Consider the following 72,089-nt stretch of genomic DNA (forward strand, 5'->3'; position numbering starts at 1 on the left):
TATGTTTGTGTCTTTACTACATGATCATTAGTGTTTAAGTGTCCATGTCTTAAAGCTATGAATATCCTATGAATCCATCACCTCTCTTAAATGAAAAATGTTTTAATTACAAAAGAACAAGAAGTACATGAATTTCGAATTCATCCTTGAAATTAGTTTAATTATTTTGATATGGTGACAATACTTTTTGTTTTCTAAATGAATGCTTGAACAGTGCATATGTCTTTTGATATTGTTGATTATGAATGTTAAATATGTTAGCTCTTGAAAGAATGATAAAAAGGAGAAATGTTATTGATAATCTGAAAAATCATAAAATTGATTCTTGAAGCAAGAAAAAGCAGTGAATACAAAAGCTTGCGAAAAAAAAAAAGAAAAGAAAAGAAAAGAAAAATGGCGAAAAAAAAAGGCAGAAAGAAAAAAAAAGCAAGCAGAAAAAGCCAAGAGCTCTTTAAACCAAAAGGCAAGAGCAAAAAGCCAATAGCCCTTAAAACCAAAAGGCAAGGGTAATAAAAAGGATCCAAGGCTTTGAGCATCAGTGGATAGGAGGGCCTAAAGGAATAAAAATCATGGCCTAAGCGGCTAACCAAGCTGTCCCTAACCATGTGCTTGTGGCGTGAAGGTGTCAAGTGAAAACTTGAGACTGAGCGGTTAAAGTCAAGGTCCAAAGCAAAAAAAAAAAAGAGTGTGCTTAAGAACCCTGGACACCCCTAATTGGGGACTTTAGCAAAGCTGAGTCACAATCTGAAAAGGTTCACCCAGTTATGTGTCTCTGGCATGTATGTATCCGGTGGTAATATTGGAAAACAAAGTGCTTAGGGCCACGGCCAAGACTCATAAAGTAGCTGTGTTCAAGAATCAACATACTAAACTAGGAGAATCAACAACACTATCTAAATTCTAAGTTCCTATAGATGCCAATCATTCTGAACTTCAATGGATAAAGTGAGATGCCAAAACTATTCAAGAGGCAAAAAGCTACTAGTCCCGCTCATCTGATTGGAGCTAAGTTTCATTGATATTTTGGAATTTATAGTATATTCTCTTCTTTTAATCCTATTTGATTTTCAGTTGCTTGGGAACAAGCAACAATATAAGTTTGTTGTTGTGATGAGCGGATAATTTATACGCTTTTTGGCATTGTTTTTACATAGTTTTTAGTATGATTTAGTTAGTTTTTAATATATTTTTATTAGTTTTTAAATAAAAATCACATTTATGGATTTTACTATGAGTTTGTGTGTTTTTCTGTGATTTTAGGTAATTTCTGGCTGAAATTGAGGGACTTGAGCAAAAATCAGATTCAGAGGCTAAAGAAGGACTGCAGATGCTGTTGGATTCTGACCTCCCTGCACTCAAAGTGGATTTTCTAGAGCTACAAGAGTCCAAATGGCGCTTTCTCAATTGCGTTGGAAAGTAGACATCCAGGGCTTTCTAGCAATATATAATAGTCCATACTTTGCCTGAGTTTAGACGACGCAAACTGGCGTTAAACGCCAGCTTTCTGCCCTATTCTGGCGTTAAACGCCAGAAACAAGTTGCAAAGCAGAGTTAAACGCTAGAACAAGTTACAAGCTGGCGTTCAACTCCAAGGAAAACCTCTACACGTGAAAGTTTCAATGCTCAGCCCAAGCACACACCAAGTGGGCCCGGAAGTGGATTTCTGCATCATTTACTCATTTCTATAAACCCTAGTAACTAGTTTAGTATAAATAGGACTTTTTACTATTGTATTTATATCTTTGGATCACTTTAGGATCTTTTGATCATCTTTAGATCACTTTGTACACGTTTAAGGGGGCCGGCCATTCGGCCATGCCTGGACCTTGTTCTTATGTATTTTCAACGGTTGAGTTTCTACACACCATAGATTAAGGTGTGGAGCTCTGCTGTTCCTCGTGAATTATTGTTTTTCTATTTAATTCAAGCCTATTTCTTCTCTAAGATATCCATTCGCACCCAAGAACATGATGAATGTGATGATTATGTGACGCTCATCACCATTCTCACTTATGAACGCGTGCCTGACAAACACTTCTGTTCTACATGCAAACAAGCTTGAATGCGTATCTCTTAGCCTTCTGATTCACGATCAGAGTCTTCGTGGTATAGGCTAGAATTATTGGCGGCCATTCTTGAGATCCAGAAAGCCTAAACCTTGTCTGTGGTATTCCGAGTAGGATCTGGGAAGGGATGGCTGTGACGAGCTTCAAACTCACGAGTGTTGGGTGTAGTGACAGACGCAAAAGGATTACTGAATCCTATTCAAGCAGGATCAAGAATCGACAGATGATTAGCCGTGCGGTGACAGCGCATTTTGGACCATTTTCACTGAGAGGACGGGATGTAGCCATTGACGACGGTGATGCCCAACATACAGCTTGCCATGGAAAGGAGTATGAAGGATTGGATGAAAGCAGTAGGAAAGAGGAGATTCAGAAGGAACAAAGCATCTCTATACGCTTATTTGAAATTCTCACTAATGAATTACATAAGTATCTCTATCCTATTTTATATTTTAATTATATTTTAATTATCAATTCACCATGACCATTTAAATTTGCCTGACTGAGATTTGCAAGATGACCATAGCTTGCTTCAAGCCGACAATTTCCGTGGGATCGACCCTTACTCACGTAAGGTTTATTACTTGGACGACCCAATGCACTTGCTGGTTAGTTGTGCGAAGTTGTGATAAAGAACTAAGATTATGAACGTGCGTATTAAGTTTTTAGCACCGTTACCAAGGAATGAACGATCACAATTTTGCATACCAACATCCCTGCTCCACCACCTCGTTTTATCATCTCCCAGCGCTCTCTCTCTCTCTCTGTATTCGTCGGTGTCGTCTGGTCATCGGAGGTAGGGTTGAAGATTTTTCGCCGTCACCGTTGTGGAGCTATCTCTTCTCGTTGCCATCGTCGAGTTCTCTGTTCTCCTCATTGTCACCGCCGAGCTCTCTCCTCTCCTCGCCGTCACCGCCGAGGTATCTCTTCTCCTTGCCGTCACCGCCGAGGTCTCACTTCTTCTCACCGTCGCCGTCGAGGTCTCACTTCTACTCGCCGTTGCCGTGGAGCTCTCTTTTTGTTGCCGTCAAGCCGGCTCATTGTCTCTCTGTCCTTTCCTCTGGTTAGCTTAAACACTGCTTCTTGAGTTTCATTTTTCATGTTTTGTTGATCTGTTTTAACAATTCTGAATTACTGATTGAGTTGTTGGGGTGGTTCACTGATATTGAGTTGCCAAGATTTTGTTAATGTCTGACTATTCTGAGTTGCTGAGATTGCCCTAATAATATTGTTGAGTGTTTTTGCTTATGTTTCTCTGTCCCTTCCTCTGGTCATTTAGTTGGCATTAAGCACTTTTTGTTGAATTTGATTTTGATCTCTTGCTTGTTTTGTTATGTTGATTTGTTGTTAATAATACTATTTGAGCTGCTGGGTTAAGGTACTGATTCTGAATTGTATCAGATTTTGTGAATTTGGTTAAATTTTATACGCTATTGTGAACATGTTTTTTAGTTGTATATTTTTTTTGGTTAAAAATTTAATTTTTCAAATGCCGTTTATTTTGATTTAGACTGAAATTAGAAAAAGCATAAAAAGAGGGTTCAAATAGTACATACATGAGACGCAGACAAACAATGTGACTTACCTGGTTGAATATCCATATAACTAGCTATTGGTGTGATAATTAAGGAGTTCAACAAACTGAAAAACAAAAACCGAGTTTCATTGTGAGAAATCAAAACAATTTAATGTGAAACAGTTCAAAGTAGCAAATAAAAAATATTTAGAGAGAAACCCAAAAAGAGAAGAACCAGATAGGTGAGTGGTGCTTCAGAAATAATATGTGCTGAACTTGTGTAAACTGATTGTATTGCTTATCACATAAATTTATTTAATTGAAGAAGCACGTTTATATACCTTTGAGAATCATAGATTTTTATAACTGATTATTTCAACACACAGTAGAAATTAATAACAATATTCTCTACTTTTTTGTTAACCTAACAGTTTAAGTCCATTTAAATTATGGAGGTAGTTCAGTTTAAATTTTTAAAGAAGCAGTAGTTAAATTGCTTAAGTTAATCCAGTAACTTCGTAACAGATTTAGGGAGAGAATAAAGGAACAAGGATACACTGCATAATACAAATTTAATGTGATTTGAAAATACAAAAACAAAAGATTTGAAAAGATTAACGTTAAATCCATTGGTCAAATTTTGTTATGATCTCTTCCTATTTCTAAGTATTTTCTGTTTTCTCCATACAGCCCAACATTTCTATAACTCTCAAACTCTCACATAAGCTGCACGTCATTCTCATCAGGTGAGAGACTTCTCGATCTCAAACCAATTGCGTGAAGTCAGTTCACTTTCTCTTCGAGAGCTTTTTCCGTTGCTGGTTAAATATAAGAATGTCTTTTCAAAGTTAAGGTACCTTTTTGTTCTTCTTTTGTTTACCTTATTTTAGTTTTCTTTTACATATCATTCAGCAGTAAGTACTGTATAGTATCCAAAGTACTCTAAAATAGCTCCATGAACCTCTCATGTTACATTTCTGAATTATTAAACTTTTTTTTAAGATAAAAAATTCATTTTTTTTAAATGCTTAACTTGTAATAATCTCGTTCATTGCCTTTTGGGTATATTATTACTTGTAGTATACTCATTTTTTTAATTCGTTGCGTTTCTATCTCTTCCAAGTTCCAACTTGCTTTTTCTCTTTATTTGTTTCATGTTCACACTTAATTATTACCATCATTTATTTTTTGTAATTGTTTAAAGGGAATTGTATTTGATTCTTTTAGTTTACTTGATTCTTCTCGCTCGCATAACAACTATTTTTCCATGACTGTTGTGTGTTCTATTTATCATTATCGTTGTACAATCTTTATGTTTAAACAATGCACCCCTTTTATATGAATTGGAATTGGGAAAGATCTGCACCAAATTTTTTCAAAACATAAAATTTGGGCTTCCATTTTTCTGTGTCTGATTTTTGTCTTTTTCGGTTATAAAAGTGACTTCCCCCTGTCATTTCAAGCCTATTAGCAAACAGTTTTTAATAGGACAAAAAATTAATATAAGATAAAATAACATATAAAATAGGAAAAATGACATATAAAATTCAAAAACACAAATAAGCAAAGTAAATAAACTAAAAGCAAAGTAAGTAAGTAAACAAAATATGAAGAAGACCTTGGGACTGTGTTGCATCTGCATGTTTTATAAGCAGTTAGTGAGGCAGCTAGTTCAAGGGGATGGGAATCATATATTCATAATCATCAAATAAAGCCTTTCATTAAAAACATGTGTTAAGTAGATTTCTTATGTAGTTGTCCTTCTCTTCTTTCATTATTTTAGACTAATCATTATGTTCTTATGCGTATTTTCGTTTCTCTGCTTCGAGAAGTATGATAACTGTTAAGTGTAACTCCCATTATTTTTTTATTTTGGTTCGAAAATTCTATTGAATCTCGTGCTACAACTTTAGATTAAAAAGGGAAGCATTGCAAATTTCTTGTACGTCACATGTGCTTGGGTTTATTATCTAAACAAAAGTATTTATGGATCTTCTTTATTTAAAATAAATGAAGGATCGAAACATCATTTTGGATCCCAAAAGAAAAAAAACAAGAGGCCTGGTTTGGGAACCCAACAGAGTTTCACTTATTCTCCCTCACCCACCGCTGTTCTTCCCTTTCTACTGCCGGCCATCGTGTGTTTTTCTTCCTTACGCCATCCCTTCACTGGTTTGTATTCTTCCCTTTTGTTCCCGTCTTTGTTATTTTATACTTTTCATTGTTATTTTCCCCATTTCTCTGCTTTTATTTGCTTTTGTTCCATTGCTTCTGTATTTTTTTTCTTTGGTTGCTTCTGTTAATTTTGGTCGCTTCACTGCGAACTATTGCTTCCATCGTCTGTTCCTTCTAATGCTTCAGTAAGTTCCCTTCTGTTGCTTATATAGTTCTGTTATTTCATTGGCTGTTGCTGCTGCTATGTCATGGCTTATGAGTTATGAAACACTTGATATGGTATGTTAATTCTTGTTGAAGTTATGTTATCAGCTAATTGTTTTGGTATGGTTGCTACTGATACTATCAAAAGTTATGTCCCATCCAAGTCTTTGGTAACGCTGCTGGACAACCGTCGAGTTCTGCAGAGTCCAATGCAGAGGACAAGAGGATGATTACAAAATTGACGGCTAAGCTAGAAGAAGAGCGAGCGAAGAGATAGTCAATACATAAGGTCTTGGGATATGTAGTCCTACAGCTAGGAGGCAATTTGCCAGTTGAGATTGCTGCAGAGCTGGCTTTTTTGGGCGGTACACCGGACTTGTCATACGCAGGGCCATCTTCATCTGGCAATCACGACCCGCAACAAAAATTTTGAATTTCAATTAATGGTCTTAGATACTTTTACATTTAAGTAACACTAGTGCTTTATGCTTATTTTATTCAACTTAAGCATTCTTACTTTATTTTGGATGATGTTATGACAATTTTATTATATATGTTATTTTCTCATATGTTTAATTTGGTTTGTTATGTTAATTGAGCTATTTTACTTGGTTGAAAGTTCTTTAAATTAATTGAAAAGTAAAAAAATTAAAGTTTAATAAAAGTACTTTGTCAAAATAATAGAAAATCTAAAATTTTAATGAAAAATTTGAATTTGGCGGCGGTTTTTAACCGCTGCAAAACAGTAGAATTGTCCTCCTTCCTGGCATTTAGTGGCGGTTACAAACCGCTGCAAATTGAGAACAAACATTTCTCATCAGCATACTGCGGCGGGTAATAACCGCCGCAAAACCCAAATTTTATTTTGCGGCGGTTATTCCTACGGTCGCCTAAAACCGCCGCTATCCATTTTGCCGCGCCCCATCTTCCGGTGTTTTATGAAACTGCCGCGAAATGTTTTGCAGCGTTTCAAAACCACCGCTAAACGGCTCCAGGAACCGCCGCTAAATGCCGATTTTGTTGTAATGACATGTATAAATAGTGGCTATTTATTAGTGTGCACATAATATTTTTGTTTTGAAAAAAACACTTTGGCCTCCCAAAAGATTTTCCACTGTCTTCTACCCTCCATGCAGCCTCAACTTAGATCAAGAGCCCCGTTATTAATTTTGTATAATGGTGTCAACGGATTTCTCCAAGTAGTGTATCCTGTTATATTAACTAATGGTTTCTTCACTGGAGTTTTTTCTTGTGGATATGAGCTTTAATAAGTGCCTTCTGAGACAACTTGATGATCATATATAATTCTTGTGTGAATGCTAGTCGCCAAGTTGTTCCGGCGGGGTCCTAGTTGGGGAGAATTAAGATGGATCTAAAGCTATATCTAGAAAGAAAGTATGACGATAGATTTCTAAAGCTGTTGAGTGGAAGTCTCACAGACAAACACCAATGTTAAGGAGGGGCTAACCTGGATAACTCGAGAGAAAAAGATAATAGAGTTTCAATCAGTGGTGATCTAGTGAACGAGGATTATGAGATACTTGTAAGAAACCCCAACAATCAAGTCAATATCGATTCGAGAGACATTCGATTAGAGTTAGACAATATACTTTAGGCCATGTTAAACACTTTTTTTATACTATTCATATGGGATCTTTTCGAAGTAGGGGTGTACATGGCCCGGTTCCGAACACTTTAGGGGCTAATTTAGTGTGATTTCATCGGGTTTAGGGCCGGATAAGGGTCTCAAAAATAGACCCAATCATTATTTTGGGTCGGGTCCGGGCCATAGCTCGGGTCACCCGAACTCGGTCCAATGGTCCGGTTATCATACACAATTAATATTTTGTGTTATTAGTGATGGATGATGGCTATTCTTATGTAGAATTTAAATATTGTAAATCTTAATATTTTGTGTTATTAGTCATTATAAGATTATAAGTTAATGTTTTATGTTTAAAATGCATAAGACTTTAGACTAATGCATAATATTGTGTTATTTGTATTGATTTAAATATTTGGTGTTATTAGACAATATTAGTATTGATTATAGTTATGCTTTAATTTTAGAGAATGGTTGGTTCTTGTTATATTTTTTTAAGTGAATTTTACTATGTGAATTGTGAAATAATGGTTGGAGATTAGATAATTTTTACATGCTAAAGACCCGATTTTCAACCGGTTTTCACCCGTCCCGAAAGTGCGTAGATTTTATCGGGTCTAGGATCGTGTTAGAGTCTAAAAATTAGGCCCGATCTATATTTCAAGTCGGGTCTGGGTTAAGCCAAACCCAATGTGGCCCGACCCATATACACCCCTACTTCGAAGGATTTAGATGGGATCTCTTCACATCTAATGTTGATCTTATCTAAATATGAATTAGGATATACTTTGAATGGATTGAGTACCTTCAGAAGAGATGTCCTTGGACTAACCATCATTCCAAGTCCAAGTAGAAAGCTTGACCCTCACAACATACATATTTTTTCCTTTATTTATATATTTTTTTAAATGATACTTTTTTTTTTGTAATAAAAATTTAGAGTAAACACCTACATTTTTAAATGAATTTGATATTAGAGAACTTGATTATTTTTCTAGAAATCCTCAAAAATTATTTTTGCCAGACAGACTGGTCATTCAATTTCTTTTTGTCAATTTTAATATATGTATTATACAAATAAATCTTTTAATAAATTTTATTATAAGATAATTAACTTAAAAAATATCACTGTAAAATAAACTAATTTCTTTTAAAATAATGAAAGAACTAATTTGTTTGCCAGGAATAATTCTCAAGAAATAATTTTAGAAACTAAAACTTTATTGAAAAACAAAATGTGTAATTTAAAATTTTTTAAAGCCTAATTTAAATGTTTACTTAAAAAATTTACTACGTTAAAAACATTAACAAACAGCTTTAGAGAATTTATTTCAAAATTTTCAATTTATAAGCAGGGTTCATTTCTAATACGAGAAAATATTTAGCTCTCATTTTTGGGAAATTATTTTTTTTATAATTAAAACATTCTTATATGAAATTAATTTTTCTTTGAGGAAAAAAATATTAAAATTCATTTCAAATTTATATTTATTTATTAACAAGAAACAATATATCATATTAGTTTTAAAAAAATCCATATTAAGAATTATTTTTCTTAAATTTAATTCACCCAATATACAAACCGTCTAAGAAAAATATTATCACTACAAGAAAAATGTTGAATACCGTCGGATTTAGCATCGGACATTAGCGGTAGATTTATCGGCGAATTTAATTCGTCGGGTAAAAAATTTACTGTCAAATTCAATTTTCCGACGATAAATTTGCCTATAATATCTTCAGGAAAAAAAAGAAAAATTAGTGCGATCATCGCTGTTGGATAAATTCGCTGGTAAAACTCAATCGAACGCTGAATTTTGGTCATGCGCAATTCATTATCATCGGATTTATTAGCCGGTAAATCTAACGATAAATCTACCTTAAATTGGAATAGGGCGCCCATTCCCGTCATTTTGAAAGACCCACTCTCCCTCTCTCTAAATCTCCTTTCTCTCTTCATCAGTCTCACTCTTCATAGCGCTAAAACACTCCACTCTCACTCTCCCAGCACCGAATCTTTGCTCCTTCTCTCATCCTCTCACAACGACGAAGCTCTTCCCTCTTTTCTGCTGTTGACGCCCCCACAACACCCTGACTCGCGTCCTGTGGTGGCACGACCCTTTCTTCACCCTTCATCATTTTCGAAGAACTTCTCTCTCCGCCTTCCTCCATGGTGCTATGCACCAACAGTTGTCGTCGTTCTCCATGTAACAACATCCGTCATCGTCCTCCACGCACAGCAGCAGCACACATTGGATGCTGTCATCCTCCACGCACAGCAAGACCTCCCTTCACACCATCGTCCTCTAGAATTGAGCCTCTGTGTCAGGTTGGTTCCTGATTGTTGTTGATTATTGTTCTTTTATTTTTTCACTAATGGCTTCTGCTATTTTTTTGAAATTATTAGTGATATTTTAGAGTTTTTTTAATTTTGTTTTGATAATTTTGTGTTTTAAATTTTGTTTACGATTTTTATTTTTAATTCTATTTTTATGATTATGTTCAAATTCTGTGATAATTATGGAGTTTGATATTAGTTCAAGTGAGAATATTGGCGACACAAAAGGAGCAAAGGACCTGGTGTTGCTTTTTTGAATGAATTTGCAAGTTTAAGATGCCCAACTGCATTGTTCTGATTTTTGTTCTATTGTTATTTGAGTTCATTATTTTTTTAGTTAATTAGTTGTTTGTTGTTAATTCTTTGAGGTAATCTTAACTTATTTATGTTCTAAGTTAATTATTGACTTATTATTTGTTGTTGTTAATTTTTTAAGTTTATTATTATCTGAGTTACTTATTTTTCGAGTTAATTAGTGTTGTATTTTCTGACTTATTAATTAGTAATTATTGAATTTAAATATTTAAAATTATATATTTAATCTTTAAAATTTTTTTTAAAAAATTATAAATTTAAGTTTACTGAAAAAAAAATCTGAAGGTAAAAATTATTGACGAAAATTTTTTAGCAGTAATTAGCAGTAGATGAAAAAAATCTATCGATAAATAATTACCGATAAAATTTATACCTTTAAATTTATTCTGATACTAAATCTGATGATAAACATATTACTAGTGAATTTTTATTTTTGATAAATTTATCGGTAAATTTAACAATATCTAACGAATTATTGATACAAAAGTTTTCGAATATTTGTTAGGTATAAGACTACAAATGACCTCCAATACAATAATATTCATAGGTTACTAAAAATTTAAGGTGTATAATTTATAGCCTAGAATAAAGAATATTTTTAAAATTTTTCTTGAGCCAAAATAATTTAGAAGAGGAGAGGGTAGGTATTTCTCCTAAGTCTATAAAGATTTGTTCACAAGTTTCCATAAAAAGGAAATGAAAGATTTGGAGGCCGTTAATAAAAAGTGCAGATATGGGTTTAAGATTTTTAAATTTTCTCTTGTTGTCAACGAGTTTAAAATATAAAAAGGAAAAGAAATTTAAAAGATTTATTATATATTTTTATAATTTTATCATTTATTAGAACATTATGAATAAAAAGATGAAGAATAATAAATGATAATACAATAATAATTTATTGGAGATAAAAACATTACACAAAATTCACTCATATGTCAACACTTTTTTTAGATTATATTTAAAAAAGGTACATTTTTTTTGTTATTTTTTATAATAGAATAAAAAATACAGTTATAACATGGATTTTTTATTTTAATAAATAAAATAATTATAATAATTACAATAATTATTGAAATAAATAATTTAAAAAATATTTACCGAAATAAATGCCCCTCTCTTATTTCGTTTACACTGTAAGCAAAATAATTTTGCATGTATCTCTTTTACAGTATAAATGAGATAAGACATGTAAGGCTGACACGTGTATATCTCGTTTACAGTGTAAACGAGATATAAGAGGACAAATTTTCAGCCTCTATAAAATGATGTGTAACCTTTGGCATTCGTTTTTCTCACAAAAATAACGCAACGATGGCTAGTAACAATGTATACATAGTTGTGTGTGTTTATCCCAGTTGTCGTATGAGAAATGGCGACAACGGGTGACATTTGAGTGTGAGAATCCGATACTGTTGCGCACTCAGTGTGTAAGTACGTTGTCGGAGTTGAAGAGTTTGATACTGAACAACCTCGGTGGTACAGAAGCGAGGGAGGTCGGAAGGGTGAGGTATAGGTTGCTAGCACCCATGTGTAATGGAGTTTTTCAGTTTCGACTCTTTCGACTTCTAGGGGATGAGCATGTTCAATTCATGTTCGACATCCATGGGAGGATCATGGCGGAACAGGTGATGGAGCTTTCCGCCGAGGTTGGAGATATTAGTCATGGTGGTTCTGTACAATCGACATATGTCTAGGACGACCGACCTCTTGCACCACCATGGATCCATATAGCCATTCCAATTGACGAGGCGGATGAGGGCGACGAGGAATCGGACAAAGAATACGTGGCGAATAGTGCCGACAGTGATTCTTCCGAAGGGGGCGATGAGGAGGAGTTTGTACCCGAGACGCCTGCCCCGACTGTGGCTCGCCATGTCTTGTCTCCACCTTATCCAATTTCATCGCTATCGGCAGTTCCAAGTCACTATCATAGTCTGGATCTGAATGCCATGCATGAGAGGACTCCGTTTTTTGACAAGGGATAAGAGGATTACAACCTAGACAGTGGGGTGGAGTTTCGGGTCGGCCATAGGTTCAAATGCCGAGACGCAGTGCTGCAGAATGTGAAGAATTACAGTATTCGCAGGAGTGCGGAGTATTGGGTAATCGAATCGAATTGACTAAAGTACCATGTGCAGTGCTGGCAAGCTGCGAATAGGTCTCCCTAAAGCCTCCATGTGGCCCTTCGGCAGAACCTCGAATACTGGTAAGTTCAACTTTAATTGTGCTTTTGAGTACTTCTATGCAATATATAAAGTAGGTTTCAGATATAGTTGAACTAATGCTTTTTTGTTGCGTTAGGGAGGTTCGGCGGGTTGGTGGAGCGCACAGTTGTTTAGCACCCACCATGTCGCAAGACTATCGTCAATTAGACAGTAGTCTCATCTGTAGGGTCATATTGCCGTTGATACAGTCCAACCCCTCCGTGAGCATTTTGGTGTTGCAACGTGCGATCCAGGCGAGCTATCACTTCAAACCTTCCTAGAGAAAGGTGTGCATGGCGAAGCGGAGGCACTTACACAGATCTACAAGGAACCAAGGAGGGCACAGAGCCTACATAACAGGGTCATCGTAGACTCTCCATGCAAACTGAAATACCCCGAAACAGACATAATAGTCAGCCACCCAATAAACAAGACAACATTAAAAAATAAATGAATAAGTTGTGGTGGTAAACATGGAACTAACCTCATCGAATCGTAACCGGTCAATCGAAACCCTCCAATGCAGAACCCTGGCCTCATGCTGATCCTTGCTCTGCTGCTGCAATCCAAGCAACCTGGCACCAACCAAGAGAATATAAACACTTCGTTAAGCAATAGGTCGTAAGAAGTTACCACTAAAGAAATCTCTCGTAGATCCATGACATCAACAACGGAGTACAGCTGACGGTGTTCGTGATGCCCTGCTGTGCCGCTTGACACAGTGACTGGTACGTCTAGGCCAGCACGGCCAAGCCCCAAGACAAGATCCGGCACTGTCCAAACTCCCATAGAAGAGGGAGCCAACGTAGGTGGACTAAGTTGTTCGACTTGTCCGTCATCAGATATCCTCTGATCAGTAACACAATGTAGCACCTGGCATACTGTCGGAGGGTTTTCGGGTCATCTGTAAGGGACATTTGGCAGACACGATCCCGGAGCCAAATATGCTTGATCGTGAATGACTCCTTCTCTGCGCCACCTGCTGAGGAGCCACCGGAGGCTTGGTACCAAGCAGCTGCTCCACCAAGGCCCAAGTCTCCGTGTGGTACCACCTACTAAAGTCGTAGAGGTACCCCCCAACTGAGGCCCGTGTGCGCGTAGGCCTAGGTGGTACGCCATGTCCTGCGGGGTGATAGTAACCTCACCCCACGGGAGATGAAACGTGTGCATCTCCGGACGCCATCGCTCCACGAATTTCGAAATCAGAAAATTGTCAAAAGTGAAATTCCTTAAGGGCACCGTATCGCCGAATCCAGCCTCAGCCAGATACGGGACGATGGCGTCAGGTGGAGGAAGGGTATGACTCACTCGTCGGGGCAGTAGGAGGCGAGGCCTCTGAAGAATAAAAAAATTTCAGCCTTATAAAAAAATAATTTTAAATATTTGGTTTATTGAATTCTTACACTTTTTTTAGTTTTGTAATTAGATCAATTTAATATAATATACAAAACATTAAAGTTAAATAAATATTTCTTTCTAACTTACATCTATTTCTACTTAAGAACATATTTCTATGCTTCTAACTTACACATATTTCTAAATTACATATTACATACTAAACAAAACCTAACTAAAACATTATAAATAGTAGCAATCTAGGACAAGCAAAACACAGTTCCAAACTAATAATTATGTTGTAACAACCTTCCACAAGCAAATAGAGTTCTAAATTACTACTAGAGACCTACTGCTAAACCTATAAACTATGCTCTAGTTCTTCGCCACTGTCCTAACCATGACCACATACAAAAAAAAATCCATATGAGATTGCACATAATTAAACAGAACAAAACTAACCTCAAAGTCGGCTGTCCCAGCGTAATGCGACGTCTCATTCAGCCTGTTGATGTCTGTGTCGTTTCCCGCCTGACGCGCCATCGAAGTAACAGTCGAAGATATGGTCAGAAAGGGATAATAGAGAGGAGAAAGTGGTTGACAAGGTCAAACTGGGTCTCAGAATCATGCTGTGAACGACATATATTTATAGGCATCGACAGGCCTTATCTCGTTTACAATGTAAACGGGATATATGCAAAATTATCTCGTTTACAGTGTAAACGAAATAAGAGAGGGGCATTTATTTTGATAAATATTTTTTAAATTATTTATTTCAGTAATTATTATAATTATTTTATTTATTAAAATAAAAAATTCATTATAACATCACTTGAAAATTATCTTTTTAAATAATAAAAAGTTCAATTTTTTTCCAAAGATATAAAATTTATTTCAATAGAGAGAGAAATAAGGTGCAAAAGTCATCAAGATATACCTCAATGAAGTGGGGTTTTCCAAATTAGTTCACTAACATGTGAAATAAGAAAGAGCAGCATGAGAAAGAGAAAAGTAAAGTAGCCCAAGGGTTAGGGTAGAAAACTTCATCTAATCTCACTTAATATGTGGAACGTCTTCATAGCAAAGTGGATGGCTTCCTCTGGAATCGATGTTTTTGTTCAAAAACCCATTCATTGCTAGCCTTCCATGTTTCTCAGCAAAAGCAAGTTGCCAATTGCAATATCCGGGTTGCCTCTGAAGACTGAGTGACTCTTCACAAGAAACGTTGCCACCATTGATAAAAGAGATCTGAGTTTTGGGTTGACAGGTGAATTGCCAGGGAGGTTGTTTCCCAAAATTTCTGGCCTTCCTTACATTTGAAAAGATAATGATTAATTGTTTCAGGTTCCTATTGGCACCGGGGGTAGATCGGATTCATTGCAAGAATTCTCTGGTGCAAATAATGAAGAATAGCTAAACCTTCATAGAGGGCCTTCCAAATAAAAAACTTTTATTCTCATTGGTATGCTTAGTTTCCACAACTGACTCCAGATGCTCTTCTGTTTCATTATTTTTGGACATTGTTCAGGTGGAATGTGGAAAAAAGCATAAGCCACATTGTACCCAGAAGCTACATCATACCTTTTAGAATTATTGAGAGCTCGCTATATATTCTGTCTTTTTCTTCTTCATCAATTTTAATTGATATAATTCTATTTGGAGTAATTACCCAAATTAGTTCACGAGGATTTCAGAATCGGACATTTTAATTCCTAAAAAAATTAATACACAGGTCAATTTTTAAGATTATACTTCGGCAGACAAATCAGTCCTCAGTTTATTTTTCGGTAGAGTATTTATCCAGATCAATCCCCAAAGATTTTAAAAACGGACATTTTAGTCCCAAAAAAAACTAATGTCCAAATCAATTCTCAACGTTTCTTTCTGTTAGACATAATAGTCCTTTGTCCAAAAATAAAATAATAGTTATTATTAATTGTACAATAATATTGTACTATATTTTTTGTATTTTTTGGACAAAAATAATGATAAATTTATTCATTAAATTCTTATATATATATATATATATATATATATATAATCACTCAATAATAATAATAATAATAATAATAATAATAATAATAATAATAATAAAATTATTAGAGATTATTTTACAAGAAATTCAAAGTTAAAATCACTTGATATTTTTGTATTTAATATAATTAAAAGATATCCTATGTAATATATATATATATGTTTGTATTAAAAAATATGTATTAAAAGAAAATATTTTAATTTGAATTTATATTAAATACATATTTTTTTAATACAAACATATTTTTAAAATAGTACATCTTTTGATTATATTAAATACAAAAATATCAAATGGTTTTAACTTTGAATTTCTTATAAAATAATTTTTAATAATTTTATTGATTATTATTATTATTATTATTATTATTATTATTATTATTATTATTATTATTATTAATTACATAATAATATTATACCATGATTTTTTGTATTTTTTAGATAAAAATAATAATAAATTTATTCATTAGATTCTTTTATATATATATATATATATATATATATATATATATATATATATAGATAGATATATAAAGTCACTCAATAATAATAACAATAATAATAATAATAATAATAATAATAATAATAATAATAATCAATAAAAGTATTAGAGATTATTTTACAAGAAATTCAAAGTTAAAACTATTTGATATTTTTGTATTTAATATAATTAAAAGATGTACTATTTTAAAAAATATGTTTGTATTAAAAAATATATATATTTAATATAAATCAAAATTAAAATATTTTTTTATATATATTTTTTAATACAAACATATATATTTTTTTACATAGGACCTCTTTTGATTATATTAAATACAAAAATACAAATGATTGTAATCTTGAATTTCTTGTAAAATAATCTCTAATAATTTGATTATTATTATTATTATTATTATTATTATTATTATTATTATTATTATTATTAAGTGACTATATATATATATATATATATATATATATATATATATATATATATATATTTAAGAATTTAATGAATAAATTTATCAGTACTGTTGTCCAAAAAATACAAAAAATATAGTACAATATTATTGGACAATTAATAATAATAATTTTTTTATTTTATTTTATTTTTGGACGGAGGACTATTATATCTAACAGAGAGAAACGTTGGAAATTGATTTGTACATTAGTTTTTCTTGGGGATTAAAATGTCCGTTTTTAAAATCTTTGGGGACTGATCTGGATAATTACTCTGCCGAAAAATGAACTGGGGACTGATTTGTCTACCGGAGTAAAACATTGGGGATTGATCTGTATATTAATTTTTCTTAGGGACTAAAATGTCTGATTCTAAAATCTTTGGGGACACTCTTCTATTTGTGGTTTCAAGAGTAAACAGTTATTCTATTAAGTGCATGTATGGGTGCCATTATTTTGATTAAAAAAAACCTTTTTAATGAAAAAATCTTTTTTTATTTTTTAATGTATTTGACAAATTTCTAGTAGTAAAAATAAAAGCACAAGAAAAATAAAAATAACATCTTTTTTGAGAAGCTGCAATTTACATCTTTTTTTAAAAGATCTTTCTTCTTTAAAAAAAGATGTTTTTCATGTAATAAATAAAAAAAATCACTTTTATAATGTTATACCCAAACATAATTGATAGATAAAAAGATCTTTTTGCATGAGATATCCAAACATAAAATTACTTTTACTTTTTCATAAGATCTTTTAGAAAAAGATAATTCGAAAAAAGATCTTTTCTTAGAAGCTCACCCAAACAAGCCCTAAAGTTTGGTTCAAGGTGCTGCCAACGACAATTAGATCTTTTACCCAAAGAATGTTGCTCTGTACTGGCTGAGAGGGTTGATTCCAAGTCACTCTGAATGGGTACAGTGGAAGTAGCCATGGATCAGCAGCTATCTTGGCGGACTGGCCATTTCCAATCTTTCAATTCAACCCTTTTTTCACGATGCAGCGCGCTCATCCAACAAACTCCTCCAACCCCAAAACGGGAAATTACCAGGTTCAGAACTTAAAACATCATTTAATCTATGATATTTTCCTTTTAAAATTTTGCTCAGTAAGAAATTTGGTTGTGTAGCTATCTTCCAAAATTGTTTACCCAGTAGGGTTAGGTTTTGAGCTCTTAAATCTTTGATACCAAGGCTACCCTCTTTTTTAGGTCTTGTCATTTTATCCCAACTTACCCAAACCATGCACTTTTTTTATCCTTTCTGACCCTACCAGTATTGAGTAAAGAAAATTATGAATTCCTAATAAAAGCGTATCTGGTAGTCTGAAACGGGATAAGGTATAAATTGTTATCGCTTATTCCACTGCCCTGAGAAGAACATGTTTACCTCCTTCTGAAATCATATTTTTCTGCCACCTCTGAATCTTCTGTTGAACATTCACCTTGATTTGATTGAAGGTAGTCTTCTTGGATTTATTCATGATTGAGGGTAAGACCACATATTTGTCCTGGACTCCTACTGCGCAATATTCATTAACGTTGCTAGTTGAACCCGAATAATATGAGGAGTGTTGTTGCTAAAAAAGATTGCCAATTTCTTTAGGTTCATTTTCTACCCACTGTAACTTTCATAGTCTACTAATAACATTATGATTCTTTCACAACTTTCTTAAGAAGATTTATAGAATAAATTGAGTCATCGGTAAAGAGTAGATGGTTAATAGTTAGACACCTCCTAAAAAATTGAATCCCTTGAATTACTTTGTTTTGCTCTATCTTGTGTAGTAGAAAGAAAATTTCTTTCGCGCATAAAAGAAAGAGATATGGAGATAGAGGATCTCTTTGACAGATACCTCAATTTGGTTTGAAAAAATCATAGGGTTGGCATTCCACAACAACAAAGTAAGAAACTGAAGTAACTAATTCCCGGATCCAATCTATCAACTTATACTCGAAGCCAATTTTCTCCATAATAAACCATAAAAACTACCACTCCACACAATCATATGCTTTACTCATATCCAATTTAAGGGTCATTTCATGTTGGAGACCCGTCTTCTTATTTTTCAGATAATACATACATTCATGCGTAATCAATATATTATCTGAAATAAGACAAGCCTTTAGAAAGGCACTCTAATTAGGACTAATCAACTTATTCATACAGCCCTGAAGTTTATGAACTAGAATTTTAGAAATAATTTTGTAAAAGACTGTAGATAAACTAATAGATCTCACATGAGTCATATCAGTTGCATCAGTTACTTTGGAAATGAGGCAAATGTGAGTATGATTGACGCTTTTGAGAATCCTGCCACCATTGAAAAAGCTCCTAAGAGCCCTAAAAACATCTCCACCTATGATATCTCAATAGAATTAAAAAAATTTTGTAGTCATCCCATCATCTCCTGGGGTACTCTGAGGGTGTACACTGAATATAGCGCGCTTCACTTCCTCCATTCAAACCAGTCTTTGGAGCCTACGATTCATGAGAGCTATAACCTTAGACTCAAAGTCCTCAAAAAAGGGAGAAGGATCAATGAAATTAAAGGAACTAAAAGTATCTCTGAAATAGTCTTTCCACAGCTGCAATGACTGGATTGGAAGCGGCAATTTCACCATTAGCCCCAGTTAATCTCTAAATTTTGTTCTATCGAGATCTAGTTTTAAATTTTCGATAGAAAAAATTTGTATTTTTGTCACTTTTTTTGGCTATTTAATTCTCAATATTTTCTTCCAATACATTTATTCTTTATAAAGATCACTTATAAAGTAGCTTTATCTTAATGTGAATGAAAGGAGAATTTAGTTATATATGGATTAATTATAATCGTGCTTCTACATATCTTTATAATTATTTCTCTAATTAGTTTTTATATAATTATGCAGAATAATTTTTGGGATGTTAATGAAGATTAAAATATTTATTATAATGGTTTATTGGCAAGATGGAGTGTTAGAAATTGAAAGATACTTATATAGGATACAATATTTTGATTTTTCGTAGTTTATTAGTAGTAAACTCTAAGCGGTCTCATTCATATTTTGATATGGGTATATTTATTTTAGTGTGAGATGTATGAATATTCAAAATTATGATCATCCTAATATTTCTGGTTTATTATTATAGTATATTTTGTGTAAGATCTTTTTTATTATTTAAAAAATATTGTATAGTATTATTTTGTATTTATTTTTATTTTATAATATCTGACTAATTTAATTAAAAATATAAGATTATATATATATATATATATATGTATGTATGTATGTATGTATGTATGTATGTATGTATGTATGTATGTATGTATTTTATATGAATGAGATTTTTATATGAAAATATGAAAATGTATTCATAGTTATTGAATTAATTTAAATGGTTAAGATTGAATATATTTAATAAATGAGGTGGTATCTAGGAAGAAAGGAGTTCTTATATGAGAAATGAGAGGGTTTAATTATAACCATTAGATCTAAATAAATGACTAAGATTAAACTATAAAGTTTAACGAAAAAATGTGTGTAATTAATGTATTTGAAATTAGAAAGAATGAGTCATTAATATCTTTGAAATTAGAGAGAGAATAACTAATTTTAAAATATATTTATAATTTTAGATATTTTTAATTATATTATTTAAAATATAATTTAATATATAAGTTATGAAATAAAATAATAAGAGATTTAAAATATAAAATATATATCTATAAACTACGATTTAATTAGATTAAAAATATAATTCAATATATGAGTTATTTAAAATATAAAACATATACATATAAACTATGATTTAATAAATGAGATTAAATAAATTCTATAAATTATATAATCTGAAATAATAATTTTGATTTCTTAATCCAACAATAAATTATATTAAGAAAAAGTATGAGAAAATAATAATATGTATAAACAATGTGAACAATGGTTTCAAATTGAAAAGTAAATTATAATTAAAATTTAGATTTTTTTAATTAATTATCTAATTAAGAAATTTTGAAAGTTAAAAAATTAGTATTTATAGTTAAACCCATTCCCACTACATACGGCTACTCCTAATATTATTGTTTTCTCCCGGTCTCTAGTATCCCCGTCATTATCTTCGACCAACGCCTGCCGCCGTCCCCACACACATCACCGCCACCTCAAGTTGTCCCCCTTTGTCCCTCGTCTCCCGGCAATCTTCGGTTCCCTACTTTTCGGCACATTTCCTCCAGTGCAGTTGTAACCCCCGGCAGACTGTGCATACGCCCTCTCTACAATAGCTATTGTTTCGTTCTCAAACAAATTCACTTTTTTAACTCTATTTTTGTGTAAATACTTAACAAATCTAGAAAAAGACATTTTGGAAGAGGAAACCCCTTTTCATCGGCGAAAGCTTTCCCACTTCCCAATAATGAAGGTAGCCCAACTCCCATGTTCAACAATTTAAGAAACTCCCTCCTCCCTTCATGCTTCCTTTGATCCAAGGATGCATTTACAGATTCTACCCTTGGTTCTTTATTCGCTGATGAAAGTCTTTTTCGTGCTGTCCATCCACCATCGGCCGTGTAGCCTCCCCTGCAGCCTTCTCCGTCCCAACGTCACCATCCACGACAGATCTGATCAACATACAGAGACGTTCTTCTTTTATTTCAATGGCTAGTTCAGGATGGTCATTTTAGTAGGTATGCGGATGGTTATTTCAAAGCTTATGTGGATGATTATTTTGATTGGATTGGATTTAGTTATATATAATTAAAATATATTGGATGTTCAATTCATTAGGTATGCAGATGATTAGTTTTATCCTTAAGTGGATGGTAATTTTTACTAGGAGTGAGCAACGCCAGTGGCAGCGTGTGGCAAGCCAAGTAGCGACAGTGAAGTGGGATGATTATTGATGAAGGTGGGTGGCAGCCGGTTGAAAAAAAAAAGGGTATTAGAGTGAAATTCTTTGGTAAATTAGGGTCTGGGATGGTTATTTTTTTAGAATAACTAAGTGAATTTTTTTATTTGAGGTAATGACCAAATCAGTACCCGAAAGATTCAAACGCTGACATTTTGGTACCTGACTATTGTTATTGACAAAATGGTATCTGAATGTTTTAAAAATTTGCCAAGCGTGTCTTCGTGCTTGCCGGACCATGGCTCCGACGAGTAAGATGCTTACGTGTTCACTGGTTTTTGCTGACAAGAGAAGTTTATTTTGAGTTGAAATTTGTAATTAAAAATATTATTCCAAACCCTAATCCCTCCCCCCCTCATCGTAGCCCCCGTTCCCTTTCCCTTTCCCTCTCCATCGCAGCCCCCTTCCCTTTCCCTCCCTCTCATATCATCTCATCTCATCTTATCTCATTTCTGCAATAAAAAAGAACAACAATCTAATATATCAAAATTCCATCCTTTCAAAGCAACTACAAACCAAAACTTTCGATTCTCTCTCTCAAATCAGAGAAGAACAGAACGAGAATCTGAGAAGAAGAAGAAGAAGAAGCAGGAATAGTGGATCTAGCATTAGAGGAGCTACAATTCCTGAACATCCCAGAAATCTGTTACCTTTTCTTCCTCTTCACTTTCTCTCTCCTTTCCACCGCCGCCGTCGTCTTTACCGTCGCTTCCCTCTACACCAACAAAGCTATCTCCTTTTCCTCCACCATCTCTGCAATCCCCAAAATCTTCAAGCGTTTGTTCATCACTTACCTCTGGGTCACGCTTTTGATGTTCATCTGTAACTTTGTCTTCGTGATTTCCTTGGTTTTGCTTATTATAGCAATTGATACACAGAACTCGTTTCTGTAGTTTTTCACGGTTATTGTGGGTGTGTTGGTCATTGTGAATTTGGTGGGATTGTTGGTGCAGAACGTTTTTTACTGTTTGTAAGAGTTACGATCACCAAGGGATTGATGAGAGTGCTTTACATGATCATCTTGGTAAGAAATTTGGGGGGTTTGTAGGTGGATTTTTTCTTTTTCTTCTTTTTTTAATGTAATTGATGGAATAGTGTAATACATTTGAAAAGAAACACAAATGGCATTGGTAGATTGTAATTTAAATTGTGATATTGTGTTCTATTGTGCATGCTTTTCTATCTGTGCCTTTACATGATCTGCGATGGGAGGGAGAGGGAAAGGGGCAGCGATGGAGAGGGAAAGGGAATGGGGGAGTGTGTTGGGGGGCTGCGATGGGGATGGAGGGGGAGGGGGGTTGCGTTGGGTAGGGGAGGGCTGCGATGGGGAGGGAGATGAAGGGGAACTCTGTGTTGGGGAGGGAGGGCTTAGGGTTCGGGGGGTGGTTTGCCATGTCACTAAAATACGGTGGCCATGTCAGCATTGTGTTTGCCGGAGATTTGCTCCGACGAGCACGAGGACACGCTTGGCAAATTTTTAAAACATTCAGGTACCATTTTGTCAATAACAATAGTCAGGTACCAAAATGTTAGCGTTCGAATCTTTCGGGTGTAACACCCTAACTACCAAAGCTCACGCTTCCGGCTGCGCGACTCTGATAGCTCGGACATTACGACGACACTTATACTATTTAATACTAAAATATGAGCCTGCTTAAAACTTTAAACTGTAATACCGCTCCCAAAAATACTTTCGTTCGATAACGTACATCCATAAATACCATACAACTTACAACAACTCATAAAGAATACATCCATATATATACATAAATATATATAAATAACTTTACAAGCACTAACCAATACAATTCCTATCCCTCTTACAGAATATATCAAGATAATGGCGAGGGTTCAATAAACCATAACTAAAACAAGACAGAGCATCTCAACAACAACTAAATAAACTCTTCGTGACTTCTGTGCCCATATCCTGAAAGGGAAAAAATGTAAGGGGGTGAGAACATCATCCTCGAAAGGGTTCTCAGTAGAGGGTTTTTGGGAATTACTGTAATAGGATACGTGAAGATAAACCATACCAGTGATTAATAACCGTCTTATGCCTCTTTTCAAAAACAACGGTTTTCAATAAAAGTAAAGTCGGAAATCTTTTCTGAAAGAGGAACCGTTCAATTCTCAAAAGCCTTTCAAAACGGTTTATCTATACTGAACCAAAATAGCCTTTCATATTTTAATCCGAACCAGAAACACAAAACCGAAATCAACCATCGGTTCATCTCATTCCAACCACGGCCCTAGGCCCAAACAATCCAACCATCAACCAATCACCACAGTCCAATAGAGTCCCAGTAGCAAACACAAATAGGAAGATGCAAGCACAAACAAACAGTTATTGCAAGTAGGACAATTAGCAATTAATCACATAGGCAAACCAAGTATAATATGCACACCCAAACAATGTCACATAGATGCATATGATGCATGCCTGTCCCTAGTGGCTGATGATATCATCTGTCGGTTATAGAGCCAACCCGACACGTCCTGGTAGCTAACCATGGACAGAAACACCCATCACGGAGCAAGTAGGTTTGAGCTACAACCCCATTGCTACTACCCGCTCAACCCAGAGCCAGTGGAATAACCACTACTGCGGCTACTACCCAGGCAGATGTTTAAAAGCTCAACCTGGAGCGAGTAGAATCACCACTACTACCGCTACTACCCAGGCGTCACAGTCTCTGACCTGGAGCAAGTGGGACGAACCACAACCCTTGCTACTACCCAGGTATCTCAAGCATATATTCATTCAGTCCCAGCCATGGATCAACATCCATCTCTGCTATCCGGCTTAAATTCGTAATTCATAGTCAGCCATACGGCTCATAATTCATTCGGCAATCAGCTGTAAATCAATATCATACACAGCCATTCCAGCTCACGGTTCAATCCGAAACCAGCCAATATTCATAATCGTACACAGCCATTCCGGCCCATAACAAAACAGCACTTCCACCATTCAACATCATCAAATTCATAAAACCGGCATTTAAGCCATAAATCACTTTTCTCAAGCCATTTCACTTTGAAATCAAACTTCAACTCTTTTTCAGCCTTGGCTTTAAAGATCTCATTTCTCAAATCATCTCAGGCTCATAAGCCAAATTTACTCAAAGTGTGTTTCCTTTTTAAAACAAAGCCACTCTCGGCATTCTCTTTCCAAAACTTCCAAAACCATGGCAAGTTAAGGATTTATTTCAAAGTATTCAAAACCACCCATCCAACAATGGGATTTTATAACAAAAGCTTTTCGGCAGAGTCCCAAGTCTTTAGGGAAAGTCAACCTATATCAATTCCTTAAAATTCATTGAAACTCTTAAAATCATGGATTCTCGGTTCAAGTAAATAAAATTGAATTTATTATGAAACTAACCATACAAAATCACAAGTTCCAACCCGGTCCAAAAATCAACTCATTTGAAAAGGAACCGGTTCATTTGAATCAAACCACTTTCAGGTTTCTTTTTGGAACCCATTTTTCTAACTCTTCCAAAATGCCTCAAACTTAATTACTCAATCAAAAGTCTAGATTCCTTTGAAATCACTAAATGCTCCTTTTTATATTGAAATCAATATTAGAGCATCATTCTTTCCTTCAGTGATTCAAACGGTAAAAATAGTTCATTTCTAAAAAAGTCGAACTCAAGGCATAAAGTTCACTAAATAAATTAAGCTTGAAAACATAAATATTCTCTTAATAAATCAAATAATACAACTTCTCGAATCCAACCCTCTTTGAATAACTTTTCAAACAAGACTAGGATTTTGTAGAAATTTCGGCAGCACCTCCCCTAAAACTTGGACTTTTGCCACCCAGTTCGGGTCCCAACTAAACTGTTTCTCATTCCTTTTCAACAGCTCAAAACCAGAAATCAATTCAAAAGCAAGCTAAACCCAACAGTCGCCTCAGTGGCATATCTCAAGAAAACCATTTAAAAATCAACTCAATATCAACCGGTTTAACTCATTTTCAAAGCTTTAAAGAATCGATTCAGCAACAAATCATTTATCAAAACCAAATCAATTAAAGCAAACTAGGCTGAATTTCAAAGAGTATTCTATCTTTCACATTATCAAAAGAGTCAACTTAGCTCAAATCAATTCTCTACGGCTGGACTCGATTTCAAAGCTTTAAAAGAATTAACTTCAAAAGCATTTCGTTTCACAAAGCCACACAACAGATCCATTCATCAAAACCAAGTAATAATCCGTTCAAACATATAATTACATTCATTCAGGACAATCAACATCACATAAGGCTTATACAATCACCAAATACATTATTTTACATCAGTATCCATATATAATAATTCCAATATATAAAATATAGTTTTCGGAAAGCGCCTGATAAACCCATATATCATGAGTTCTTTTGTGCTTAATTAGAGTGATTTATTCAACTCTTCACCTACTTATTCACATTAATTGTATGGTTTTACTTTCCCTTCCTTATTATGTCATATTGTGAAAAACATGTTTCCTAAGCTTTAAAAAATTAATTATTTTAATTACCTTTATTTCCATTCGATGCCGTGATTAGTGTGTTGAGTAGCTTCAGGTTTCCCTAGGCTGAATGACTTAAAGGATGAAAAAGGAAACATACAAAAATGGAAGGAGAAGGCAAAATGGAGCTTTAAGGAAACTGGTATCCACGCGATCGCATGGACAACGCGATCGTGTGCCAGAAGCAAAGAAGCAGCGACGCGGCCGCATGACTGACGCGACCGCGCGCCTTGAGTAGAACACCCACGACGCGGACGCGTGACTGACGCGACCGCGTGGAAAGGAAAAGTTCCAGATGACGCGACCGCGTGACACACGCGGACGCGTGACACACGCGGACGCGTGACAGAGGCCACGTATCAGAATTTACAGAATACGCCCCCAGCGATTTCTGAAGCCCTTTTTGGCCCAGATCCAAGTACAGAAAGCATAGATTAGAGGTTATAAAGTGGAGGAATGCATCCATTCAGAGAGAGCTCGCCAATTTCTAGTTTTCATGATTTAGAGAGAGATTCTCTCTCTCTCTTAGGATTTAGGACTTCTTCTTGTTTTGGGAGTAACTCTGGATCCAGGTTTTAATGTTCTTTTATTTCAATTTTACTTTTATTTATTTGATTCCAATATTTGAATTGATTATTATAATTTAAATTATGAATTATTCCATGTTACAGATTTCTATTTGAATTAATAATATTTAAGGTATTTTCAGTTTATGATTGTTCTCTTTGATTTAAGTTGCCATTGCTTCCCATCTAAGGACACTTTTATTATTCTAGTAATTTACTTTTTCCCCTTTTGGTCTTGGTTAAGAAATCAGTGACTCAACATTATCGAACTCAGCATAATTGATAATCGTTATCTTGCTAATTGATCTGAACTTCAATAATCCCAACTTTTTCCTAGGAAATAAATAGGATTCGAAGGTCAAACTAATTAGTCCCTTGACTTACCTTTGCTTCATAGGTTAACTAAGTGGAATTAAGATACAACTTTCATTATTGTTGAGAGGGATAACTAAGTTAGACTTCTAATTTCCCTTATCTTGCCAAAAGTTGTTTTACAGTTATTATTTATTTTTAATTGCCATTTAATTCACTCGTCATTTAAATTACTTGCTTCTCACCTTCTAAACCCCGATTACAACCTTTATAACCAATAATAAGAACATACTTCCTCGCAGTTCCTTGAGAAGACGACCCGAGGTTTGAATACTCGGTTAACAATTTTTAAGGGGTTTGTTACTTGTGACACCCAAAACGTTTGTACGAAAGGGATTTTTGTCGGTTTAGAGACTATATCTACAACGCGACTGTTTTTATGACATTCTTTACTGGCAAAAATTACGATCGTCAGTGCCCCTACCTCAAAACGCAAATCCATAACCCAAACGTCTCACAGAGTCTTTTCCGCCTCAACTCGAACTGACGGCAATTAAAACCTCAGCTCCCAGCCACGTTCACAATAACCATAGCAACACTAATCGCAACATACAATAATCAGGACCCGACCCCACGTTATCAAAACTCATATTCATTAACCGAATATAACAGAATACTAACGCGAGGTTTTCGAAATATACTTACTTACCGAAATAACACAAAGGAACAGCTGCGATTCCGAACCGACCTGACAACAGCCCTGTAGCGACAAAAAGCTCTGGTGGCTCAACAACAACCTTAGTTTCGACGCACATTTATCGGAACTCAACCCTGGGTAACCAACATCTCAGAATCACTAACGAAGTATAACAGGGCACTAACTTTAAGGGGTTTCAGAAACCAAACACTTACCAAGAAAAACGGTTTCTGGCGGCCACAATACCGATCCCGGCAGCCAAAGGCGTGGCGGCCATGACAACAACAGCAATGGAGTTTCAAAGGTGGCAGAAACCCCTCCTTCCACGGCTCCCATGGTGGCTTCCGACAGAGACTGTAGCAGATCTGAATGGCGGCGGCAGCTAGCTTCCTTTAATGGCAACAAGAACAACGGCGGCGCCCAAGAATTTCGGCGGAGGCTGCGGCGGACCAGAGCACCAGAAGCAGAGGGGATTCATCTTGCTTCCCTCTCACACATCCGTTCCACAGCAGTGGCCTCCACTGGCGACAGCGGCGGACTCCACCCAAGGCGACGGTGACTGTTCAGACAGCGGTGACAGCACACGGCGGTGCGCGACGGCAGCGGTGAGTCCCTCTCCGCTCGACACCGACTCCACGCTTCTCTCTCTCTCGGTCTCGCGTTCCCCTTTGTTCGCGATGAAGATGAACAGCAACTGACGGCGAGGCGCGGCGGTTGGACAGCAGCGCGGAGCTTCAGTGACAGCGACAACGCGACGGCGGCGGTGGAGCCCAGCACGCCGGCGCGAATCTCCTTCCTCTCCTCCTCCCTTCTCCCGCGACCCTATTTTCCCTATTTCCCCATCTTTGATTTGGCGCTGCTATGGGTTTCACTTGTGTCTGTGTTAGGTTTGCTTGTGGGTGAGTGGTGATGAGGGTAAAGGAGAGCGGCAGCAGCTGCGGCTGCATGGGTTTGGGGGGCTAGGGTTTTCTTTTTTCAAAAATTAGGGTTAGGGGTATTTTAGTAATTTTACTTAAAAATAAGGATAATATAGTAATTAGAAATAAATTCTAACCCAACAATAATAATGTATAAAAATACTATTTACTCATCAATTTTACAAATTATTTTCAATAAAATATTCAAATCAAATAATTAGAAATAATATACTTAATTTCTTCATTTTCCAAAATAGCAGTATTAATATTTAAAATATTACTTATCTAATCCAAATTATATAAAATCCTTATTATTTCATAACTATCAACTTTATAATTCAAATATAGAAAATATAATCCAATAATTATAGAATTGGATAATAATCATAACTCATCTCAAATTCAATAAATCAAAACTTGCCTTAATTATCTTTAATAAAATAATTTCTGAAATTAAGGCTATAAATAACCATATGATTTGAGACTTGATCATAATAAGACTTTTCAAAAGTTCTGGGTCTTACATTCTACCCACCTTATAAAAATTTTCGCCCTCGAAAATTGATACAAAACGAAAGAAATTTCATACACTTCACCCTTGAAAACATTTAAGGAAGAAGCATAAATATCTCAAAACATAAACATATATACAGTTTCCAAATACTTGGATTGTCGTATGCATAAGGGTACATAGGTAGGAGTATGATTGCAAAGCAACGTTGCAAGACAGGCTCAATGCAAAAGATGAGACGGTTCAAACATGTGATAGCAAGGCAAGGCATTGAAGGTTATAAAACAGGATGAGGTTACAACGACGTGCTCATCATCCGCACACTAATCTCATCTCAACCTCAAAGCTTCAACCTTCTAACCCCATCAAGCACTTTACAATTCCTATATCCGATCATAAGTCCAACGATCGCAAACCCGTCAGCAAGGAACAAAACACCACAACTCATAATGTGGTACACCTACCGCTTCCACTTCCGTATACCCGTATCATGCCTTAAAGAACTAACGCATCGCGTTACTACGTCTACAAGTTGCACGTGATATCAAAACAATTCTCGAGTCTACTCAGAAGGATACACGATCATAGAAAGGAGAGACGCATGTTAATGACAATACTCATAGATTTGAAAGAATATATCCAATTCCAGATAAACAAGGATGCTCAAGCAAAGAAGTTTGCTAGAAATAAATCAATTGACAACTTCAGAGATAACCCTTGGATCAAGGGAATTCAATAGGATCAATAAGCAGAAAATCAGCGCATATGTCTGAAATAATTTCACACTGAGTCGAAGAAGTATGAGGTTTATAGAAAAGAATATCTCAGACCCAAGACAAGGCTCATAGAACTCAAGAGCACGATTAAAAATACTCCCGGATACATTGTTCATAAAAGAATCGAAAACTTGCGGAAAAATCATTTCGTAGTCTAAAAGATAAGTTAAACAACAAGTATCCTTCAAGAGAGTAACAAAAGCATAAACGTGGCTTTGCTCTAAATCAATTTCACGTTGAAGTAGATTATGTAGAGTTTTAAAAACAAAATGCACACAAGTTTGGCTAAGAGCCAAAATATTTCCTCAAATATGTTAGAAAGATAATTAGGTGCACAACTTAACCAAAAGCAATCATAAAACTCGGAAGAGAAATCAAATGCTTGTTCAAAAATTCCCAAAGCCCATATTCAAACAAGCGTGTATAACATTTATAGCGAGGACAAAAGAGGAAGTTAAACTCTCTTTAGAAAAGAAATTCCGAGGTAAAATTTTTGCTTACAATCTGGTAAGGAGACAAGTGGTGCGTTACAAATGAACAGGTTTCCATTAAACAAGGAAACTTTTCAAAACCTCATTTAAAATAGCGCATGTCAACTTTAAAACAATTTTGTCAAAAATTGAACAATGGTTTCAATCTTAATCAAGTAACAGAAAATAAATTCCGTTTAGAATTTCTTCAAAGAGAATTCAAAACTTCTTTAAAAGTTCAAAACAAGACTCCAAAGTTTTCTTGAAAGCACCATCTCAAAAGGATATTCAAGGAGATTAGAATGTACTTAAAAGGAGTCAAGCCATAAAAGAAAAAAATCTTAAATCAAAATAGTTAAAACAAGATCCACTAGGCGTGAGACATCAAACCAGCTTTCAATTGATTCAAAAGAATACAAAAATCATAGGAAAAGACAACTTGATCATTAGTAACTTCTCAAGGATAAATCTTTGACTAAAAACTCTTGTAAGACAATGAGAGGATAAACGACGCACTATTTTGAAACGAATCAAACTGACTCATATAAGAATGAGATTCACCAAGATCAATGATAATATTCACAAGGTGTAAAAGGTTAGTTAAAAACAAAGTCAAACATGACGTTCATGGAGATAGAAAGCTTAAGAGAGACTTTAGTCCGTTCGTAATAAGAAAGCTATGAGTCCAACATTCTCAAAAGAAACAGCAATAGCATAAATAATGTGGTATGCTAAATCAAACTCAAATCAAAGATAAATTAAGTGAAGTTTATCAAACGAAACTCAACAGCAATAAAAGCGAAAAATCCTTCCTTTCCAGAATTTCGGAAAATGTCCAAATACACAATCAAAAAAGGATGTCCATTGGAACTATAGTAAAATTACTAGAAAGTCAATTTACTTTTAAAGTAAGTGCAATTCTGTAAACCAATAAAAATACAGGCAAGATATTAGAAATAAATAGTTATTAAACTGTATAAGAAATCTTCAAGGTTTCATATGTAGATAAGTATGTATCTATTCAACAGCAATTTTCATAAAAATCTTAAAAGTGGCTGTAATCACTGTCAAATAAGAGAAAAACCGAATCAACAAGTTCTCTAAGAATGGACTCGGAATCCAGAGTAAAATGCACAGCGCATTAGGACAAGTCCAAAGCCATATCAAAGGATACATGAATCAAGAGGAACTCAAACAGAGAAAGATAGATACAACAAGGATTTCAAACAAGCATATGCACTTAAGATCAAACAAGAATGCATATGAATAGAGGAATAAAGTTGAAACATCAAACTACTTTTCAAAAGGATTAGCAAACAAGAACTTCAAGTTAGGATACGAAAGAACAGGTCGACTCGAACAGATTTCAAGACTTACAACTGAATAGCCTCGAGAAATACTTTCCAACGTTCCAAAAACTCGTGGTTCGCTTTACTCAAAACTCGTATATCATCTATGATAACCCATCAGTGCTTTCATATACATGATTCACTAGAATTAAGCCGGCCAAACTTAATACCAAGAATTATGCAATGCAAGACTAACGGCGTTAATCAATAGATCGTCATGTACATAAAGCTCTAATTCTTGTCATTCGACAAGATCTATTACATGATAAAACACTTAGAGTATGCAACTGAAGCATAGTCGATCCATTCCTCAGGCTCTACAGGAAGGACCGCTCTGATACTATAATGTAACACCCTAACTACCAAAGCTCACGCTTCCGGCTGCGCGACTCTGATAGCTCGGACATTACGACGACACTTATACTATTTAATACTAAAATATGAGCCTGCTTAAAACTTTAAACCGTAATACCACTCCCAAAAATACTTTCGTTCGATAACGTACATCCATAAATACCATACAACTTACAACAACTCATAAAGAATACATACATATATATACATAAATATATATAAATAACTTTACAAGCACTAACCAATACAATTCCTATCCCTCTTATAGAATATATCAAGATAATGGCGAGGGTTCAATAAACCATAACTAAAACAAGACAGAGCATCTCAACAACAACTAAATAAACTCTTCGTGACTTCTGTGCCCATATCCTGAAAGGGAAAAAATGTAAGGGGGTGAGAACATCATCCTCGAAAGGGTTCTCAGTAGAGGGTTTTTGGAAATTACTGTAATAGGATACGTGAAGATAAACCATACCAGTGATTAATAACCGTCTTATGCCTCTTTTCAAAAACAACGGTTTTCAATAAAAGTAAAGTCGGAAATCTTTTCTGAAAGAGGAATCGTTCAATTCTCAAAAACTCAAAAGCCTTTCAAAATGGTTTATCTATACTGAACCAAAATAGCCTTTCATATTTTAATCTGAACCAGAAACACAAAACCGAAATCAACCATCGGTTCATCTCATTCCAACCACGGCCCTAGGCCCAAACAATCCAACCATCAACCAATCACCACAGTCCAACAGAGTCCTAGTAGCAAACACAAATAGGAAGATGCAAGCACAAACAAACAGTTATTGCAAGTAGAACAATTAGCAATTAATCACATAGGCAAACCAAGTATAATATGCACACCCAAACAATGTCACATAGATGTATATGATGCATGCCTGTCCCTAGTGGCTGATGATATCATCTGTCGATTATAGAGCCAACCCGACACGTCCTGGTAGCTAACCATGGACAGAAACACCCATCGCGGAGCAAGTAGGTTTGAGCTACAACCCCATTGCTACTACCCGCTCAACCCAGAGCCAGTGGAATAACCACTACTGCGGCTACTACCCAGGCAGATGTTTAAAAGCTCAACCTGGAGCGAGTGGAATCACCACTACTACCACTACTACCCAGGCGTCACAGTCTCTGACCTGGAGCAAGTGGGACGAACCACAACCCTTGCTACTACCCAGGTATCTCAAGCATATATTCATTCAATCCCAGCCATGGATCAACATCCATCTCTGCCATCCGGCTTAAATTCGTAATTCATAGTCAGCCATACGGCCCATAATTCATTCGGCAATCAGTGGTAAATCAATATCATACACAGCCATTCCGGCTCACGGTTCAATCCGAAACCAGCCAATATTCATAATCGTACACAGCCATTCTGGCCCATAATAAAACAGCACTTCCACCATTCAACATCATCAAAATCATAAAACCGGCATTTAAGCCATAAATCACTTTTCTCAAGCCATTTCACTTTGAAATCAAACTTCAACTCTTTTCAGCCTTGGCTTTAAAGATCTCATTTCTCAAATCATCTCAGGCTCATAAGCCAAATTTACTCAAAGTGAGTTTCCTTTTTAAAACAAAGCTACTCTCGGCATTCTCTTTCCAAAACTTTCAAAACCATGGCAAGTTAAGGATTTATTTCAAAGTATTCAAAACCACCCATCCAACAATGGGATTTTATAACAAAAGCTTCTCGGCAGAGTCCTAAGTCTTTAGGGAAGGTCAACCTATATCAATTCCTTAAAATTCATTGAAACTCTTAAAATCATGGATTCTCGGTTCAAGTAAATAAAATTGAATTTATTATGAAACCGACCATACAAAATCACAAGTTCCAACCCGGTCTAAAAATCAACTCATTTGAAAAGGAACCGGTTTATTTGAATCAAACCACTTTCAGGTTTCTTTTTGGAACCCATTATTCTAACTCTTCCAAAATGCCTCAAACTTAATTACTCAATCAAAAGTCTAGATTCCTTTGAAATCACTAAAAGCTCCTTTTTATATTGAAATCAATATTAGAGCATCATTCTTTCCTTCAGTGATTCAAACGGTAAAAATAGTTCATTTCTAAAAGAGTTGAACTCAAGGCATAAAGTTCACTAAATAAATTAAGCTTGAAAACATAAATATTCTCTTAATAAATCAAATAATACAACTTCTCGAATCCAACCCTCTTTGAATAACTTTTCAAATAAGACTACGATTTTGTAGAAATTTCGGCAGCACCTCCCCTAAAACTTGGACTTTTGCCACCCGGTTCGGGTCCCAACTAAACCGTTTCTCATTCCTTTTCAACAGCTCAAAACCAGAAATCAATTCAAAAGCAAGCTAAACCCAACAGTCGCCTCAGTGGCATATCTCAAGAAAACAAAAATCAACTCAATATCAACCGATTTAACTCATTTTCAAAGCTTTAAAGAATCGGTTTAGCAACAAATCATTTATCAAAACCAAATCAATTAAAGCAAACTAGGCTGAATTTCAAAGAGTATTCTATCTTTCACATTATCAAAAGAGTCAACATAGCTCAAATCAATTCTCTACGGCTTGACTCGATTTCAAAGCTTTAAAAGAATCAACTTCAAAAGCATTTCGTTTCACAAAGCCATACAACAGATCCATTCATCAAAACCAAGTAATAATCCATTCAAACATATAATTACATTCATTCAGGACAATCAACATCACATAAGGCTTATACAATCACGAAATACATTATTTCACATCAGTATCCATATATAATAATTCCAATATATAAAATATAGTTTTCGGAAAGCGCCCCTACCTCAAAACGCAAATCCATAACCCAAACGTCTCACAGAGTCCTTTCCGCCTCAACCCGAACGGACGACAACCAAAACCTCAGCTTCCAGCCACGTTCACAATAACCATAGCAACACTAATCGCAACATACAATAATCAGGACTCGACCCCACATTATCAAACCTCATTTCATTAACCGAACACAACAGAATACTAACGCGAGGTTTTCGAAATATACTTACTTACCGAAATAACACAAAGGAATAGCTGCGATTCTGAACCGACCCGACAACAGCCCCATAGCGACAAAAAGCTCCGGTGGCTCAACAACAACCTTAGTTTCGACGCACATTTATCGAAACTCAACCCTGGGTAACCAACATCTCAGAATCTCTAACGAAGTATAACAGGGCACTAACTTTAAGGGGTTTCGGAAACCAAACACTTACCAAGAAAAACGGTTTTTGGCGGCCACAATACCGATCCCGGCAGCCAAAGGAGTGGCGGCCATGACAACAACAGCAATGGAGTTTCAAAGGTGGCGGAAACCCCTCCTTCCACGGCTCCCATGGTGGCTTCCGACAGAGACTGTAGCGGATCTGAATGGCGGCGGCAGCTAGCTTCCTTTAATGGAAACAAGAATAACGGCGGCGCCCAAGAATTCCGACGGAGGCGGCGGCGGACCAAAGCACCAGAAGCAGAGGGGATTCATCTTGCTTCCCTCTCACACGTCCGTTCCACAGCAGTGGCCTCCACTGGCGACAGCGGCGGACTCCACCCAAGGCGACGGTGACTGTTCAGACAGCGGTGACGGCACACGGCGGTGCGCGACGGCAGCGGTGAGTCCCTCTCCGCTCGACGCCGACTCCACGCTTCTCTCTCTCTCTCTCTCGGTCTCGCGTTCCCCTCTGTTCGCGATGAAGATGAACAGCAACTGACGGCGAGGCGCGGCAGTTGGACAGCAGCGTGGAGCTTCAGTGACAGCAACAACGCGACGGCGGCGGTGGAGCCCAGCACGCCGGCGCGAATCTCCTTCCTCTCCTCCTCCCTTCTCCCGCGGCCCTATTTTCCCTATTTCCCCATCTTTGATTTGGCGCTGCTATAGGTTTCACTTGTGTCTGTGTTAGGTTTGCTTGTGGGTGAGTGGTGATGAGGGTAAAGGAGAGGGGCAGCAGCTGCGGCTGCATGGGTTTGGGGGGCTAGGGTTTTCTTTTTTCAAAAATTAGGGTTAGGGGCATTTTAGTAATTTTACTTAAAAATAAGGATAATATAGTAATTAGAAATAAATTCTAACCCAACAATAATAATGTATAAAAATACTATTTACTCATCAATTTTACAAATTATTTTCAATAAAATGTTCAAATCAAATAATTAGAAATAATATACTTAATTTCTTCATTTTCCAAAATAGCAGTATTAATATTTAAAATATTACTTATCTAATCCAAATTATATAAAATCTTTATTATTTCATAACTATCAACTTTATAATTCAAATATAGAAAATATAATCCAATAATTATAGAATTGGATAATAATCATAACTCATCTCAAATTCAATAAATCAAAACTTGCCTTAATTATCTTTAATAAAATAATTTCTGAAATTAAGGCTATAAATAACCATATGATTTGAGACTTGATCATAATAATACTTTTCAAAAGTTCTGGGTCTTACATCGGGTACTGATTTGGTCATTACCTATTTTTATTTAGGTAATTTGTGGAGTATTTTTTTTATATGTATTAGGCTAAATCTACAACCCATTATTCACATTGTTTAAAATTTTCATTGTCTCCCTAGCGGAGTTGTTATATTAATACTTCAAAATAATAATAAAAAGAAAAAACGACCAAGGAATAGCAATAGAAAGTAAATGGCATTTTTTGTATGCGAAAAGACATGAATTGAGCACTAATTCTACTGTCTTTTGATTTTCATCTCCTCTAAGAACTACCTCAACCCCGCCATTAATCTCAATCTTAATTCGTCCGAGTTAATAGTCAAATTTGTTCCTGAAAGATCACTCGTTTTTCAAATTAGTTCTCAAAAGATTTCTTTAGTCATATTAGTCCTTAAAAGATAAAACATAAGTCAAATTGGTCCTTCCGTTAATTAGATGATGACGGCATGATGACATCTCATATTAAGTACCACGTGGCATGATGACGTGGTAGTTAATGTCACGTTTCATAATATGATTGGTTGACGTATCAGGTCAGTGACACCTAGCATGCCATGTATCACCTGACGAGTAAAAAAGTTATTTATAATCAAAATAGTCCTTGAAAGTTTAGACATAAGTCATTTTCATTCTTAAAATTTTAAAAATTAATCAAATTAGTTCTATATAAGTTTTTTTACATTTTTCATAATATTAAATTTGAAGTATTTTTTATAGTACTAATTTTAATATTATTTTTTAGACCTTAATAAATAAATTTTCTTTACATAAAATAATAAAAATAATTAAATTATTATAAATTTATTTTGTCATTTGTATTTTAAATTTTATATTTTCAAATTGTAATTTGTTTATAATGAATTTTTTTATTTAAACGAATTTATCAAATTATTGTTGATTATATATTTAAAAATTTAATATTTTAAATTTATAATTTTTTTAAAATAACTACTATATTTATTTAGTAAGATATAAAAGATTAAAATATTTAAAATAACTACTATATTTATTTAGTAAAATTTAAAATATTAAATTTCTAGTTTTTTAATATTTTAAAATAACTACTACATTGAATTTCACTAAATAAATATAGTAGTTATTTTAAATATTTTAATCTTTTATATTTCACTAAATATAAAATATTGGAAAAAACATCCTACGAAAAGTTAAAAGTTTTAAGTATCTTGGGTGCATCATACAGGATAATGGAGAGATTGAACATGATGTAAATCATATAATCCAAGTAGGTTGGTCAAAATGGCGGAGTGCATTTGGTTTTATATGCGACAAAAAAGTCCCTTTAAAACTTAAAGGTAAATTCTATCGCACTGCTATAAGACTGGCTATGCTTTATGGTACGGAGTGTTGGGCGGCTAAAGGAGAGCACGAACATAAGCTGAGTGTGACAGAGATGAAGATGTTGAGTTGGATGAGTGGTGATACGTGATTGGATAAAATAAGGAACGAAGATATAAGGGAGAGAGTTGGAGTAACACCTATTGTGGAAAAGATGGTTGAATCGCGTCTCAAGTAGTTTGGACATATGAGAAGAAGACCGATAGAATATCCAGTCAAGAGGATGGATGAGATGGAAGATGGACAAGGGGTGAAAGGCAGAGGAAGACCTAAGAAGACCATCCATGAGGTGGTCAAACGAGATCTACATGTAAACGGTCTCTCTGTAGACATGATACATGACAGAGCACAATGGCGTTGTTTGATTCATGTAGCCGACCCCACTTAGTGGGATAAGGCTTTGTTATTGTTGTTTGTTGTTGTTATATTTCACTAAATAAATATAGTAGTTATTTAAAAAAAATATATTAAAATATTAAGATTCAACAAGTGATTCTAGAAATTAATTTTTTCAATTATTATGTTCTACCATATATATTAAACAATAATAAAAATTATAAATTTAAAAAATTTAAAAGATTTAAATTTTAAAATAAATATTATATTATATAGTAAGATTTAAAATATTAAATTTTTAAATATATAATCAACAATAATTTGATAAATTTGTTTAAATAAAAAATTTTACTATAAAAAAATTACAATTTAAAAATATAAAATTTAAAATACAAATGACAAAATAACTTTATAATAATTTAATTATTTTTATTATTTTATAGAAAGAAAATTTTATTTATTAAGGTCTAAAAAATAATATTAAAATTAGTACCATAAAAAATACTTCAAATTTAATATTATGAAAAAATAAAAAAAACTATATAAGGACTAATTTGATTAATTTTAAAATTTTAAAGATGAAAATGACTTATGTCTAAACTTTTAGGGACTATTTTGATTATAAAAAACTTTTTTACACGTCAAGTGACACGTGGCATACTAGGTGTCACTGACCTAACACGTCAACCAATCATATTGTGACACGTGGCATTCACCTACCATGTCATCATGCCATGTGGCACTTAACATGACACGTCATCATGCCGTCATCATCTAACTAATGGAAGGACCAATTTGACTTATATTTTGTTAGTTGGATAATTAGCTTGTTAATTATAGAGATTAGTTTGTCATAGTCAGGTTAGTAAAATTAGTTATTTTCACTTATATGTATGTATATATATGTGACCGCAGAATTTGTAATAGTTAAGAAAAGTAAATGAAAAATACTGAAGGTAGTTTAACCCCAAATCTTCTCTCTCTCGAACTGTCTCTCTCACCTTCTACAATCTCCTTCTTCTTCTAATCAACGATTGATTCAGTCATGGATACAGAACACAGTAGTTTTAACATGGTACGGTGAGCATTCCATGGATTGAATCCTTCATTTCTTCTCTGTACTCCCTTTGTACTCCCACCTATTGCTTTCTTCTCTTTCCTTAAACCTACACTATAGAGTTTGATGAGAGTTTCTCACTCCACGATCTTGTGATTTCGCTGCGGTGAGAACTCCGATCAACGGGATTAAGGGAAGAAGATTTTGAATCGGTCATTTACTAGATTCATTGATCAAAGATTTCAATTCCTACTCCAATGGATTCCAACCACACCCCGAATCATTGAAGCATCGATCTCCAACTTTTGGCCCAAATTGTGGCACAAATCACTAGTATGCAATCTGCATCGATGAAATCAACTGTGAGCTCTCATCTTAATTTGGCTAGTCCCTATTATTTGCATCCAGCGGACAGTCTAGGTAACCCTTTGATTTCTAGGGTTCTTGATCATCAGAATTATAACAGCTGGTCGCACTATATGCTGTTAGCGCTTAAATCAAAGAACAAGTTGGCCTTTATTGATGGTACTCTCCCAAAGCCACCCGTAGATGACCCGTTGTTTGAGGCTTGGGATTGTTGCAATACTTTCGTCGTCTCCTGGATTCATCTTTCTCTGAGCAGTGACATTGCTCAAAGCGTGATGGGAAATGGCATAGCCAAGGATCTATGGCAAGAACTCAAGAATCGATTTTATCAAGGGGATGTCTTTAAGATTGCTGAGCTCCAAGAGAAGTTGTTCTCAATCAAGCAAGGTGATCTATCTGTCACTCATTATTTCACCAAACTCAAAGGAATTTGGGAAGATTTGGAAACTTTCAGACCCCTCCCACAATGCAACTGCACACCAAAATGCACCTGTGTCTTTGACACGGTTAGCAATTATCGAAAGGATACTTTTGTGTGCGATTCTTGAGGGGCCTCAATGAACAATTTGGAAGTTCTCGATCAAACATTATGCTCATGAACCATCTTCCTTCCATTGTTCTTCCTATTCAATGATGCTACAACAGGAACGACAACTCTTGGGCACTGACATTACTGAGCCAAGCCCTTTGTTGAGTACCGCTTCATCTAACACTTTTTAGTCTCGAGGCAGAGGACGCGGTAGAAGAGGGCTAGGACGTGGTCCAGGTGGCAGAGGAAGTTCTAAGCTCTGTGCCTATTGTAGTAAAATTGGACATCTCATCGACACTTGCTACCGCAAGCATGGAATGCCTCCAAATCTTAAGAAACAGAACCAAATCAATAATCTCACTACTGAGGATGATGATTGCGATGAACCAATTAGCTTGTATGAGAATCAGGGGGAATCTTCACATGTGAAGTTTACTTCAGAGCAAAAAGATGCACTACTGGCCCTTTTGCAGCATCATTGAGTCAAGGTCAATCATAATATGAATCAAGTTGCTCGAGCCAATGACACCACTCTTGGTGAGCATCACTATGCTGTCATGTCCATTTGTTCATAGCACAATAACTCCTGTGTCATCGACACTGGAGCCACCATACATGTGACATATAAGTTAGATGCGTTTGATTCGTATCATAAAATCAAACCAGTAAAAGTTAGATTACTAAACAACCAAATCATCATTGCATCTATTGCGGGTCGTGTCATTTTCTCAAAATCTTTATACCTTACAAATGTCTTATACATTCCATCTTTTGCATACATTTTAATTTCTGTTTCACAACTTATTGCATCACTTGACTGCCAATTTATTTTCAACAAATTTGGTTGTGAGATATAGGACCTTCTAACATGGAAGATGATTGGGGCAGCTGATTACTCTAATGGCTTGTATACACTGAACACCAGCACCACCATATACAATACACTTCAATGCAGCTCACATGACACTACGATGCACAACACTAAACTGTGGCACCTCAGATTGAGCCATGTTCCTTTCAATAAATTTCAACTCTTACATGATTTGTTTCCTTCAATTTCTAGTTCAAACTTTAATAAAATTGTGGCTACAAAGCCATGTGATTCTTGTCAATTCGCCAAACAAAAGAGACTTTCTTTTTCTACTAGTCATAGCAAATCTAATGCAGTGTTTGACATTATACACATTGATATCTGGGGTCCTTTGAATATTCTTTCTATTGATGGTAACAAGTATTTTCTCACTATAGTAGATGACTACAACAGATACATTTGGATATTTTTTATGAAATTAAAATTTGAGAAAAAAATATTGATTAAAAACTTTGTAACCCTCGTTAAAAATAAATTTCACAAGACTATAAAGTGCATTTGGTCTGACAACGGCAAGGAGTTCTTAATGCATAACTTTTATGCAGCCAAAGGCATATTGCATCAAAGGTCAAGTGTGGCAACTCCACAACAGAATGGAATAGTAAGACGCAAGCACTAGTACATACTGCAGGTAGCTCGATCCATTCTATTCCACTCTGCTGTCCCTAATTGCTATTGGGACTTTGCCGTCACCCATGCTATCCATTTGATCAATATATTGCCAAGTTCCATCTTAGAAAACAAAGCACCTTTTGAAATTTTTTTTAACATCAAACCAGATTTCAAGCATTTAAAAATTTTTGGTTGTCTCACTTATATCTCAACACTTGCAGCTGGTAGGATGGAACTTGATAAACGGGCCAGAAAGTGTGTTTTTTTGGGATATAAGGAAGGGACCAAAGGTTACATTATTTTAGATATACAAAGCAAACAATTATTTGTGTCAAGAGACGACGTGTTTTTTTAGTCAAGTCTGCCCTTCACTGAGGCAGTGCCTCCCGCACCTCTTATATCTCACACAATATGTGCTAAGCCCGTTGACCCATTTCTATACACTGAGGCTTATGATGCCACACCACAACATCATGATGACCATAATTCACCCAATATTTCATCACAATTGCCTCTCATTTTACAAAATTCACATCATCAGATCACTCACACACCATTGAGGACTCACACGGAGGCTCTCTCACAACCTCCTATATCAACTCCACTCAGAAGGTCCTGAAGGATCCATAAACCACCACGCTACCTAGTGATGAGGTAGAAATTTGCACAACACAAATTCCTTTGACAAGTGTACCGAATCGCCAAGTAATAACTCAATGTTGAGTGAGGTCGATCCCACAGGGTTTGATGGATTAAGCAACTTTAGTTAGGTGATTTATCTAGTCAAGCTAATATTTGATGATGTTGGTGAAATAGAATCAACAAAATGTAAATTGCTGGAAATTAAAATGCTGAAAGTAAATTGTGAAAGGTAAATGGCGAAAAATTAAATGACAAGAAAGTAAAGAGCTGAAACTTAAATGACAAGAAAGTAAAAGCAAGAATGTAAATAGCGATGAAAGATAAATTGCACGAAATGTAAATGGGTTTTGGGTGCTGGGAATCAAAGATAACAAGAAACTTAAAGCAATTGAAAGGAAAAGCAACAATGGATGAGATTCATTAGGGATTGGAGATATTATAATCCTTCATGAATCAATGGGTCTCAACTTCATTCTCAATCATATGAAGTAGATCTATGGCGGATTGTAAATAATTGAGTTCCAATTCCTTGCCAATTTCTCTTAACACAACCAATTGCCAATTCCTTGATCTAATTGTTCATGAGAAGAGGTTAAGTTCAATTCTTTTATCCATAAGTCACACAAGTTCTCAGGATCTCAATTCAAACCAGGAATTTATTGATCAAGAGAGTTGTAGGGAAAGAGCTTCAAACTAATTTCTATGATTCCCCTTTCGAGGCTTACATAGAAATTCAAATGGATCTCAACACCCTTCCGGTAGTGAATAGATCTATTAAGCATAGAAGTTATCCCTTAGCTACAACAAGCGGATTGAGAAGAAGAAGAATTTCATTTATTCATTTGAATTATAATAGAGCTCCTCCCCATAATGATGTGGGGTTTAGTTCTTCATCACTCTGGAAAACTCAAAGAGAAAAGAAAAGTACATGAAAAGTAAAAGAAAGAAAATCCTAATTCGGAACCTCTCTATAAGAGTCCTTTCTTTCTAAGTTCAAAAACTCTCCTATATATACAATCTTCAGCTCAGTTCTCAAGTACTTGGATGTGGGATTTTGGCCTTAGTTAAAGCAAGTTAGGAGTGGCTCTTTCTGAAGTTAACGCTGGTGTTAACTCACTAACGCTCTCATACTTGCATGAGTGCCCTTGGAACTGGCGTTGGTACTGGCATTAACAGCCTTGCTAACGCTACAAGTCTTCTTCTAAGCTGGCGTTAACACTACCGCTAGTGTACTAACGGTGCCACCAATGTTACCTTCAAACCCTTTCTGGCGTTGCTACTGGCGTTAACACACTGACGTGGCCATTAACGTTTGTGCGTACGCACAATGCTTCGTGCGTGCGCACACTGGCCAATTTTCCTCTTGTGTGTATGCACACTGCTCCGTGCATACGTACACTACCCAAATCTTCCAACCCCAACTCGTGAAATGGTCGAAGACGTTAGTGTGCTAACGTTGGTGGCGTTAGCACACTAACGTTGGCACCTTCCTCCTTATGTAGTAGCGTTGGTGAGCCAACTTTGGCCACTAACGTTGCTTCCTTCCTTGAGTCACGTTGGTGCTGGCGTTAGTAGGCTAACTTGGCCACTAATGCCAACTTCTTCTCCTTGGCAACGTTAGCACTGGCATTAGTGGGCTAACTTGGCCACTAACGCCAGCACCTCTTCCTTGAACCAACGTTAACCATGGCGTTAGTGGGATAACTTGGCTACTAATGCCACAGCCTCTGCTTCTTCTTTGCTTCTCATTTGCTTCTCCTTGCCTATCATCAACCAAACAAGTGCATCGAAGCTTTGCCATAATCACAAGACAATGCATCATTCATTGCATCAATCTCATAAAAATATTTATAATTCACCATGTTTGATTGAATCAAGACATGCATACATTACTCATCCAAATGCTTGCTTATTGACTAAGAAAATGCATGAAACCAAGTAAAAAGTATAGAAAATGACTTGTGAAACTAGCCAAAGATGCCTAGGCATCACCTAGCTAATTTTCAGTGCATGCAAACCTCTAAACTTCCTATTGCACAATCATCATCATCCTTGTATCCTCTTTCACATTGCATATCATACCATAAACTCTCATCCACCCACAAGACACTATCATTGGCTATTTCAAATGCATATGAACCTTCATTTTATGAGGAAACTATAACTCAAAGATGTTGGAAAGAAGCCATTAATGTAGAATTAAATGCTCTGAAGTCAAACCAAACATGGGACTTCACCCCTCTTCCTCATGGCAAGTATACAATTGGTAATAAATGGGTTTTTAAACTGAAATTAAGGCCTGATGGATCCGTTGAACGCCACAAGGCCCGGTTGGTTGCAAAAGGTTACACCCAAACTCCTGGTTTTGATTTTTTTGACACATACAGTCCCGTTGCGAAGATGGCAACCTTTTGGACTCTCTTAGCAATTTCAGCAGCTAAAAATTGGTATTTGCAACAACTCGATGTCAATACGGCATTTTTACATGGCGATCTGGATGAGGAGGTCTATATGAGACCCCCTAAAGGCCTTCATCTACCAAGACCAGACCTAGCCTGTGAATTCAGAAAGTATCTCTATGGCTTAAAATAAGCCAGCAGGCAATGGAACGTGAAACTGACTTCAATGTTAGTTAGTTTGGGATACAAGAAATCCATCAATGATTACTCTCTCTTCACTAAACAATCTGCTAAGTTGTTTACTACTATTTTAGTTTATGTGGATGATTTAATACTAACAGGGGATGACCAAGGTGAAATAAGGAAAACAAAGATGGCTCTAGACAAAGCATTCAGCATCAAGGACATAGGTAATCTTAAATATTTCTTAGGCTTGGAAATAGATAGGAGCAACAAAGGTATCTCTGTTTATCAAAGAAAATATGTCACTGATTTGTTGAAGGACTATGGCTTGAGTGATGCCAAACTAGTTAGCACTCCCATGGAGTATACATCAAAACTATCCAGATCAGTTGCACCTTTGTATGACGACATTTCAACATATCGCAAATTAGTTGGGAGATTGGTGTATTTGACCATGACAAGGCTGGACATTTGTTATGTAGTTGGCAAGTTAAATTAGTGTTTGGACTGCCCCACAACAGCCCATTATCAAGCAGCGATTCGTGTGTTGAAATACCTCAAGAATGTCCCCGCTACTGGCCTTCTATTCCCTACCTCTTCTGACCTTTGTCTGAAAGGCTTCACTGATGCTGATTGGGCATCTTGTCCAGATACCAGGAGGTCAATTTCTGGGTATTGCTTCTTTTTGGGTGATGCTTTGGTTTCTTGGAAGAGTAAAAAGCAACCTACTGTAGCGAGGTTATCCTCAGAAGTCGAGTATAAAGCCATGGCAGCTGGTGTGGGTGAGGTTCAATGGTTGTCCTATCTTCTGCATGATCTTAATATTCCTATTACTCAGCCTATTCCCTTTTATTGTAATAACCAGTCTGTCCTTTATATTGCTGCGAATCTTGTGTTTCATGAAAGGACTAAGCACATTGAGGTAGATTGTCATGTGGTTCGAGAAAGAGTTGTGTCTGGGTTAGTTAAGTTGCTACCTATCTCAAGCAAAAATCAAACAGTGGATATCTTCACCAAGGCCTTAACACCTAGTCCTTTTCAGAACTGTTTTAGCAAGCTAGGCTTGTTCGATTTGTATGCTTCTCCATTAAGGGAGAATGGTTCCAGTGATTTTTGTTACTTGATGATTGACATCTTTCCTTATTGCAAGTTAATGATATGGAATTCTCCATTTTTCCAACTTGAGGGGGAATGTTAGTTAGTTAGATGGTGTCATTGTTAGATAGCAATTCTTTTACTCCAAGTTGATATTATGACAGTATGCATAACTATCAACTTAAGGGGGAATGTTCGTTCGATAATTAGCTTGTTAATTATAGAGATTAGTTTGTCATAATCAGGTTAGTAAAATTAGTTATTCTCATTTACATGTATGTATATATATGTGACAGCAAGATTTGTAATAGTTAAGAAAAGTAAATAAAAAATACTGAAGGCAGTTTGGCCCCCAATCTTCTCTCTCGAACTGTCTCTCTCATTTTCTACAATCTCTTTCTTCTTCTAATCAATGATTGATTCAGTCATGGATGTAGAACATAGCAGTTTTAACATATTTTATCTTTTAAGGACTAATATAACTAAAAAAATCTTTTGAGAACTAATTTAAAGAATGGGTGATCTTTTAGGGACGAATTTGACTATTAACTTGTCCATTATTTTTTATCATTCTCTCTTCCGATTTGCTTCTAACTTAATCCCAGTAAGATCACATACATAACCAATTATTTTACATTCTTCTATTGACATCGTATATTTTTTTAATAGGTGAAGCAAGTATAAACGTACATTTGTGAGCTATTTCAAATATAAATTTCTTTACAAAAGTGAAACAAGGTATCCTTATTTGATAACTCATTTGTTTATAATAATAATAATAATAATAATAATAATAATAATAATAATAATAGACTCATCAATTTATTTTTTTTATTTATTAGGCATATTTTCAATGAATTCACGAGATAATAGAATTGATACGACAACAACAGTGTCAAATAAGTTACATGATCCAATAAACAAGCATAGTACAAAAATAGATTTTAGATTGTGAGATGAATTGAAACCTGTGATTAGCATGGTATTTAATTTGATACATTAAAAAAAGAAAAAACTTCTATACAAGATATGCTCATCTTACTGGATTTAGTGTACGCAAATCGTCTGTTACAACAAAAATAAAGAAGACATTGTGTGAAGATATTTTTTTTACTGCAATTGTCCCACAAAGACTTTTTCCTAAATTTTGGTAATCAATTATGTCATTTAGTTTCAACTTAATATAATTTCTCCTGGTACTTCACTTTCTAATTTCATTATTACTTTTTCTCTGTTTCGCAGCACTCAAGGATTTGAAGTTTTGTTACTATAATCATGTGTTTGGAGATAACTGTTGATTTGGTGGATTATAAGTGAGTTGCTGCTTTAATTTGTGTGTGAGTAGTATGTCTTAATTTATGTGTTGGCATTTTTTATGTTTCAAGTATTGTAGTTATGAGATGTCTTTTGTATGACTTGCTATAAATTTATAATGTGTGATCATCCTTAATGACAATGTCAAAGAAAATGTATTATGCATCATTGGATTAGTGTTTATGTGGTTCATGAACTTGTAATTTATGTTATTTTATGTGATTCTGGTTACTAATTAGTGTTTATCATAAATTTTTATGAAGTTAAAAATTAATTTAAATTTATCACTTCTCGTTATATCATTACTCTAAATTTTACCATGCCAGAAAACTCAATCAAGCAGTAACTTTATATTTACTTATATGTTATTTATTTATGGACCAATCAACTTATTTTATTCACAAGAAAAAATTATTTTATTTCATAACTCATATATTAAATTATACATTAAAAATAAGTTAAATAATATATATTTATATATAAATATATAATTATTATTTTTAATATACACATAATATTTTTATGAAAATATTTTAATAAAAATTCACATATAATTATTTTTATATAAATTAATAATTAATAATCATTAAATAATTTAATATATTTAAAAAATTATTAATTATAATTTTTAATTATAAATTTTATATAAATACAATTACATACAAATTTTCACTATATATTTTCACTATATATTATTACAAATACACTATAAAAGAGAGGCATCAATAATAAATATAAATATATCTTAATAAATCAGCATTGTCACCTCTATGCAGTATATACTGTGGGATTTAGATTCTCTAAAGTTTGAATTTCACTTTAGAAGATAAAGTATAATCTATCACTATTTATTTCATAGGTGGGACCGAGAAAAAATATGAGAGAGAAAATATTTAATGGTGAGAGATCTCACTTTATCTTCTAAAATAAAAATCTAAAATTTAGAGGATCTAAATTCTATACCTTGCATCCAATGCCCTTCGATAGAATTAAAGATAGATCTATTTTATGGTGGGGATATAATTTTAGGACCAATTTATTTAAAAAAATATGTTTGTCAATTTTTTTAAAAAAATAACGGATGTAATTTTATAACTAGAGTAATTCTTCATTCTTAGTTAAAAATAATAAAATAAATTATTTATTATAATATTTATTTCATAACTAAAGTAACTCTTCATATATTGAATTATATTTTAAATAATATAATTAAAAATATTTAAAATTATAAATATAAATTAAAATTAATTATTCTCACTCTCTTATTTTAAGGATATTAATGACCCTTTCTCTCTCTAATTTTAAACATGTAAACTCCGGACAATTAGTAAATAATTAACGAATAAATTAATTATTATTTAAAAAAAATTAAATTTAATAAGGTATAAGGATAAAAATAATTAAAATATAAATTTTAACGTTAATTTTAAAATATTTGACCCAAAATTAAACTGAACAGACTGAACCGAACAAATAAACCAGGCCCAAAATGGGCCCAAGATGCAACCCAATAACAAGTTAATAAGTGAGCTTCAGCTCTTCTTCTTCTTTCTCATTGGAAGCACGCTAGTTTTTGGGGAAAAAGGAACAAAGAACATGCAAACCCTTGGCTACAAATTCAATCTCACATAACTTTCAATCCGGATCTCTGATTGATGAGCCGTCAGTGGCCATGCATTTGTCTCAAAATTTTTTAACAAATTCACTAACCAATTTGGTAAGAAATTCATTTTTTCTTGCCCAACTCTTCCCTCTTCAATTTCGAATTTAAGGGATTTTGGTATTGAGGATTTTGTGGTTTTGATGTTTTTTGAATTTTGTTCACTTAAACCGTGGGTAAGGTAAGGAACTCCTAATTCTTAGTGGATTTTTAATTTAGTGAACTCTATATTTATTGTAGTAATAATATATGATATTAGATTGAATTTGGATATTGGTTGGAGTTGATTGATGATGTGGAGCAAGTGATACAGAGTTGAACTTGTTGGATTTAGAATTGGAGCTTGGAGCTTGTGGTGAGAAGGACTTTTGAAAGGTTTTGTGCCTTTGGGAGAAATCGGCCAAGGTATGATTTTGGTTTCTCATATGTAATATGTAATATCTTGTGAAAACATAGGCTAGATGATCATAGGATAAGTTGAAATGTATGTTTATGCTAATGTTAGTGGTCTTGATGAAAAATGATGAATTTTGATGATTTATTATGGATGATTATGAATAGGAATGTTGATAAATTGAGAATTTGATGAGTGATATGTATGTATGTATGTGCAATTGTTGGATAATGAGTATGTTGGAGTTGAAGGATGTAGGGATCTATTGTTGAGATGGTAAATATTGATGATAGAAAGTGTGATGATAATGATGATATTGAATTTATAATGATGATGCCTGTATGAATGACGATTTATGTGTGGCTTGAGTTAAAAAGGGTTAAGAGAGTTAATAATGAGAAATGTTTGAGAGAGTTGGGGTTGTTATAATTATGGAAATAATTGAATGTGAAAAGAAAGTTTGTCAAAATAGAGGTTTGAAGTTTTGATGAAAACTTTATTTTTAACCAAATTTTGGTAGGCCATAACTCGGTTTTTGGATCTCAAAACCTTTTCAAACTTATTTCATATAAAAATTGGGTCCATGAAGTTTTCACCGTTCGAAGAACGGATGGAAAAAAATTTTTAATGAAAGAGTTATGAGCACCGGAAATTGGAGGTATAAAATGTGAATTCTGCATTGTTACCAGTTTTTTAAGGAAAATGAAGGGAGCGTGTACGCAGACAAGAGTTGCATACGTGAGTTGGAAAAAATAACGCTTCCGCGTACACGGGGCCTTATTTTTTAGCAACTTGAGTTTGTGTTTTAAACCTGATTTTGAACCTTTAAACTTCTATTTTTACTCTCTAAAACTCTAGATTTGAGATATAATGATAGTGAATGAGTTGAACTAGGAAGGGGAGGTAACTTGGAGGTGAAGAGAGGTTTTGAAGTGGGGAATTTGAATTGAAAAGTGTGGATAAAGTGAGTAACTAAGTAATGAGGTGTTGGCAATGCTGAATGAGAAATGAATGATGATGATGATGATGATGATAAATGATGAACTTGAGATTGAATGGAGACTTGAATTGATGAAATGTGAGTGTATGAGTGAGGGTATAAGGGTGATAATGATATATAGTGAGTGTGATTGGAGAGTGTGACGAGCACTACATCCCAAGAGTGTGCTGGGCACTATATCCCTGGTAGACAGTCACTGTGGCTATGATTATGATTAATTGAGGAAGTGCAGAAATATTGCGAGTATGTCGGAGATGCATATATGAGTTAATGAATAAATGTGGTAAATGAGTCATGATTGAAGATGTTGGATGATGAGAATACTTGTGTGTTTTTTCTCTGGTTGTAAGGGTGACAGGGCACCGATTCCCTCTAATGGTGATAGGACACATATTCCCTCTAATGGTGACAAGACACATAATCCCTCTAATGGTGACAGGGCACATATTTACTCTAATGGTAACAGGGCACATATTTATTCTAATGGTGACAGGGCACGTATTCTTTCTAATGATATTAATGTGCAACAGCGAAACTGTGCTCGGGTTAGCTACCGGACATGTCAAGTTGGCTGTATAACTGACAAATGAACTCATTAGCCATAGAGCAGGCATGCATCATATGCATATATTTGTTTTGTTTGATCGTGCATTAATTGGGCTTGCCTATGTGATTATTATGCTTACTTGATAAATTTACTACCTACTGTATCTGTATTCTAGTTGTATTTGCCTTTGTTTGTTTTGTTTATCTGTGTAACTCTGTTAGAGTTTTGGAGGATTTTGGAGGAATGAGAAGGATTTTAGAGGGGTTTAATTAGAGTTTGGTTAAGATTAAGAACCTTATTGAACCACCCTGCTTATGGTTTCTGTTTTAAATCTTTAAGTTTTATAATATGAGGATCGGAGTTCTAGGATCGCCTCTGGCTTTCTCGGGACCTTATATCTTATGTATTTGGCACCGTTATTGTGCTGAGAACCTCCGGTTCTCATCCCATACATGTGTTGTCTTTTTTAGATGCATGTCGGGATGTACCTCGATGAGCGTCTAAGATCTCTGGCAAGTAAATTCTATTTTGGGATTTTATATTTTTATATCATATGATGTATTTATATTCTAGAGTTCACCTATATGTATATATAACTAGCCATGTCTCTCTTAGAGGTTGACAATGGAGAAACAGGTCGTTTATTCTCTATTTTGAGATTCCTTTGGATTATGACTATATGTATGTATACACACACTTATACTCCGGCCAGTATTTACTTCGCAGGTTGAGTCAGGAGCTTGCTATTCTATATTTTGATCCTCCACTTCTTATTGTGTAGTGATGAGCGGATATTTTATACGCTTTTTGTCATCATTTTCATATAGTTTTCATTATGTTTTGTTTAAGTTTTATTCAATTTTTATAGGTTTTAGTGAAAAATTCATATTTTTGGATTCTACTTTGAGTTTGTGTATTTTATGATGATTTCAGGTATTTTCTGACTGAAATTAAGGAGTTTTGACAAAGTCTGATTCAGAGACAGAGAAAAGACTGCAGATGCTGACGGATTTTGACCTCCGTGCACTCGAAGGAGATTTTCTGGAACTATAAAAGTCTAAATGGCACGCTCTCAATGGCTATGGAAAGCTAACACCCAGGGCTTTCTAGAAATATATAACAGTCCATACTTTTCTTTGGGAATAAAGGCCCGAAATTGGCGTTCAACACCAGCCACTAGCCCCATTCCTGGTGTCCAGCATCCAAAAGTGGGCAGCTGCCATCCAACGCCCATTGGGGAGTTCCAAGCCAGCGTTCAATGCCCCTAAGGAGTCCTAGCACGTGGCTTACACTTTTGCTCAGCCCAAACACTCACCAAGTAGGCCCCAGAAGTAGATTTTCGCACTACAAGATCATTCTATCATATTTCTGTAATCCTTAGTTATTAGATTAGTATATATAGAAGGAGATCACCCTTGTTTAGGATTTTCTTCCCCCACTTTTCATTCGAACACTATTCTATGTATAGTATGAGTCACTAACCTCCTAGGTTAATGTTAGGAGCTCTGCTAAGTTTTATGGATTAATAATATTACTGTTCTATTTCAATATGTCTGATTCTATTCTCTTATGCATTCTCGTTCTTCATCTCATGAATTGAGGGTGACCCGTGACAATCACCCTTGTTCTACATGGGTTCTGTGTGAGTCCTGACCCGGATAGCTAGCGTTGAACCAAAGCTAGAGATTGCATTGCGGATTCCAATAGAGTACCTGGGCAACTTTGGATACGTGACATGAAATCTCGTTGACCGTGGGTAAGTGAGGTCTTTGTGGCATTAAGTCTAGAGTCAGAGAAGCAGCACTTTCTGATCCGGAAGATCTGCCTTGTCTGTGGCACCTTGAGTAGGATCGTGAAGGGGAGTGGATTGCTTAGAACTTCATCTTCTGCTACGGTGAGAAACCTAGAGGTGGCTTGATGAGAGGACATGAGTCACTTCAACATAGTGGATTGCTGCGGTAGAGGAGGTTAACTTGATGAGAGGACATGAGTTAATCACTTACGGCTGCTATTGAATAAATCAGAAAGTTATTGAAGTCGACAATAAGAAAAGTTAATTCGGAAAGACAAAACATCTCCAAAGCCTCAACCGTTCTCATACCATTGATTTCACACCTATCTAGTAATATTTTATTTACTTATATGTTTTATGCGTTTTCTCGTGACAACTATATTTTCTATTCGCCTAACTAAGATCTGCAAGGTAACCATTGCTTGCTCAAACCAACAATTCTCGTGGGATCGACCCTCACTCACCTGAGATAATACTTGGATAACCCGGTATACTTGCCGGTCTATCTGTGCGAAATGTGCGAAGTCAATTTCCTGCACCATGTAGTTTATGTTTTATCCAGTTGCGCTTTTTCGTGTGCGATGCATTTTATTTTTGTGGTTTTTGTTTAAATTTTCTTTCAAGGCTCCTAATTATGAATTTCTTCAACTATATTACTTATATATTTTATTTTAGAGATCCTAATACCACATCTGTTTTAGAGCTTAAGTATAAAGCTCTGTGTAATAGAATATTACAAAACACATTAATTACACACATTCTCTCTCTAAATTTTATAGTCTAATCTTAGTCATTTATTTAAATCTAATAATTATAATTAAACCTCTTATTTCTCATATAAGGACACCTTTTTTACTAGATACCACCTCTTTAATAAATAATATACAAATAATGCATTTAATATAATCATTAAATTTATATATGTATGAATGCATTTATAACTATTACATTTATAGCCATTATTTTTTATTTCTATTAAAATATAACTACTAAATAAATTAAAATAATTAGATTTTTTTATCCAAATAAAGTTAAAAATATTTTTTAAAACTTACATCAAGCATTTAATTCACTTTGGCAAATAAAATTATACTCACACGGTCGAAATAAATAATTTTTTTTTTTTGCGGATAACAATAATGATTTTTGTACCTTATATATTCACTTGAAGCAATTATATTAGTTGACTAGTTAGTAGATTTTTTATTGATTATTATTTACACCACATACAGAATAAAATATATTTTTTGATGGAATGTATTTTTTAAAAATTTATACAAATAAAAAATAGAACTTTTGAAATATTTTTTAATATACGCTAATAATCAAAATGCAATATGCGAATAATTAATTTTTTCTAATAATATATTTTGTTATAAAATATCAAATATATATTTCTATATTCGTGATAATTAATTTTTTATGTATATAGAACATGATTGATAAAAATATAAAATATTTATCTTAGAAAAAGTAAGTTTTATATATTTATTTTTAACTTTAAATATATTAATTAACACAAATTAAGAAGTTTTTAAAATTACATAATTATATAGAAAAAGAAAAAAAAGGTTATATTATTTTGACAAAATTTCTTTTTAATAAGTAAATCTTAAAATGATTATTACAAATTAAAATATATCTTAAAATAGATATTATTTTTTAAGCCGATAACAATTGAACCGATCATGTCAAATAAGTCGATAACAATTTATCAAAAATCAAGTTGTCAACCCACTCCAGCAGAATTAAAACGAGTTGGATATTTACGGATATGAATTGTATTGCCACTCCTATTTATTCCATTGAATTTTTTATATGATATTTGCTTTTATTATATGAGTTTGTTTGTTCAAAATATAAATTTTTAATAGTAATTTACATTAAATTTTAAGTTATTTAGTATTTTTTAACTTCTTTCATAGTTAGAAATAAATTAATTCATTTATCCACCAAAATCTAAAATTTTTTTTAACATTATATTTAAAAATTAACTCTCATATAGTACTATAATTTCTTTATATTAAAAGATTTCTTAAAATAATTATTAAGAAAGAACTTTTTTTCCCAATAAATCTTAGATTACTAAATTGTTTTAAGAAGTATCAATAACGTAACATAAGATCAGTTTGGATTAATTTTAAAAATGCTTATTTATTTTTAAAAAATATGTATTTTTTTAAAAAGTTATATTTCATATTTGTAAAATTTTTTTAAAAAATACATTCAATTAAAAAATATATTTTATCCTGTGGTGCAATTAATAATCAATAAAAAAGCTACTAGCTAGTCAACTAATATAATTATTGCTTCAAATGAATATAGTAAGGTTTGTACAAAAATCAGTATCATGTTATCAGCAAAAAAAAAATATTGTTTTCGATCGTGTGAGTATAATTTTACATGCCAAAAGTTAATTAAATTCTTGATGTAAATTTTAAAAAATATTTTTAATTTTATTTGGATAAAAAATCTAATTATTTTAATTTATTTATTAGTTATATTATATAGAAATAAAAAATAATGTTTATAAATGTAATGGTTATAAATGCAATCATATATGAATTTAATGACTATAATAAATATATTACTTGTATATACTATTTATTAGGTATATTTAATTTTAACCATTTAAATTAATCCAATGACTATAAATACATTCTCACATATATATATTAAAAAAAAAGTGAAGAACATAAAGCTTCGCATATACAATATTGCCATGTTTTTAAGGTGATACATCAAGTGTAGCATATTATTTTAAATTATGGTAAGTATGAGTGATGAAAAGCGTAGTCTTTGGTCTTCTACTTTAGAAGCATAGTTTATTCTAATATCCAAAGCGTAGCTTTTAATACAGAGAAGTGATGCCATTGAGAATAGGAACGCCCGAATAGAAAACGTCCACTAAAGTGTCTCCAAAATCCAAATAAACATAGCTTTTGACAAAGGCACCATTTTTGTTATATTTAGCAATACATTTCAAGAGTAGTTGAATAAATAATTTTCTTGTTATGAAAATAAATTAAATTAAAATCTTCATAAAAACACACACCCCAATTTGGAAAAACTTAAAAATGGAGGCTTTTAATGAATTAACAAAAACATGTGCATTATAAGAATAAATGTGCTGATTAACAATGGAAATTTGGCGGCGATCTACGTAACTGACGCTAAATGGAAGGATGGTGCCGGTTTATTTGGCAGTTTTGTGACATGCAGTAAAATCACATGAATTGAGGATGGTTTTATTGGATGTTGACGGTAATAAATTTTCTATCAATAAAAAAATTGGAGAAAGAATAATACCAAATATCATATTTATAACAAAATTATAATTAAAATATATTGTGTTATTGAATTAATTCTATTTTGTTTAACAATTACTAACAATTTGAACCTATCTTTCTAGGAAATGTTCTAATTTGATGGAGATAGTAAAGCAAGTATCAAGAGAATGATACTAAAAAGTATAGGCAAGTCTTAGAATGATACAAGGAACATGTTCTATCAACCTATGAGACTTTATATATCATACTTAAGTCATAACAATACATGCTAAAAGCCAAAGGTTATTAATCTATCAATCTATGAGACTCTATATATAAATAGTTTATGTAGAATACGAGCATATTACAATAAACATGTAAAGTTAAGGGGTTAAGGTAGATAACTATCGTGAGTCACGAGACAGATAAGAGGAAGAAGTTGCCACTGTTCATAGCTCAATTAAGGTATATTCATTAACAGCCACATTAAATAAACACATATGAGAAAACGAAGATACATCTATTTAGATACACACGTCTCTGATACACTGGAATACATAGAATACTTATACATATGAATATATAACATTTTGAGTCATGGCCCATAAAAAAAGCTCCTAGTTTGGTACTCAGGCTAGCTATGATAGAAATTTCCTATCCCTCAATCAAAATACTAATAAATAGAGAGGATAAGACTCTAGTTTCTAGAGCATCACGTCATGTCGATGTCATTAAGTGCAATGGTACTCCCGAATTTTTTCGCTGCTTACATGTGGCCATGGGGCAACTGTCTCGGCTTCTTCATTTTCATTGCTACTCTCATCTTCTGGTACATATGAAATCTACCTTTTTTGATAAGTACTCTTCAGGAGAACTAGATCGAAGGTGGATGACCAGAGTAGGTGTTGAGGCTTCTATCTGATATCTACCTTTTCTAATAGGTACTCCTCAGGAGAACTAGAAAGAAGGTGGATGACCAGAGTTGGTGTTGAAATTTCTATCAAAAGTCTGATTTGGTCCACTAACTATCATATAGGCTTCTATCTGAAGAGTGAAGAGCATAAAGGATAGGGATTGGTCAGGAAGAGTATACTCGTAAACATGAGCTTCGAGATAGATAACTATACCTCCATTGCCTAGGTCACCACAAGGGAACAACTCCAGCAACTCCACATACTTCTCTGCCAATCGCATCTATAGGAATAGTGAAGAGAAGGGGTGAGAACCAACAGTTCTCAATAGGGTACTAATGAATAAAGGGTCGTTTCGTCTATCAATCTTAGGATAATTCTCTCAGTTAAGACAGTTGAGCATTTTATTATTCTGACTCTAGGCATACAATCTCAGAGATCGTTTCCTCCATGAGCTTACACGTCACCTTCTTCTTGGGAAAACCACCCTTCAAGTTCTCAAGCAAGCAAGACGCTTTGCTATCCTCACTAAGACCGAGCGGATTGTGGGCAAGCAAAACTACCATCCCCATATTATATCAAAGCATAGAGTAAGTGGGACGAAACTCTCGTCCTTAATACACCATTAACGATATACCCTTTAAACTTTTGGGGGATACTGAGTTACTCTTTTCTCTTATTAAATTACTATTTTTCTTTCATTCTTTTATAACAATAACGTTTATATCCCTAAGGCTTTAAAATTATTGCTTTGTCCTTAATATTTTATAAAATGACTTTTATGTCCTTTAAAGTTCAAAATTATTTCTTTATTCTCAATTTTTTATATAATGACTCCTTGATGCATCAAAAATATATTTTTGTTCATAATCTTTATTTTAATTATAGTTTTACTCTTATACAACATAATTATATTCTTACATGACACAATTACACTTTTACCCTTGAACTTTATCCTATTTATAATATTGTCCCAATATTTTATCATAATTATAATTTTGTTCCTAAACTTTATTTTATTTAATTTTTCACCTTAAATCTTTTATAAATTATATTTTCACTTTTAAATTTTATATTTATATTCCAAAACTTTTTTAATTACACTTTTGCCTACTTTTTTTCACTATTTTACTGCATGTTTCCTATTTGATCTCTATAATTGATGAGCGGATATTTTATACGCTTTTTGGCATCATTTTCATATTGTTTTAGTTATGTTTTGTTTAAGTTTTATTATATTTTTATAGGTTTTAGTGCAAAATTCACATTTTTAGATTCTACTTTGAGTTGTTGTGTTTTATGATGATTTCAGGTATTTTCTGATTGAAATTGAAGAGTTTTGGCAAAGTCCGATTCAGAGGCATGGAAAGCATAGCAGATGTTGTCAGATTCTGACCTCCATGCATTCAAACGAGCATTGCTGAAGCTACAAAGGTCCAAATGACGCGTTCTCAACGGCATTGGAAAGCTAACTTCCAGAGATTTTCAGCAATATATAATTATTTATACTTTAATTTCTTCGAAGGCGCCTACCCATTTTGGGCGTTGAATGCCAATGATGCACCCCCTTTTTGGCGTTCAATGCCCTAAGGAGACCCCAAAGCCAGCGTTGAATGCCCAATACCCCCTTTAGGGCATTCAACGCCCACCAAGAGCACAAGGCAGCGCCAATCATCCCCTAATGGGTGTTCAACACCCATTCCTCAAGCTAGATGCCAAGCTCAGCCCAAGTACTCAACCAAAGTGGGCCCAAAAGTGGATTTTCGCACCTCTAGTCTATTCTATCATATTTTTGTACTTATTAGTTATTAGGTTATTATATATAGAACAAAGATCACCCCTGGGGATCTTTCCCCATTCAAATACTTCATACTATCTTTTGTAAGCTAAGAGAAACTGAGCCTCTTAGGTTAAGGTTAGGAGCTCTGTTCATTCTCATGGACTAATAATATTATTGTTTCTATTTCAATCTGTGTTTAATTCTATTCTAAGATGTATCTTCATTCTTCATACTAAAGAAATCGGGTGGAACGAAAGTATGACCCGCTTTCTACATGGGTTCTTGCGAGTCCCTAGCGGGATATTATTGAACCACAAGCTTGATTATACATCTCTTAGACGGCTAATCCATGACTTCGTTGGGGACAATGGGAACATCTATTCAGCTGAGGTACGGGACGATTAGGGCTTTTGTGGTATAGGCTAGAATCATGAAGCAACATTCTCTGATCCGGAAGATTTGACCTTGTCTGTGGCGTTTGTAGTAGGATCATCAAGGGAATGGACTGCAGGAGCTTCACCTCCGTTCAAATTGGATGACCATTGACACCGGCGTTTGATCTGAAGCAGAGGAGATTAATGACTACTAACCCCGGCGTTAATCACTTACAGCCTTCCATGGAATGAATCATTCACAGTTGAAGTAGACAGCAAGAAAAGTTAGTTCAGAAAGATGAAGCATCTCCGAAGCCTCAACCGCTTTCTTACCATTGATTTCACACTTATTAAGTAATTCTATCTTTATTCTATTTTTATGCATTTCTCACAACAACCAACTTTTCTATCCGTCTGACTAAGATTTGCAAGATAGCCATTGATTGCTCAATCCGATAATCTCCGTAGGATTCGACCCTCACTCACCTGAGGTATTACTTGGATGACCCGGTGTACTTGCCGGTCTATCTGTGCGAAACTTGTGGAGTCAATTTCGTGCACCAAATTTTTAGCGCCATTGCCAGAGATTGTTCGAGTTTGACAAACTACCGGACTATCTTGTTGCTTAGATTAGGTACTTTTTATGGTTTAGTTACTCTTTTATCTGTGTCTTTTGTTTCTTTTTCAAAAATTTTTCAAAACCTTTTCTTTTACTTAGTAGTCCTTGTCTTTTGTTTGAGTCTTGTGTCAGTTTTTAAGTTTGGTGTCCCTTTTGTGTTCTTTACTGTTCTTGGTTGTTCTTCTTAATATTCGAATTGTTCTTGGAAAGTTTTCTTGTTTGATCTTAAAAATTTTAAGTTTAGTGTCTTTTGGTGTTTCTCTTTTAAAATTTTGAAAAACTAGTGTCTTTGATCCAAAAAAAATAATATTTTTAAGTTAGGTATTTTCTTGTCAGTCAAGTTTAAATTTTAAATTTTAAATCTTATTTTTTCAAATCTTTTTCAATTCATTATCATATCTTTTTAATTTGAATCTTTCCTATCTTATCTTATTTCAAATCTTAAATTTCAAATTCCTATCCTTTCAAATCTTTCCTGTCTTTTAAATTTGATTTTCAAAATCTTTAAAATTGTAACATTTATCTTTTCTTAGTCTTTTTAAAATCTTTATCTTATCTTTCTTTTTAAAACTTTTTCACTTTCAAATCTTTACTTTCTTTTAAATTTGAATTTTCCTGAAAATCACTGCTTTTGCTTTCTATTTTTTTTCAAAAATCACATTCAATTTTTAATTCCTTTTTGTTAATTAGTTATCTTAAATTTTAATTTCCTTCTTCTTTTCGAAAAGCAATAACTAAATAAAATAAAATAAAATAAAAACAAAAACATTTTAATTTCTTATTTCCTAATTTTCGAACCCTTCTTCCCCTTTCATTCGAATTCTTTCTCTCATATCTCTATTTCCATTCTTCTTCTTCCTCAAAGATATCTCACTGGGAGTTCTCTATACTCTGATATAGAGGCTCCCCATTCTCTTCTTCTCTTGTTTTTATTTTTCTTGTTTATGATAAGGAACAGAGATAAAGAACCTCTCTTTGATCCTGACCCTAAACCTGAGAGAACTCTAAGGAAGCGCTTGCAACAAGCTAAAGCACAGCAATCTAGAGGAAACCTCACAGAGCTTTTCGAATAAGAAGCTGAAAATACAACCATGGCAGCCAATCCTAATGATGGAGGAGACGCAAGGAAGGTTCTTGGTGACTTCACTGCACCCACTTCTGACTTCTATGGAAGAAGAATCTCCATACCCGCCATTAGTGCAAATTGCTTTGAACTAAAACCTCAACTGGTTACTCTAGTTCAACAGAATTGCCAATTCCATGGACTTCCACAGGAAGATCCAAACAAATTCTTATCTGACTTCTTGCAGATATGCAATACTGTCAAGACTAATGGAGTTAATCCTGAACTTTACAAGCTTATGCTTTTCCCATTTGTTGTAAGGGACAGAGCTAGGCTATGGCTGGATTCTCAGCCTAAGGAAAGCCTAGACTCTTGGGAAAAGGTGCTCAATGCATTCTTGACCAAGTTCTTTCCACCTCAGAAGCTGAGCAAGCTGAGGGTGGAAGTCCAAACCTTCAGACAAAAAGAGGGTGAATCCCTCTATGAAACTTGGGAGAGTTACAAGCAACTGATTAGAAAGTGCCCTCCTAACATTGTAAGACCCATAACTTTCGGAAAATAATATTGAGTTAATTTTAATTTATTTATTTATTAAAGACTTTATTTTTTATTAAAAGTAATTAAATCAAATTTTGATAATTAAATTGGAAATTTTACTTAATTTTAAAATTATTGAATAATTTTCTATATTTAAATTATACAGCTTAACAGTTGTAAAAGAATAAAAATTTTATACGATTTAGTTAAATAATTGAGATTTTGGAATTTAATACTTTAATTTTTATAAACAAAGAAAATTAATTATATTATTTTTAATTTTAAATTAGAATACATGATTAAATGCTAATCAGTAAGTTGATAATCAAATAATATTTTTCAATATAATTTTAATGGATTAAATTAGATTTTTAATTGATACTCTATACTCTAATTTAATTAAAATTACCACATTCTAATTTATCTAAAAATCCCTAATTTCATATTTGCCCCAAATTAAACCCTAATCCTAAAATCAAGCACACTAACCCTAACCCCTTCTAACCCAACCCTAGCCGCATTGTTCTCCTTGTTATCAAACACAGCGGCGGCAATAGGAAAAAGAAAAAAAAGAGAGAAAGGAAGAAAGCTAGCGATCATTGCTGAGAAGGTCAAACAGAGGGGAGAAAAAGTTAGCGTTGAGAAAGGGAAGGGTCTCCGAGCTAGCACCGTCGCGTCAGCACGGATGTACCGCCACGGATGAGGAGAGATGTGTCGGAGGGAGAGAAGGTCCGCGGTGGAGAAAGAGAGAGACCGCTCGCGAGGGGTGTCGGAGCTGCGTTCCGCCGCCGTGTTGTGCGAAGTCACCATCGTGCCTCGAGCCTCGCCATTGTCGTCCTCGGCGCGAGCCCTTGCCATCAGCGATGGGGTTGAATCTGCCACCGGTTTGAGCTGAGGGAAAGGAAACGCGTATAGGAGAGAGAGCAGGGGGCTTCGTGGCAGCACCATCGCGCTGCTCCTACCGAGCCGCCGCCAATTTCTGCCGTCAATCAGAACCCTAGCCATCGCCGTCGAAGATGCCACCGCCGCCACTGCCGTCAATTGGGATCAAAATTGTTGCTGTGTTCCCAGAGCTGTCATGGAAGTGGCTGATTCGGTCCCAATTCTTCCATTGTTGAGACTGTAAGCTTTAATTCTTGTCTTGGTTCCATCCTGTTCCTCTGTCTTTCTCTTGTTCTAGCTAAAGGAACCTATGTCTCTATTTAGTACTACTACTCTATTTTCCTGTTTGTTGTTAGGACCATTATGGTGGTGTTGAGGCCATCAGGAAACTGTTAGAGCTGCTGTTGATGAGTTTGATATTGCTACTTCAATTCTGGTTTGCTCTTCTCCTTGACTATGTTCCATTTGCAGATTTTATTGTCATTCCCACGCTTGTTTTGATTTAATTCTAGTATATGCCCTGTTTTGAAATTCTCAGGGTTGTGTTCACTTTCGATACCTATTCAATTTGGATTCTCTATTCTGCTGTAACTACCATTACCGTCGTGGATTTGTTGCCGCTGCTGCCATGAAACAAAAAAGGAAGGGAGTTGTCACGTTTAATCTACGCGGGTTCAACTAAATTGAGGTAGGGGTTTATTTTAAATTAAAAATACTCCGGGCTTTGAATACCTGACAAGCTTAGTAAGTTAATGCAAATAGATGGATGTCTGTGTTGAAAATGATTTTCTGTTGTAACTGAAAGGTTAGGTTTGTTGGTTATTGGTTGATTTTTCTGAATCTATGGTAAAATCAATTGAACGCGCTGATTTTGGATTCTAAATAGAAATTGATAATAAATGGTCTTGAATAATGGATTTGGAATCGTTAAATTGAAAGGCTAATTTTTATTGTGTTGAGGATTGAAAAGAGGGAACCCGTAATGGGTGGCATATTCTAGTTTTTAGGGGAGGTGCTGTCGGAAATTTTCTAAGAAATTTGAAGAAGTTTTGGTTGTGACTTAGTAGATGATTCTGATTTAATTAATCTTAATAAAAGAAGTATGTTTTGAATATTTTTAAAGATTATTAAAGAGAATTGAATTCTGATGATTTGGTTATTTTGTGATTTTAAATTCATTTGACTACTTTTAGCGATGAAACGAGATTTGGTTAACTAGTAGAATGCTTTAATATAGTAAACTGAGTATAAGATTAAGGGATTGGAAATAAGAGAGTGAGTTTATAGTTTTTTTTTAATGAAACTGATTATAACGGTTAAGAGGAAGAAAGTTAATTTAAGAAATATGATGGAGAATGTGTGGTATTGAGTTGGAGGTGAATTTAGTGAGTTGTTTGAGGGTTATCCTTGAAACTATGGTGGAATTTAGTGACAATTAGATTGTTTGAGATCCGATGATGATTCTGGTTAATTATAGTGTTGTGGGGTGATGATTGAGATTGATGACGTTGGTTATGATATTGATGACAAGATTTGTAATGAATGAAACATGGTTGAGAATGATGTGGATCTTGATGAATTATGATTGAAATATTCATATGGCTTATTTATTTGAATTATCTGAGATACGAATTTTCCTGGGTAAAGTATCGTGGCTTGCACCACGTGTACCAGATTGAGACTCGATACTCTGTTGACCCTACGGCGTAAGTGTGACCGGGCACTATATAAATTCCTGGAATGTTACCCCCATTGAGAAATATTGATTATTTGAGAAAAATCTATGCATAGACTCTTGGGGATGCACGTCGGGGGTCAGTCTAAGGACAATTCAGACTTGTCGGATTGGCTGGATAACCGACAGATGAGCCTCATCACCCATAGGATACGCATGCATCATATGCATTTGTATGTTTTCATTGAATGTGCAGTTGTTTTGGTTTGCCTAATTGCTTAGCCATGTTTATCTGCTACTTGTTTTACTTGCTGTACTTGAATCTTATATGTGATTTCCTTGTTTGTCCTGTATTTGTATGTTTATCTGAGAGACCCTTTTTGGAGGAGATGTGATGAGGGTGATTTTTTTTGTTTGTGGTAATGAAAGTTGAAGCAGGTGGACTAGGTGTTGCCTGAGTATTCTAATGTATATGTATTATTTGGATAGGAGTGAGCGAGGTAAGTTGGATAGGAAGTCACTAGGCACGTCTTTGATCCTTTTGCTTCTTTAAACTATTCATCTTACTGATTTATAAATTAAAAGAATTTCTTTAAACACCTTTCAAAGTAAGCTTTATACCAAACTTTTCTAAAAGGTTATTTCAAGGATAAACTGCTTTTTGATGAAACTAATTATATTTGCAAGTATTTCTATGTTTTGATGGTATTCCCTCCCCTACTGAGAACGTGTGGTTTGTTCTCACGCCAAAATCTTCCACCCTTTCAGTGATAGGTTCGAAGACTCAGTTTGAAGCTGCGGGCGATTATTGACTTTATCTATGTGTTGTGTTACCTTCATAGAGTTGCCTCGCTTGTTGCTTAAGATTTTTATTTTATACAGAGGGATAGGTATTGTATCTGAGTTTTATTTTGACTTACTTGTATAAGATTTATTATTATTAGTAATTATGTAATTATTGTTAATTGGTGATATCTGATATATGATTTTTAATGAGTTATAAATAACTTTCTAGCATTTTATTAAAGATTAAAATGCGAGTTCGAACTAAAGGCTCAATATTAAATGGTTAGTAAGGAAAACAGGTTAGTAACGCCTTACTTTTGGTACGATCATAACGTATTGAAGGTTGGGTTGTTACATTATGGTATCAGAGCAATTTATCCAGATTAGAGCCTTGGAAGTGGACTGACTATGCTTCATTGCATACTCTGAGAGTTTGTCATGTAGTAGGTCTTGTCCGGATAACAAGAATTAGAGCTTTATACACATGACTGTCTATTTATTAATGCTGTTAGCTTACCGTGACATATCTGCTGATGTTAAGTCTGGCCAACTTAATGTTGGTAGTTTATGTGTACGGAAAGATTAACGGGTTATCATAGACGAAATAGAAGTAATAGGTAACACTTATAACGCGATTTGGGAACGTTGGGAGTTAATTCCTGAGGTTACTTGTTATGTGTCTCGAAATTCTGCTGATGACATGTGACTTGTTCCTCCTTGATGTGCCTTGAAGTCCTTGTTTGAGATTTCTTTCTTGAAAAATAGTTTGACTATTTTCCAACCCTATCCCTTCGTTTATATGCTTTCTGCCTTATGTTGTTTAAACTCTTTTTCTTAACTCATGTACTTTGAAATAACAGAGTGATCATTGAGATCTTTGCGATTTTGCTATTGATTAAGTTGTTTTCCTTAAGAGTATTGCATTCTTTTTGAATTAGCTGCAAATTTGTTTGAATTGTCATATTCTGTGAACTAATTTCCTTTTTGCATATTTCAATACTCTTGAATATCTTTATAGGGTTGTGATTTTAAGTATCCTATTCACTCTTATTTTAAATCTTTTTAAGAACTTTTGGTTTATCCTTGTGCAAGTTGTTATTGACTTTGCATTCTTTTACTTAAACGGTTTATCTCTTTACTGTGAGTTAAACTTGGTTTGGTGCGACACAACCATCTATTGAAGTTTTAATAAAATCGTTTTTGACTTAACCTACATTTCTTTACCTTAAACTTTGAAAATTTTTGTGTATGGTTTAAATTTGTTTGTTTATAATACATCCTCTATTCCTTTTCATGAGTAAAACTTTATCTTAGGTTTCCTTCTAACTAGAGTGCAGTTTCATGCATGCTTTTGTTTAGTCGGTATTTGAATACCTTTCGGAGTGTTTGAGAAAATATAATTTTGCTCTTACCCAAATTAAATTTTTTCTTTTTCAAAAATTGCATAATTTATTTCAAATTAAATTTATAAGCCACGTTCAAGTTTTTGTTATTCTTTTGAAGGATGTTTGCTGCTTATCTTTTCTTTTAGACCGCGAAATGAATTTTTCGCAAGTTTTCCATTCTTTTATGAATAATGCATTTAAAAATATTTTTAATCGTACTCTTGAGTTCTGTGAACCTTGTTTTGGGTTTAAGATATTCTTTTCTGCAAAACCTCATGCTTCTTTGATTCAGCTTGAACTCATTTCAAAATATTGTATTGTTTTTCCTTTTGTTGGTCCTATCAAATTCTTTTGATTTAAGTTTCTTATTCGAAATACGATTTGATTCTCCTTTTTAGCTCATCTCAATGTCCTTGAATATCCTTATGAGGTTGCAATTTCAAGAATACCCTTGGAATTTTGGTTTTAGATCTTTTTAAAGAAATTTCAAGTCAATTTTTTCTTGCCTGATTGTGTCCATAGCCCTCTTTTAAATCTGATGAAGATGTTTTGAATTTAGCATGCTTTTATTCATATGAGTTCTTGAAAGCATATGTATTTTGAGACTTTACCTCAAATCCCCTTTTTGAAACAAATTTGGATTCTTTTCAACTTTATTGCAATTTCACTACATATCTCTAATTGACTAAATATTTATGAATTTTTGAGAAATTACTTTTGGTTCTTAGCTTAATTAAATTCCATCTTTCAAATTTCACATATTCTATCCTTACCTTAAGAATAGTTTTGATGTACAAGAACTTGATTTTCCTTCTAATCCTATTGCAATTTACGCATATTTTTGTTTGGTTATATGCTTAAATATATTTTGAGATTCTTGAAGGAAGATTTTATTTCATTTTATGAACCTCACGTAATATATTTCAGCCCAGGTATGTTTTGAAGCAATGCAAACATCTATACTTTTGTTAGTTCTTTTAAATATTTATTTCATATCTTTTCTTTTTACAAAGTAAGATAATCCTCTTCTTAAGTTCGTCTATTCTTTGTAGATATTCCATTTAATTGTGTTCCTAAACATTCTCTTAAATTTTGTAAATGACGTCCTTCACTTTGGTCACTCTCTTCTTATGAGTCTTATACTTTAAATTCAGTTTGAATTCAATTCTAACGAATGTACCGTTTTCTTCTCATCGTCTCCATTGAAGTTCTTTGAACTCTTCATACATTCGCCTCTTATTTTTATAAAATACTATTTGAATCTGTATGAGTATCTATCCTGGTCATTACACTTCCTTATATAAATCCTATACTCTTTGACATGACATTAAAATTAATTCCGTACAACATCGATCCTTGAATCATTAAAAATGTTAAGTGTTCCTTTTAATCAGGCCATATTGGCTTAGGCGTTCCAATCGTGCTGTGTAATTTGACGTGTCGTTTGCCCTTTTTCTTTTCTTGAGATGTAATTTATATTTCTTTGCTTCATAATTTGTACATTACACATATCTTGATCTGTTTACACTTCCAACTATGTTAAGACTCTTGCAGCATAATTATTGATCTTATATTCTATCATGAGCTATGAAACCCTTGGGGTTGTCCAAAGTTGTTCTGTTGCGATGCATCACTATTGTCCTTAGTCATTCTTCTTTTATAAAATCTCATACTTCTTCGACTCAGCTTGAATCTGCTTCAAACTAATGCGTTGTTTTCTTCTTATTGATTCTATCGAATTTCTTTGATTCAAGAGTTACCCTTGTAGTTGCCAATTGATTCCTTTCCAATAATCTCATTATTTGTATATCCTTATTTACTTGTGATCTCAGTAGTTCTTCAAATCTTTGTAAGGGTTGTTCTTGTCACTTGTCCTTCTTTTTCTGAGGTCTTGTGTCCTTCTAAGTAAACTCGAGATTTGTTTTAATGTTAGCGTGTCTTTTAGATATAGCAAGCGATACATTAGTTCTTTAGGACACGTTTTGCAGACATAGAATGTGAAGTTTACGAGTATGCGACAACACATGATGTTGTGAAGCATTGCTTCATGCGGAAGGATTTTGTAGATGTTAAACTTGTGACCAATAGTAGGTGTGTGGAATAATTGATGAGGTTGAAAACTCTTGGACGAGTTGCCCAATAAAGCACAGTTGAGAATAGTGAAGATATGCCCTTATGGAGTTAGAAGGTGGAAGCTTTAAAAATTAATACAAGATCTGTTTGCAAACGTTATCCCGTTTGTTTATACCAACTTGTTTTTCAACCTTTTGTCATTTTAAATACCAGTTTGTTTTTGAAAACACCTATCTTAAAGATTTATTGATATTCTATACCACTTTGTATTTTTATCCAGTATTTGAAACTTTATATATAAGTCAAGATTTCTTGCTTTTATAAAATATGCAAAAGTAAAATATTAAAATTATGAAATATCTTGTATATAACTTTAATTTTCGAGGACAAAAATCTTTATAAGTTGGATAGGATGTAAGACCCAGAACTTTCGGAAAATAATATTGAGTTAATTTCAATTTATTTATTTATTAAAGACTTTATTTTTTATTAAAAGTAATTAAATCAAAATTTTAATAATTAAATTAGAAATTTTACTTAATTTTACAATTATTGAATAATTTTCTATATTTAAATTATACAGCATAACTGTTGTAAAAGAATAAGAATTTTATATGATTTAGTTAAATAATTGAGATTTTAGAATTTAATAATTTAATTTTTATAAACAAAGAAAATTAATTATATTATTTTTAATTTTAAATTAGAATACATGATTAAATGCTAATTAGTAAGTTGATAATCAAATAATATTTTTCAGTATAATTTTAATGGATTAAATTAGATTTTTAATTGATACTTTATACTCTAATTTAATTAAAATTACCAAATTCCAATTTATCTAAAAATATCTAATTTCATATTTGGCCCAAATTAAACCCTAATCCTAAAATCAAGCACACTAACCCTAGCCGTCTTGTTCTCCTTGTTATCAAACACAGCGGCGGCAATAGGAAAAAGAAAAAAAGAGAGAAAGGAAGAAAGAACAGGAGGCAGGGGAGAGGGAAGAGAGGAAGGGGGTGTGCCGGCGCTGGTCAACTCCGCCGTCGCCGTCGCCGCGCCCTACCGATCGTTGTTGAGAAGGTCGAACAGAGGGGAGAGAAAGCTAGCGTTGAGAAAGGGAAGGGTCGCCGAGCTAGCGCCGTCGCGTCAGCACGGCTGTGCCGCCACGGATGAAGAGAGATGCGTCGGAGGGAGAGAAGGTCCGCGGTGGAGAAAGAGAGAGAGCGCTCGCGAGGGGTATCGGAGCTGCGTTCCGCCGCCATGCTGTGCGAAGTCACCATCGTGCCTCGAGCCTCACCGTTGTCGTCCTCGACGTGAGCCCTTGCCGTCGTTGATGGGGTTGAATCCGCCGCCAGTTTGAGCTGAGGGAAAGGAAACGTGTATAGGAGAGAGAGCAGGGGGCTTCGTGGCAGCTCCATCGTGCCACTCCTGCCGAGCCACCGCCAAATTCTGCCGCCGATAAGAACCCTAGCCATCACCGTCGAAGACGCCACCGCTGCCACTACCGTCAATTGGGATCAAAATTGTTGCTGTGTTCCTAGAGCTGTCATGGAAGTGGCTGATTCGGTCCTAATTCCTCCATTGTTGAGACTGTAAGCTTTAATTCTTGTCTTGGTTCCATCCTGTTCCTCTGTCTTTCTCCTGTTCTAGCTAAGGAAACCTATGTCTCTGTTTAATACTGCTACTCTGTTTTCCTGTTTTTTGTTAGAACCATTATGGTGGTGTTAAGGCCGTCAGGAAACTGTTAGAGCTACTGTTGATGAGTTTGATATTGCTACTTCAATTCTGATTTGCTCTTCTCCTTGATTATGTTCCATTTGCACATTTTATTGTCATTCCCACGCTTGTTTTGATTTAATTCTAGTATATGCCATGTTTTGAAATTCTCAGGGCTGTGTTCACTTTCGATACCTATTCAATTTGGATTCTCTATTCTGCTGTAACTACCATTACCGTCGTGGATTTGTTGCCACTGCTGCCATGAAACGAAAAAGGAAGGGAGTTGTCACGTTTAATCTACGCGGGTTCAACTAAATTGAGGTAGGGGTTTATTTTAAATTAAAAATACTCCGGGCTTTGAATACCTGACAAGCTTAGTAAGTTAATGTAAATAGATGAATGTCTGTGTTGAAAATGATTTTCTGTTGTAACTGAAAGGTTAGGTTTGTTGGTTATTGGTTGATTTTTCTGAATCTATGGTAAAATCAATTGAACGCGCTGATTTTGGATTCTAAATAGAAATTAATAATAAATGGTCTTGAATAATGGATTTGGAATTGTTAAACTGAAAGGCTGATTTTTATTGTGTTGAGGATTGAAAAGAGGGGACCCGTAATGGGTGGCATATTCTAGTTTTTAGGGGAGGTGCTGTCGAAAATTTTCTAAGAAATTTGAAGAAGTTTTGGTTGTGACTTAGTAGATGATTCTGATTTAAGTAATCTTAATAAAAAAAAGTATGTTTTGAATATTTTTAAAGATTATTAAAAAGAATTGAATTATGATGATTTGGTTAATTTGTGGTTTTAAATTCATTTGACTTCTTTTAGCAATGAAACGTGATTTGGTTAACTAGTAGAATGCTTTAATATAGTAAACTGAGTATAAGATTAAGGGATTGGGAATAAGAGAGTGAGTTTATAGTTTTTTTTTAATGAAACTGATTATAACGGTTAAGAGGAAGAAAGTTAATTTAAGAAATACGATGGAGAATGTGTGGTATTGAATTGGAGGTGAATTTAGTGAGTTGTTTGAGGGTTATCCTTGAAACTATGGTGGAATTTAGTGACAATTAGATTGTTTGAGATCCGATGATGATTCTGGTTAATTATAGTGTTGTGGGGTGATGATTGAGATTGATGACGTTGGTTATGATATTGATGACAAGATTTGTGATGAATGAAACATGGTTGATAATGATGTGGATCTTGATGAATTATGATTGAAATATTCATATGGCTTATTTATTTGAATTATCTGAGATACGAGTTTCCCTGGGTAAAGTACCGTGGCTTGCACCACGTGTACCAGGTTGAGACTCGATAATCTGTTGACCCTACGGCGTAAGTGTGACTGGGCACTATATAAATTCCCGGGAATGTTACTCCCATTGAGCAATATTGATTATTTGAGAAAAATCTATGCATAGACTCTTGGGGATGCACGTCGGGAGACAGTCTAAGGAAAATTCAGACTTGTCGGATTGGCTGGATAACCGACAGATGAGCCTCATCAGCCATAGGATAGGCGTGCATCTTATGCATTTGTATTTTTTTATTGAATGTGCAGTTGTTTTGGTTTGCCTAATTTCTTAGCCATGTTTATCTGCTACTTGTTTTACTTGCTGTACTTGAATCTTATATGTGATTTCCTTGTTTGTCCTGTATGTGTATGTTTATCTGATAGACCCTTTTTGGAGGAGATGTGATGAGGGTGGTTTTTTTTGTTTGTGGTAATGAAAGTTGAAGCAGGTGGACTAGGTGTTGCCTGAGTATTCTAATGTATATGTATTATTTGGATAGGAGTGAGCGAGGTAAGTTGGATAGGAAGTCACTAGGCACGTCTTTGATCCTTTTGCTTCTTTAAACTATTCATCTTACTGATTTGTAAATTAAAGGAATTTCTTTAAAAACTTTTCAAAGTAAGCTTTATACCAAACTTTTCTAAAAGGTTATTTCAAGGATAAACTGCTTTATGATGAAACTAATTATATTTTCAAGTATTTCTATATTTTGATGGTATTCCCTCCCCTACTGAGAACGTGTGGTTTATTCTCACCCCAAAATCTTCCACCCTTTCAGTGATAGTTTCGAAGACTCAGTTTGAAGCTGCGGGCGATTATTGACTTTATCTATGCGTCGTGTTACCTTCATAGAGTTTCCTCACTTGTTGCTTAAGATTTTTATTTTATACAGAGGGATAGGTATTGTATCTGAGTTTTATTTTGACTTACTTGTATAAGATTTATTATTATTAGTAATTATGTAATTATTGTTAATTAGTGATATCTGATATATGATTTTTAA

General features: G+C 34.3%; 1 pseudogene; it reads left to right on the forward strand.

Annotated features, from left to right (window-relative positions):
- Positions 1–39,785: 39,785 nt before the first annotated feature.
- LOC148546163 (uncharacterized) lies at positions 39,786–40,776 on the forward strand (annotated as a pseudogene).
- Positions 40,777–72,089: the final 31,313 nt, after the last annotated feature.

This window comes from Arachis ipaensis, chromosome B9 (genome assembly GCF_059453495.1).
Source record: "Arachis ipaensis isolate K30076 ecotype BB chromosome B9, ASM5945349v1, whole genome shotgun sequence".
Taxonomy (NCBI): domain Eukaryota; kingdom Viridiplantae; phylum Streptophyta; class Magnoliopsida; order Fabales; family Fabaceae; genus Arachis; species Arachis ipaensis.